At 35.7% G+C, this 72,089-nt stretch overlaps 4 protein-coding genes across 5 annotated transcripts; 2 read left to right on the top strand and 2 right to left on the bottom strand.

Annotated features, from left to right (window-relative positions):
• Positions 1-11,833: 11,833 nt before the first annotated feature.
• Positions 11,834-17,757, bottom strand: LOC131662156 (B3 domain-containing transcription repressor VAL1-like). 2 transcript variants are annotated; one of them, XM_058931858.1, is made up of 15 exons: positions 17,548-17,757; positions 17,367-17,455; positions 17,130-17,255; positions 16,588-16,626; positions 16,319-16,400; positions 16,126-16,227; positions 15,378-16,039; positions 15,143-15,239; positions 14,835-15,009; positions 14,552-14,628; positions 14,043-14,450; positions 13,841-13,890; positions 13,072-13,185; positions 12,893-12,960; positions 11,835-12,777 (listed from the first exon to the last, which is right to left on the bottom strand). In XM_058931858.1, the coding sequence occupies exons 3-15, from the start codon at positions 17,231-17,233 to the stop codon at positions 12,041-12,043; spliced, it is 2,715 nt and encodes a 904-aa protein (XP_058787841.1). In that variant the 5' UTR covers positions 17,234-17,255; positions 17,367-17,455; positions 17,548-17,757; the 3' UTR covers positions 11,835-12,040. The 2 variants fall into 2 exon arrangements, with proteins under 2 accessions (XP_058787844.1, XP_058787841.1); XM_058931861.1 differs by lacking the exon at positions 17,367-17,455 and having other exon boundaries at positions 11,834-12,777.
• Positions 17,758-27,876: 10,119 nt separating this feature from the next.
• LOC131662157 (uncharacterized) lies at positions 27,877-36,709 on the bottom strand. The gene is made up of 18 exons (XM_058931862.1): positions 36,635-36,709; positions 36,408-36,471; positions 35,601-35,785; positions 34,841-34,960; positions 34,685-34,736; positions 33,935-34,014; positions 33,598-33,699; positions 33,036-33,090; positions 32,554-32,647; positions 31,141-31,333; positions 30,557-30,716; positions 30,418-30,455; positions 29,852-29,921; positions 29,705-29,770; positions 29,585-29,610; positions 28,576-29,437; positions 28,396-28,451; positions 27,877-28,300 (listed from the first exon to the last, which is right to left on the bottom strand). Exons 2-18 carry the CDS (start codon positions 36,410-36,412, stop codon positions 28,092-28,094), a joined length of 2,373 nt encoding a protein of 790 aa, XP_058787845.1. The 5' UTR covers positions 36,413-36,471; positions 36,635-36,709; the 3' UTR covers positions 27,877-28,091.
• Positions 36,710-61,847: 25,138 nt separating this feature from the next.
• LOC131656335 (probable glutathione S-transferase parA) lies at positions 61,848-62,982 on the top strand. Its single transcript, XM_058926070.1, has 2 exons — positions 61,848-62,227; positions 62,391-62,982. The coding sequence occupies exons 1-2, from the start codon at positions 61,910-61,912 to the stop codon at positions 62,733-62,735; spliced, it is 663 nt and encodes a 220-aa protein (XP_058782053.1). The 5' UTR covers positions 61,848-61,909; the 3' UTR covers positions 62,736-62,982.
• A 6,465-nt stretch (positions 62,983-69,447) lies between these two features.
• Positions 69,448-69,975, top strand: LOC131658546 (uncharacterized). Its single transcript, XM_058927828.1, has one exon. The coding sequence runs from the start codon at positions 69,448-69,450 to the stop codon at positions 69,973-69,975; it is 528 nt and encodes a 175-aa protein (XP_058783811.1).
• Positions 69,976-72,089: the final 2,114 nt, after the last annotated feature.

Here is a 72,089-nt window from a genome sequence, read left to right on the forward strand (position 1 = left end):
TGGAATCTCAACCTCAATAGGGAGCACTGCTTCCATACCATAAACCAAAGAAAAGGGAGTTGCCCCGGTTGAAGTACGAACAGATGTACGATACCCTTGCAAAGCAAATGGGAGCATCTCATGCCAGTCCTTGTACGTAACAACCATCTTTTGCACAATCTTCTTAATATTCTTATTTGCTGCTTCAACAGCTCCATTCATCTTTGGCTTATAAGGCGAAGAATTGTGATGTTCAATCTTGAAACTTTCACACAGTTCTCTCATCATGCTATTATTTAGATTCGAGCCATTATCAGTGATGATCTTGCTCGGTACACTGTATCTGCAAATGATGTTGTTCTTGATAAATCTAACCACAACTTGCTTTGTCACATTAGCATATGAAGCAGCTTCTACCCACTTGGTAAAATAATCAATTGCTACCAGGATGAACCGATGTCCATTCGAAGCCTTGGGTTCAATCATACCAATAATATGAATACCCCACATAGAGAAAGGCCATGGAGAGGAAATAACATTGAGAAGTGTCGGAGGCACATGAATCTTGTCAGCATACACTTGACATTTGTGACACTTCTTTACAAACTTGTAGCAATCAGATTCCATTGTCAGCCAATAGTAACCTGCTCTAAGCATCTTTTTAGCCATCGAATGTCCATTGGCATGAGTACCAAAAGAACCTTCATGAATTTCATGCATCAACATGTCTGCTTCGTGTCTATCCACGCATCTGAGCAAAACCATGTCATAATTTGTTTTGTACAAAACATCAGCATTGATGAAGAAACTGCCAGCCAATCTCCTCAAAGTTTTCTTATCCTTATTTGATGCCCCAAGTGGGTACTCTTGAGTCTGAAGAAAATGCTTAATATCGAAGTACCAAGGCTTCTCATCTGCTGATTCCTCAACTGCAAATACATGAGCAGGTCTATCAAGACGCCTGATTGTAATCTGAGGCTCCTCATTATGGAAATTCACTTTGTACATGGAAGACAATGTGGCTAAAGCATCAGCCATCTGATTCTCATCTCGAGGGATGTGGTGGAATTCAACTTTGTTGAAGAATGTCAACAGCCTTCTGGTGTAATCTTTGTAAGGGATCAAGCCAGGATGACGAGTTTCCCATTCTCCTTTAATCTGATTAATCACAAGCGCAGAATCTCCATAAACATCAAGAATCTTAATTCTCAGATTAATGGCCTCTTCAAGCCCCACGATGCAAGCTTCATACTCAGCAATATTATTTGTACAATCAAAACATATCCTTGTAGTGAAAGGAACATGCGATCCTTGCGGAGTTATAATAATGGCACCAATACCATGGCCATGAACATTAGAAGCTCCATCAAAAATTAAACCCCATTTGGATCCAGGATCTGGTCCTTCTTCTGGCAACGGTTCATCCCAATCTTGAGCTCTTAAATACATTATATCTTCATCTGGGAAGTCCATTCTGATAGATTGACGGTCATCAATTGGTTGGTGGGCGAGATACTCTGCCAACACACTTCCTTTCACAGCTTTCTGAGCTCGGTATTCAATATCATATTCTGATAACAACATTTGCCAGCGTACAATCCTTCCAGTTAACGCAGGTTTTTCAAATATGTACTTAATTGGATCCATTTTGGAAATCTATAGGGTGGTGTGGTTCAACATATACTGTCTCAGTCGGCGAGCAGCCCACACCAAAGCACAACAAGTTTTCTCAAGCAGCGAGTATCTTGTTTCGCACTCGGTAAACTTTTTGCTAAGGTAGTATATTGCATACTCTTTTCGACCAGACTCGTCATGCTGTCCCAACACGCATCCCATTGAATTCTCAAGCACTGTGAGGTACATAATCAAAGGTCTTCCCTCAACCGGAGGGAGCAAAATGGGAGGTTCAAGCGGATATTCTTTGATGTTGTCAAAAGCTTTTTGACAATCTTCATTCCACACACATCCCTGATTTTTCTTTAACAACTTGAAGATTGGCTCACAGGTAGCAGTCATATTGGAGATGAACCTGGAGATATAATTCAAACGTCCGAGGAAACCTCTCACTTGTTTCTCAGTCTTTGGTGCTGGCATTTCCTGAATTGCTTTGACTTTATCAGGATCTACTTCAATTCCTCTCTGACTGACAATGAAACCCAATAATTTTCCGGAACGGACACCAAAAGTGCATTTGTTTGGATTTAAGCGGAGATGATACTTTCTCAAACGCTGAAACAACTTTAAAAGATCTTCCATGTGCCCTTCCTCTGACTGGGACTTGGCAATCATGTCATCCACATAAACCTCAATTTCTTTGTGCATCATATCATGGAAAAGAGTGGTCATGGCCCTCTGATACGTCGCGCCAGCATTCTTCAACCCAAAAGGCATTACTTTGTAGCAGAATGTCCCCCATGGCGTAATAAAGGTTGTCTTTTCCATGTCTTCAGGTGCCATCTTAATCTGGTTGTATCCTGAAAAACCATCCATGAAGGAAAAAACCTCAAACTTTGTCGTGCTATCTACCAACATATCAATGTGAGGTAGAGGAAAATCATCTTTCGGACTGGCTTTATTCAAATCTCTATAATCAACACACATGCGAACTTTTCCGTCTTTCTTCGGAACAGGCACAATATTGGCAATCCATTGAGGATATACAGAAGTGACAAGGAAACCTGCGTCTATCTGCTTCAAGACCTCATTCTTAATTTTCTCTGCCATATCGGGGTAACTCCTTCTTAGCTTTTGCTTGACAGTAGGACATTCAGGTTTCAACGGCAAACGATGCTCCACAATATCCGTGTCCAACCCAGGCATGTCTTGGTAGGACCACGCAAAAATGTCAACATACTCTTTAAGAAGCTCTACCATCCTCTTCTTAACATCTTGACCAAGCAATGCCCCAATCTTGACTTCCTTCTTATCCTCTTCAGAACCCAAGTTGATGACTTCTAACGGCTCTTTATACGGCTGAATGGTGTCTTCCTCATGCTCAAGCAGTCAGGAAATCTCATCAGGAATACATTCATCACTCTCTTCTTCCGCCTCATACACAGGACACTCGAAGTTAGGAGAGGGTGCAGGGTCATTGCTTTCAACGGTTTTATTGATTAATTTGCACAAGTGATTATTATTTCAGGAAAAAGGAAAGATATATGCAAACATGTAGTCGTGCAGATTATGGCAAATGAAAACAATTTTTAAGGTTTTTTGTGTTACCACTTTCCAGAAAAAGCAAAAAGATAAAAAGCATGTATATGCAGAAACAAAATGACTTTTATTGATGATTTTAATGTTTAAAACAAACAGGAAAAAGCTCCAACAAACTTCTCTTTCATCTTGGGCAGAATGAAAGGATTTTTGAAAAACATAAAAGCAAATTACTTTGAAGCATGAGTACACTCAGGAATGTCAATGGTGATCCAATTCTTAATCATCTTTCCATGGGTCACAAAGCTTGGCACTTCTGGCTCTGATTCGTCTTCAATAATATCATTCACTTCTGGAAGAGTCGGATGTAGAAACCCAGCACTATGGAACATCTCCTGATAATGACGAAAAGCAGATTCAGGTTTCATCACAGACTTGTCTGAGGCAGAAAATCCCAGACCAGCTCTATTCTTGTCGCATCATTATTGTTCACAGGCACTTGAGTAGGATTCCTCTGGACATCCACAACTTTTTGGGGCTGAGTAAAAACTCGTCCACTTCTAGTCACTCTACTAGCATCTGCTATATTCTCAACAGAAGATAGAGGCTTAATCTCAACTTCTTTTCCAGCTTCCAGCATGGTGGCATTGTATCTGTAAGGTATAGCTTTGTCAGAACTATAAGGTACAGATCCAGGCAGACATATCACAAGAGGTTCTACAGCAGCTTTGCCATAATAACCAATCTCTACACATTCCGGAATTTCAAAGCACGGCTCGATCACATTGACATCATCTTCATCTCTATCCCTCAGAATCTCAATGAGCCTTTGATCTATCATCTCTTGTAAGTCTCTTCTCACAACGTAACATCCTCGAGGATTGACTGAACAAATCCTACAAGCAGCATGATTATGCTCATAATGACTATACTCACACAGAGTGGCATGCATCTATACCAAGGATCCTCTGATGTGTTCCACACGATAAATCTTATACTTCCCAGGGCATCCATATACCATATTCACAGCAGACGCTTCATGAGTCGGCAATGGATTGTTCTCCACATTTGGGCCAATATCACGGAAGGAAAGCTTACCTGAACGAACCAATCTATGAACTTCATTCTTCAGAGGCCAGCAATTTTCCAAATCATGCCCAGGAGCATTCTGATGAAAAGCACAAGTGGCATCTGCTTTGTACCACCAAGGGAGTTTCTCTGGAACAGGAGGCGGTGACCTTGGTTGAACCAACTTCTTATGAATTAGTGCAGGATATAGTTCAGTGTACGTCATGGGGATAGGATCAATATTAACTCGAGGATACGGATTCCGCCTTGCTGGTTGTTGATTAACAGGAGCTACAGGCACTGAATTCACAACAGGAGTTACTGACGCCACTTGTTGATATTGATTTCTGAATCGACTATTCCTCCCATGAGAAACAGCATTAGCATCTGATTCCTTCTTCTTCTGGAATGAAGAACCATACTTCTTCGCACCACCAGACGAATTGTCATTCCGAACCAGACGACCTTCTCGCACAGCTTCTTCCAACCTAACACCCATACCCACCATTTCGGTGAAGTCTACAGGAGCACTTGCAATCATCTTCTCATAGTAAAACGGACCAAGAGTCTTAAGGAAAATCTTAGTCATCTCTTTTTCTTCCATCGGAGGAATCACTTGGGCGGCAACCTCACGCCATCTCTAAGCATATTCCTTAAAGGATTCCTTCTCTTTCTGCATCATAGCTCGCAGTTGATCCCTATCAGGAGCCATGTCCACATTATACTTGTATTGCTTCACAAACGCTTCAGCTAAGTCATTAAAAGTGCGAATATGGGTGCTATCAAGGCCCATATACCACTTAGAAGCAGCTCCAGTCAAGCTGTCTTAGAAATAGTGGATCAACAGACGTTGATCATCAGTGTAAGTGGACATCTTCCTTACATACATCACCAGATGTGCCTGAGGACAGGAATTTCCTTTATACTTCTCAAATTCAGGCAGCTTGAACTTAGCAGGTACTTTCACATTGGGAACAAGGCAAAGATCATACACATTCTTTCCAAACAGTTCTTTCCCACGCAGGGCTTTCATCTCTTTCTGCAGTTCTTCAAACTGATCTTGGAAACCATCCATTCTATCTTGAATTTCACTTGGAGCAACATCATAAATGGGCTCTGGGACAAAAGGACCAGTATGAACAATAGGAGATGTGTTGACCATAACAGGAGTCAACGGACGAGTCATCTCAAGAACAGACAGATAACCTTCAGGCATACCCCGGGGATATCCATTAGGCATAAGTTGCTGAGTAGCACCAACAGGAACAGCAGGAATTGTTGTAGCAGCAATTTCAGAATTCACAGTAGCCTGACCCTGTGCTTGGGCATTGGGAGGAGGAACTTGATTTTGATTCTGATTCTGAGCAACCATCAATGTCTCAACTAGAGCAGTGAGACGTTCCACACCAGATCTCAAAGTAACAACCTCTTCACGTAGCTCACGATTCTCTTGTTCAAGACCTTCCATCTTCTTCTTGCAGTTAGCTCGAGTGTTATACCGGTGAGACAGCTTGATTCTGTATGAAGAACACTGAATAAGACCTCGGGAATACTCTCGGAAGCAAGACCAAAATGCGGAATGATGCATGAAATGCAATGCAAATGATTTTTATTGGTTTTCAAGGAACTTTAAGACATTAATTGTAAACATTAGCAAAAACAACATAACAAAATCTTTATTAATAATGGAAAAGCTTACAAAAGGATTCAAAGATCAAAGTTACAAATCAAAGGAAAATCTAAAAACTAGAAGGGAACACTTCTGACGAGGATCCAACTCCTCTCTGCAGCTTCCTACGGAGCTTCTCCAACTCATCTTCATAAAAGGCCTTCAAATGAGCATTCTCGACCATCAGCTTATCAGCAACTTCCTTCCATGCAACTGAATCTTCCTGACTACTAGAGGAAAATAAATCCTTCTCCATCAACCAACCATCTCGGATATCAAGCATTTCATCCTTTTCTTTCAAATGTATCTTCAACTCTTTATTCTCCATTTCTGAAGCATGAAACTTCTTCTCCCAAGCATCTCTTTCCATTCTCATCTTAGCCACGAGTCCTGAGTGTTCCTCACTACTCTCGATGGGAATAGTGGAAGACAAAGGTGGAGTAATGTGTAGAGAAGGCTCCTCGAGTAAATAAGGCATCTGAAAAGTGTGAGCTCTAGCTTGAACCCAATCAGTATAGTCTTTGAGAGCAACACATTGCTTCTTTCCCAAATGTCTCTTCCTATCGATATGGTGCCAAGCACGCACAAATCGATTTCTCATATCCGAATTTCCATCCTGATTAAGATAGAAGATTCCTGACACAAGAATACTAGCGGGTCTCTCCTTCATGGGGTAACAAAATTGACGCCTTGCAAGAACGGGGTTGTAGGTAATTCCTCCTTGTATACCAAGAAGAGGTACATTAGGGAATTCTCCACAACTATCAATGATCTCACCAATGTCATAAGCAGGATTGTACCAATGGATATTCCCATTAGTAAGAGGCATGATCTTCTGAGACCATGAGAGACCATCCGGATTGCTCAAGAAATTCTTAGCCTGAGGTAAGTGCGAAATAAACCACTTATAGAGCAAAGGAGTGCAACAGTTGATAAGTCCACCTTTCTTATCAGTCCTATGGTGAATGGAATGATAAGTATCCCCAAGCAAAGTAGGCACAGGATTCCCAATCATGAAAATCCGAATAGCATTAACATCGACAAAGTTGTCAATGTTGGGAAAGAGTATCAAACCATAGATGAGCAAGGCCAAAAATGTCTCAAAAGCAATCATACTTCCTTTACTAGCCAACATAGAAGCCTTTCCAATCAAGAACTTAGAAGTCAACCCCCAAATTCCTCCTTTTTTGGTCATATTTGCTTTCACATCTGATATCTTCAACTGAAGAAGCTCTGCTATCACATCAACCTGAGGCTCTTTCTCCAGACCACTAAACGGTATATCATTCGTAACTGGCAAACCAATCCAATAAGAATACTCCTCCAAAGTGGGCATAAGCTGATAATCAGGAAAGGTAAAACAATGATAAACCGGGTCATAAAACTGCACAAGAGTCTCAAGAATCCCCTTCTCCACTTTGGTCTTCAAGATAGAGATCAATTTTCCATAACGGTTTTTGAAGTTGTCAAGATTAGGAACCAAAGTTGCTAGCTCTTTCAACTCTTTTGCACTTGAATTCCTGAAAGTGTACTTCTTGATGCTTCTCTTTTGATCCATGGTACCTGTGATGTTTACAAACAAAGTCTCTAAGTTCCTTGAAAACCATTTGTGAAAGACATTTTTTATGAATGCATGAATGCATGGTTTATGCATCAATCACAATCAAGAGCACACAAGATCACATCAAATCACACAAAATCACATAATCCAGGTTCAAAGGTTCGACGTCACGAGCATGGAGCCATGGGTCTACCCATCCCACAAGGTGTGTTCTAGGGAATTTTGTACATGCCAATCGGGTTCTACAAAGGTTCCCAGAGTTTTCAATCTTCTATCGGATATTACCGGCACGCACAATTGCTCATGGGCGCCAATAATATGCCTAAAAAGACCTCGTCTGAGCGTAGTATCGCATGACAACAAGGTCAAATTGGTACTTGATCTTGTTTCTGCACTACATCCTAAAAAGGCTTAGATTGGTTAAAAGGGTTCTAGGCTATTCAGCTTCTACGGACACTCACTATTGAAAGTAATAGCGTTATCACGATGGTTCGTAACAACCTCTACTACCTTCCATGAGGCCTCCACTGATTGGGGTTCCACCATATGACGCTCATGGTAAGGATTGCTCCTGACATGCGACTATTGGTCTTACCACCTCCTATCTCAAGTTACTCACCAAAGTCCGGGTTAGAACTTTATCTCATCACAGAGGAACCATCGAGCACAAAAAAGAAAAAAGAAAATAAACAAACAAAGCACACAACAATATATACAAATAAAACATACAGATAAACAAAAATAGGCTAACACACTTAAAACTGGATCCTCAGCAGAGTCGCCATTTTTCTGTAGCGGGGAAAATCTGAGACCGAAGCCATGGGATTGACTCGACTCAATATTTCGTTTGAAATCGCCACCGCGCTTTATTTTTTCAAAGGAAAGGGGAAAAGAACGAAAAACCCAAAGTTTGTTTTTAAAACAAAAAGAGAACTCAGGTTCGGGTGTTGATTATATGAGGGGAAGGTTTTAAGCACCCCTCATATCTGTGGTATTCCACAGGAACCTTTTTGAAAATCTGTGTTGTGTGTGTGCTAAAAAAGGGTTTGTTTTAATTTAAAATAAGCTCGGCAAGACGTTGAGCCTTGTGCCTACATACCTCCTCGGTGCAATGGAGAAGTCATAGCTAATGTAGTTCCGCTTAAAAGGGAAAACATTTTTAAAACGAATAAACACTTTATCGTCGTCGGAGAGAAATACTCAGCCATTGATCTTGAGCATGAGAACGAACGAGTTCTTTGCATCGCAAATGAAGGAAGGGCTCCAACTCGGATAAAATCAACGAGTATGCCACTAGCTCTCTCACGCGGAAAAGATCTCATTATATCAATCAATTTCAAAATCGTGGGTATAACCACTCGTTTCGACAATTAATCGTGTCTAAACTTTGAAGAAAAAGCCACTAAGGTCAAAAGATATTTTAAAAGAAAAGGTTTTGAAAAGGTTGCAAACATAAGAATATTTTGGAAAAAGAGAGAAGATTTTGAAAATTTAAGAATGGGAGGAGATGAAGAGGCTATCCTATTGCGTAAAATAAAAGCTAAGGAAAAGAACGGTCTAACTGAAATAAGAAGCCAACGCTTGACATTATGAGTCAAGGTAGATTTCCCATCCTTTGGAATATCGACACTAAACCAAAACATTATCACTTGGGGATCCAGATGAACTTATTATCTTTACCACCACTTTGCATTAAGCACATTAAAATTCTGACGGAAATTGGACAGAGTAACGGCTGTTTTCGGGTAAAGTCCTTATATCGATGCCTTGGAATTAACCATCAAGGGCTTTTAAGGAAATACATGCATGCACAAACAGACAACAATCCAATGCCAGACAGACAGAATAACGACAGAGTAACAACAGAATAAGGGTCCAGAGGTACTAAGTCCATAAGTCCAAATCTCCAAAATGCTCGGGATAGTAACCAATAGTCCGAAAGAGAGCCTTAAGCGTTTTTTAGATTTTTGTTGTTTATTAGTGTTTTAGCATAAAAGTAAAGTATGGTCCAAGTGGACAAAAAGAAAATAGCGGAAACATAAACATAGTGTCCAAATGGACAAAGAGAAAATAGCAGAATGTAAATATGATGAAATGATAAAGTAAAGCAATAAAGCAAAATATAAAGAGCAATATAATAAATTGCGGAAATTAAAGTCAATTGTTAGATGTTAAAGATAACCATCTTGAAACTTGTCAAGTATGTTATCAAAGTTAGTAATTAAGATCGATGGTGAGTGAAGGATGTTCTCGGATTTAAATTCAATGAACATTTATCAGAAGCTTGATAAAATCATAGCGACTACACGATAAACCTTCATAAGTCTTAAATCAACCGCATACAATTCTCTTCCATATTTGATATTTTTTTATTCGGGACACGAAATATTGCGCTATGTTAAGCAGATCGCCAAGTGATTTATGTAGAAATCACCCTACAACGAGGCCAGTCAAAACTTTATGTGCTAATGCATGCGAGAGAAGCGATATGTAGATCACTCTCCGAAAGCAATACCGCACGAAAAGAAAAATGGTGAGTGACCTAGTCTTTACCAAGAATCCATAAGAATTCTCAAGGTGTTAAGACTTTCATCGATCAAAATAAAGAGAAACAAAAGATGGAACCACATTAAAAGCTCCTTTCATCCATAATTTCAATCACATAATTTTGCGGATTTGGATTCTCATCCTATCGACGCCCTAAGTCCATTGAAATTAGAGAGAAATTAGGCCTCTAATTTGTGATTCAAAGAAAATATCAAAAGAATGGAGTAGAAGAAGAGTTAGAACCAAAAACAAGTCAAAAATAGCAAAAACAAGCATTCTGCCTCACTGGAAATCGATTTACCTCTGTAGGAAATCGATTTCCTGCCTGCAGAATTCAGATCTGGCGCAAAAAACAGAGTGGAAATCGATTTCCCTCTGTAGGAAATCGATTTCCTGCGCACAGTTTTCAAAAAAACAGCATTATGAACTTTGAAACTTGATTTAGGCAAACATACAAACACCTTATGATCACATATCCATTGTATCACGAATTTTCCACCAAATCACCATCAAATTGGACCAATATAGCATCAAAGATGCATTGAACACAAGCACAAAAGAATCACATTATGATAGATGAAAAAAGATGAAGAAAATTACCAAATCTTGAACAAAGTTTAGATCTACTTCAAGAATCACCAACACAAATCTTGATCTCTCAACAATTGAAGAAAAAAGAGTGAAATGGATGGTGGTTTAGCTCAAAATTTGTGAGGTTCAAGATGTGACTCACAAACTTTATGAAAGAAAAGAGAGCTTTGGTGAATTTGGTAGGGATGAGAAGAGAAATTGCAAGGGGTTTGTTGGCTTTCCAAGCTTGAGAAATGAGAGAGTAGAGACCTCTATTTATAGGATGAGAGCGAGAGTAGTGGCAATTTGGTCATTTTGTGTTTGGTAATTAATTTGTGTTTAATTGGTAATTAAATGGCATTTAAATGGTAAAAAATGGTAAAATGAGGTTTAAGTGGGTTTAATGAAGGGATTAATTTTGGTGAGGTGGAAAATTGGTAAAATGATCAAATAAAAAAGGTGCCAAAATGATGTCAAGTTTCCCTCCTTATATTTTTTTGAATTTTGCGCACAGGAAATCGATTTCCCACAGGGGTAAATCGATTTCCACCTTCAATTTTTTCAAAAAATTTCTTCTTGCACTATTTTGATTTTTGCCCGATCTTTTACCTGTAAAACATAAACAAAAGGGACAAAACACATATTTTTTTGTATTTTGGTTAGTATTAAACAAATAAAAGCTATAAGTGCTTGATGATTCCCCTCAGAGACAATCACAGTATCAAAGATAGAGCCTCACAATGGTGCTCTTGATTAGTGATTAAAATGCAAATGATGTATGATTTTAGGGTCAAAAATTGGGGTATGACAGATATATATGATATCCATGTCCGTCAGATATCCGCTAAACGGGTAATATGTGGGTTTTAAGGTATCCGCGGACATTTACACATATCCATGGATAACATTATTTTTTTTAAAATTATGTTTTGAAAAAAAAAATATTTTCAACTTCTTTTAAAAACACAAGACGTTATTATCACACAATATTCATACAAATCTCTCTTATTTTAACAACAAAATTGCATCACATTAATTTCCTTCATTTTCACCAAAACATAATATCCATACATTTCATTTTTAAAAAAAAAAAATTATATATATTAGAAGATAACTTTGGATTATCTTCTAAGAAATTTACACATGTGAAGAAATTACAGGGACATGAATATTTTGTTCAGGGGTTCTAATTACCCAATAGGCAACCATAGAGTAAGTATTATTATCATACATAAGTAAACATGTATAATGCATAATGGCATAGACATTAGTGAAAAATGGGAAAGAAAGAAATATGCAAGAATCATTTCTCAGACAAAAAACACTATGAAGATAAATTAAACAAAATTACATTCTTTTGACAAGAAAGAACTATCTTTGACAACCCTTTTGAAAAAGAAAGCAAAATATATATACTATATAAGTACAAGTAAGAAAAAAAGTAAAAAAATCCAGCTCAAACCAGGGACAAAAAAATAAATAAATAAAATTGTTTAAGACAGATTGTTTTGACTTTCATTTGAATATACCTCATCTCTTTTTTCTTTGTTCCTAACAATGGATGCAATTTCATCAGGCAAGTATCTCTTATCTTCACCATTTGATTTAGTGACCAAAGAAGAATGCTGATCTTCCTGCACTTCAGTATTGATGGTTTTTACACCACCATTCTGGTTCATATTCATCTTCATATCTTCCCATACTCGATGACTAAGTTTTGGGATATTATTATTATCCACTTGTGATTCGTCGCGATTTGGATCACAGTTTAGATCTATCTGTCCGGCACTGGACTCGCCGACTTCGGTTTGACCTCTATTTATTCCTTCCTCTTTATCCAAAGGATTTGCGTTATCTCTTGTTGCTCCAGATGCTCCATCGGTATCAGGCTTGCGAGTATGGTCTTTCTTGGCATCGGCATCTGCTTCGCGATCGGATTGGCGTTTCTTCTTGCGTAGCATAAGGGTTTTGAACCGACGCTTCACTGTCATGCACACGTTGCAAGTACATGTTGGCTTGTGTCTCCCTTTCCCGCTTGGGGGCTGAATGCACACGATACAAGAGCAGCCGGGGCGGTGTCTAGGATGTTTAGTGGTGGCTCCAGCTGAGGAATCAGTAGGGTCGATGAAGTTTTCTCCTAAAACTGCTAAACTTGCGAGCGCGTCTAAGCCAGAAGGCTCGTGTTCTTGGATCAACTTGCTGTTTTCTATGATCCGTCGCTTCTTAAAATCTGTGAAACATCAAATGCAGCCAGAAGGATTCTTAGAATTACACTAAAACTAGAAATGCAGATTTACACAGCCAGAAGTAGCAACTAAAAAACACAAACAGAAGAAGGTTTCTACCTTTGCTGGATTTCAAAAGATTTTCTAATTCTCTTGCACTCAGCTCTTCTTGCGCAGAACATGAAGATCTGAAAAAACAATATCCACAAAAAAAGTTGTAAAATATTTTATCATTATTTCATATGATGATTAGTTTAAATTCGAAAAAAGTAGCGTAATTAATGATAATAATGAAGCACCTGGTTGTATCCCAAACATTTTCAGAACATGTCCACTTGGGAGGAAGAAGAGCATCGACCGGTAACTTTCTCCATTTTGAGCAATCATCACATTGAGCCCATTGTTCCTTCGCCCTGGATGAAATAGTTACCATACTCAGACCAAAATTTAAAACTATGATCAAAAGGATGCTTGAAAGAGCTTATTTCAACTTATCAAACAAGATAATCTCATTTCCAGAGTTTTTAGACAAGCTTACGAAAGTAGCCTACCCATAAACTGTTTTCAGATTATTTTAGAAAAGCTTACGAAAATAGCCTACCCATTAACTGTTTTCAGATTGATTTAGAAAGTTCCCGGTAAATATAATAGCTTTACAAACAACTTATTCATATACAAAGCTTATCCGGAGTTTCTCCCCATTGTCTCTTTAATTGTAGAAACAATTCATACATAAGCACTTCTACAACAAACTGATGTCATCTTTTCGAAAAAATATTTAGGTAAGACTGACATGTTTCATGTTTGTATTAACAACTTACTTAGGCACTTATCATATAAGCTCTTTCTATAAAAAGAACTTGAAATAAAGTCAAACTATTTTCTTGTAAGCTATAGGTTGCTTTCATAAGCTATTGTATAGAGTTTATGGAAATAAGCTGAAAACAACTTATGAATTTGCCATAACCTACGTCCATAAACTCTCGCAAATAATCTCAAAAGAGTATTCATACCAATAGATAGGCTCAAATAAGTCAATCCAAATATGGAAAAAGTTTGGACTCTTACCCAGATAAAGAGGCGCTGAATATTGTTCTCTTTCCGAAAACCGGGGGTTCCTAAATTAAATGAAGCACGATTGTCATATAGATTAGCAAAGTAACATCAATTTGAACATGAAACTCCACAAACTATGTCAGTTCATATTCACACGATAAAATAGATGATATACAAAATCAAATAAGGATTGATTTGACATTGTAACACTTACATCATATTCTTCAAATACTTGGTCCTCAATTGTGACAATGCTTGGCTTGACACGAGGCGGCGGACGAAGTAAGTCCTGTGCTTCTTCCCATGTAAGTCTCAACTCCATAGCATCTTCATTACCAATGAGCAATCTCTTACTTTTGAGACCAATATTTCGAGTCCTCTTCTTTTCTAAAGATGAAATTTTTTGGTCCAGTGAATTATTGTTTGTCATCTCACCGTTTTCAGTTTTAAGCAAACCAGCAGCTCCGGGACTCAAATGAGGAGGTCTTGGATGACCATTTAAGTGAGGCTCCCCATTCCCTTTCGTTGAATGGAGAAGATCGGCACAATTACTTCCCAATGGAAGATTCTCGGTTCCACCAGAAAAGGTGGCTCCCTTTGCCAGAATACCATTAGGAACGTCCTATTTAGACAATAACCGTTTATCATATTCACAAACAACAAAATTAAGATATATAATTCGAAGAAAATACCATAGACCGGAAAATGGAAATTGTGACCGACCGGTGTATCTAGGGAATTTGATGACTTTCTGAAACCCATAACAAGTTTTCCCCCAGGATCTATCCGACTAAATGTAACTGCAAAAGCCAAAAGATATCTCATTTAAATTGGCAAGAAAATTTAGCCTCTCTACATAGTAATCAATAAATAATACGCAACAGATCAATTCTATAAGAGCATGGATTCTTTTGTTTCTCATACAATTTGATATAAATAAGAATTCTAGCACAAAATTGTAATGGAATAAGTGTGCGCGACATTAGTTTCCTGAACTGTTGCATACCGGTATCACCAGCACGTAACTCCATGGCCTGTATGCAAGGGGTCACACCCTCCAATACGTACATCCTGCTGTTGTTATTAGGCCAAAATCTGAACTGAAAAGTCCATTCATTCCCCTTCACGTCTTGGACCCGTAAGGGAAGGCCTTCGGAATGGGATATATGAGGAAAATAAGCCTGCAATTCGTATACAACTTTGTAAATTAACAAAAAAATAAAAACTACAGAAAACAGTTGTAGACTCATGCGGAGAAAGATAATATGTAAAACAGAAAACAAAGAATCAAAGAAAGTAAAAATATAAACAAACCTCAGCACAGGCTTTTGGGAGAACAAGACGACCAATTCGACCTGCATCACTGGCACTCAACACCTTCTCAAACAGAGGCACTACAGTGGATTTCAAACTGTTATATTACATTAAGGGAAATTTTTTGAGAAATCAATGTTTTTATCACGATCGATGTTTAAAAAAATTACTACGTAGAAAGTCTAGGTTCGATGTTATCTAAAAAATATGATATATTAATTACTATAAAGGATACTCTCCAGACAAACGCTCCAGCTCCTGATCCGTAATCCTTGGCCAATATCTAGGAAGTAACTGATTCTTGCCCCTTCCATCAGCAGGAGGCCGGGCAATGCGTGGTGGATTAATCATCCCTTTTTCAGTTTCTACTTTCATGGTAAGGCCAGTTTTCAATAATTTGGGCAATATAGGGCGAGTTCTTGGCCCTTGATGAAAGGGAGGAGATACTTTCCCCTCGAGTCTTCCTTCTATATTCTCTCCTACCGAAGGTGGAAAAGAGTTGCTCCCTGAAGGGTTTCCCAAACACATATTCAAAGACGGCTTGACATTTGACTCATGCATGTTTTTAATCTCCCATGTTGGTCTATTACTTTCAAATGTAGCAAAAGTTAATGACTGAGCAGACGGTTTAATCATATTTGAAAATCCAGTATCCCCTTCCTTGAATGAAGGCTTAACTTCTTGATTGTTTTTTCCGTTACAGGTAATCGCGCCGTCTCTCGGAGCATGGTTAATATGGACGGATTCGCTAGCTTCAACAACTCTGCATAATTGCATGAGTTTACCTTCATCGACATTGCTCATTAACATTCTGCCATCAAAATGAGCAGAATGCATATCCCTTGCGTTATTTTGGGCCGTAGAAACGGGCCAGTTAGGATTTTCAGTATTCCTCATCTGCAGAAAAATATAATATAAAAGAAACCTATCAAGTCGTGTCATAGAATCATTATCAAACAACAGAATATCAAGATTAAACTTACCATATTAAGTTGGGAAGTATTTACGCAGCTAACACAACCTATACCACCGAAGTCAAGATACTCGAACAAAGATCTAGATACTATGCATCCGCAGTGGATAGGCTGTCAAACCAAGTCAAACATATTTCAAACACTGAGAAGAGAAAGAGAAGGTCTAAATAGAATACTTATGTCTAAAAAAACATCACCTTACCTTTTTGCAAAAGTTACACTCTCGCCAACCCGTTTGATTCCGGTGGAATTTATTACAGAAAACTGAATTCTCATAGGCAGATCTAGCGCACGCGATTAAAAAAGAAGAATTAATAAATGAATTATTATTAATCAAATCAAAACACATGGTAAGATTTGCTATAAATACTCATACAACAAAGCATTTAATACAAAATTAACATTATTTCAAAAAGGAAATACATTTTCCATATTGGTATCTAAAATTACCATATTGATAGATACACTTACAATGATTCAATGATGTCACACTTCCATTCCTCTACAAATCTAACAAGACAGAAAAAATCCAAAAAGTTAGTCAACTAAATATATGATTTAAAGTTTAAAAATGAAACACATAAACAAAATCTTACTACTAACAAATAAAAACCATTCTATAATTTGGTCATCACAAATATTTCCCAAATTAGCTACATTGATCCTCATCATCACAAATCAAACAACAATAATTCAGATATTTCCCATTTCTACCCCTACTTCCACAACACACAACAATATTGTTATCATGTTATTGAGGAAAATGTGAGGTGGTTGGTTATAATAAGTGCACATAAACACAAAAACCAGAAAATCCCGGAAAGGATATAGAACCGCACATATCCAATTAGATTCTCAAAACCCCAAAAAAAGCAAAATCAGTGAAATCAAAAAACAGAATCACACAAAACAAAAACATTACCCCCAAAACAGAAACCACACTCTTAACAATCTAATCATCGAAAAAACAGTGAACAGATGAAATCGAAACAAGAGGAATGAAATTTATTTACCCGCACTTGATGCAAAGCTGAGTGAATCCACCAGATCGTAAAGGCCATCCTTTCTTCCATTCATGAACACACGAACCATTGACGATACCAATGTCAGAACCCATGAATCAAAATTCCAAATTTCAACTGCCAAATACCCATAAAACCAAAGTCAAAATCAAATCAAAATCGCTTTGACCCTTACACCCATGCAAAAAATTTACATCAAAAAAACAAAGGGGCACAAAAAAAAACAACCTTTGACTTGAACCTAGAAATGGGTCGGTCGCATGAAGTAAAAAAAAAAAAACACAAATTTAGTATGTGAATCTGTTCAATTCAAATCTCTGCAGCATTAAAGTGTATAATCTGTTAGATGAAGAAAGTGATGGAAATGAGTGAAAGAGTAATAATAATGAGAATTGGAATTGGAATTGACCTGGGTTTTTAGAGAGAGAAAACGTGAAGTGGGTATGGGAAATTGAGGGAGTCTGTGTAGAGAGAGGAGAGAGAAAGAGTATGTGTGAGTGCATGCAAAGCAACAGATGCATAAAATGCATGCACGACAACAATTGAAGACACAAACAAACTCAACATTCAACATGTACTACATACAATTACAAACCCCACCGCTAACCTTAATTAACTCAACGCATACTACAATGTAACAAATCGTTTAATTTTCATGAAACTGTTTTTTTTTTTTTTTTTATATTTGAGGAGGGTGATAATGATAATGTTACCTGCGGGTTATTTTGGGTGTGAATGTGACTTGGGGAGTGGTTTTAGTTGTCTTGTTATTGAGTTCATTTGGGATTATTAGGTGAAACATGTGTTTGTGCTTGTGTTGCACATGTTGTATGTAGGTGAGGTGGCATTTTTTAGAACTAGAAAAAGGGTTTGGAATTATTGATGATGATGTGGGTATTTATGTTATTTTGGGTTGTTTGGTTTAAGGGGTTATTGATGATGGGTAATGGAGGAGAAGGGTTTTAGATGTGAGATCTATATCATAGTTATTGTTATGTCTATTCTTCTCATGCTTTTTTTTTTTACAATAGCTTTATGTCTTCCATGTATATATTATACTTTCTATTATTATAGTTTTTTAAATTTATTGGTAATCGATTCATCTAATCTATATTTATATTTAAAATTAAATAGTTATTATTTAATTAATTTTTAAAAAATATTTATATGCAATAGTGATTGATTCTAAATATTATAAATATAAGAGTGTTATTTCTATTGCATTAGTTAAACTCATTATAACAGAGTGATAAATATTTTAAGGGACTCACTCTTCAGAGCTCCTTTGACGGTCTCATTTTTCAAGCTTTGTCTAAAAAATTGATTCTCCAATTTTTACTCGGAAATGAATTAGTGTTTACCTAGTTTAAATCACTTTGCCCTTCCCAGAGCTTGTACTTGACGGACTATTAATTGGGATAACTTCGATTGCATTATAGAAGAGATCGATTCATGTCATATTTGGCCTCGGAATGGCATGGGCCCATGGAAAGTCTAAGCGATCTTACATAGTAAGCACGTGAGCGTGCCCGACCCATACCATTTTGCTTGGAGCGTGGATGGTGCGACTCAATATTGTATGGGTCAAGTTGAAGGTACATAAAAATGTGTCATTCCACATCATAGAAGAAAAACCGAAATTGCCATAACTTTAGCGAGGAAACAACACTACATCTAACAGAGGGAGGAATAAGTCTCTTTATCCCCGCGCTTCAGCCACGTAGTTGGGGTTAGAATCGGTTCTTCACCTACAACTTGACCCGTGGATTGTGGCAATAAATATCTTAACCTCTAGAGTTGGTAAGGGATTAAATTTTCAAACATTCAACACTCTAAATCCCTTTTAGTATATCATATGCAAACATGGCTCATACCATTGTATTTATCACAAGTACAACTAGTGTCTACTGTGAGGCCTTGGTAAAACTGACCTAGGTCACACTTTTACTTAATACTCAGTTACCTTAATCACCTTTACACCATGGTGAGACGAAGCATCACCTCCCCCAGTAGTAGCGGCAACGACGACAATAAGGCCATAGTGTAGATACGACTCATTATGGAGAAATTAAATTGTTCCAACCAAACCTTGCAAGATAACATCTTGACCCTTCAGCAACAACGTCATGAAGACAATCTGCCAAAAGACGATGAGATCATGCATCCTCATCTTGTCTCCGTTGAAACTTGAGGCACTCTAGTGCCAAAAAAACTTCAAACCGCCATCACTGATGACTTTTGATACAAAAAGGAAACCCCGCAAAAACATTTTGGCCATCAACACTTAGATGACAATAATTGGCACATGTGACTCCTTGAAATGCAATCTTTTGTCTAGTAATTTCACGGAGGCAACTTTGAGGTGGTGCATGAACCTTCCCCGCCTTTCGATGACAATATCAAGACTTCTCGAGAAAATTAATCCATCAATTTTTGGAAAGTAAACACTAGAAAGTTTCGTCAACTATCTTATTCAATGTTCATTAAGGGAACTCTGAGTTCTTCAGAGAATATCTTGACCTATTAGATGAGGTGACTATAAAGGTGGTACATCCAAACTAGAAAATGTTCGTAGGAGCATTCCAAAATGGTTTAAAGGCACACTTTAATGAGACTCTCTCCTATAATATTATTATTTCCATGGCTAAAATTATGTTCCGATCTAAGTTTTATATCAAAGAGGACTATAGCAATGCGATAAAGAAACCAGGGATGTCAAAGAGTGTGTCGTCGATGTGCCTGATTATTTGCAAGAACAATGTCAGATCCCAGTGTACTTTTCCCATTAGGGACATGTCAACTTTCAAATGCAATGGGAGGTCTGTAGATAACTTTACACCTCTCAACATTCGTCGAGAGAAATATGGTGTGAAGTTCCCCATAGTCACGACATCATGCCTCCTCCAACTCCAAAGATTGAGGTCATGGGGCCCGAACCCAATAGGTACTGCAGATACCACGAGGTTAAGGGTTATCACAATAACTATTGCCACCAACTCAAGAGAGGTATCGAGCTATTGGTGTAAGTTCTAGAGGCTAATACCATGACAACCAATACCTCTAACAGCATTTTGCAATTGATCCTTGACAACTAAAAATTGTCTGGAATAAATTTTTTGGATTGGGACCGAAACCTAAGGATTGTCCTCAAACATGATCAAAAGTTGTATGTCTTGGAGACACCAATTCCTGAAGAGGAACCTCCTAGTTTTTCTCCTAAGGCTGAAAGAGATGCTTATAAGAAGCATGTTGATGATGCCAATGAAACTGCTTGACTCATGCTGGCTACCATGAACTCAGAGTTGTAGAAGAAACATGAGAACATGGCAACGTTTGATATGATCCAACACCTAAAGATGCTCTATCAAGAGCAAGCGAGGCATGAGAAGTTTGAAGTTTCAAAAGCCTTTTTTCAAGGCAAGTTAGCTGAGGGAATCCCTGTAGATCCCCATGTACTCAAGATGATTTGGTATGTGGAGAACCTTGAAAGATTGGGGTTTACCCTCGAAAAGGAACAGGTGACTGGTTTGATCTTTAAATTATTGTCGGATAGCTTCAGTCAACTTTTATTTAATTTCAACATGAATAATATGGACAAAAGTCTTCCAGAACTGCTAAGCATGTTAAGAACCACTGAGCAGAATCTGAAGTCAAAAGGGAAGTTCATTGTGATGGTCAATGATGGAAAGAAGATGGACAAAGGGCCCATCAAGCAGGGTGGCAAAGGGAAAGGAAAGGAAGTTGCGAAACCCAAACTCACTGGTGCTTCTTTGAAGCCTAATTGAGGTATAACAAAGGAGGGAACTTGCTTCCATTGTGGTAAGACCAGACACTGGAAGAGAAACTGCCCAAAGTACATGGAAGATAAGAAGAATGGAGTAGAGACTTCAACTTCAGGTATTTTTGTTATAGAAATAAATTTATCTACTTATGCATCATGGGTATTAGATAGTGGATGCGGTTCTCACATTTGTACCAATGTGTCGGGGCTAAAGAGGAGTAGAGAGTTGGTCAAAGGTGAAGTTAATCTACGAGTTGGCAATGGAGCAAAGGTTGTTGCTTTTGCCATTGGAACTTAAGTATTAACTTTACCTAGTGGTTTAATAATTCAGTTAGATAACTGTTATTATGTACCTGCAATTATCAAGAATATTATTTTTCGTTTCTTGTTTGGAAAAGTTTAGTTTTTCATTAATAATAAAAAATAGTTTTTGCTCTATTTATTTGAATGATGTATTCTATGCTATTGCACAAATAAACAATGGGTTGTATGTCCTTGATCTTGAAATGCCAATTTATAACATTAATACTAAAAGGATAAAAACTAATGAGTTAAATCCAAGTTACCTTTGGCATTGACGCTTAGGCCACAAAAATGAGGAGCGTATTTCCACACTCCATAAAGATGGACTACTGGACTATTTTGATTATGAATCATACGAGACATGCAGATCTTGTTTAATTGGAAAGATGAGAAAATCCCCATTAACAGTAGAAGGTGAAAGGTCTAATGATCTTTTGGCCCTCATACATACTGATGTATGTGGACCACTAAATATACTAGCCTGAGGAGGTTTTCAATACTTCATCACATTTATTGATGATTTCAGTAGATATGGATATGTGTATTTAACGAAACACAAATCTGAGTCTTTTGAAAATTTCAAGGAATTTAAGAATGAAGTACAAAACCAACTAGGTAAGAATATTAAAGTTCTTCGATTAGATCGAGGTGTTGAATATTTAAGCCTAGAGTTTGATGACCATCTAAAAGAGTGTGGGATTCTATCCCAACTTACTCCTCCAGAAACACCACAATGGAATGGTGTATCTGATAGAAGAAATCGAACCTTGTTAGACATGGTCCGGTCCTTGATGAGTCACGTCAATCTTCCAAACTCATTTTGGGGACATGCTCTTTTGACCAAAGCTTACACACTTAATGTGTTCCATCCAAAAAGGTTGAGAAGAAACCATATGAGTTATGGAGTGGTAAGAAAACACATATGTCTTACATGAAGATTTGGGGTTGTGAAGTGTATGTGAAACGACAAATTTTAACCAAGCTTGAGCCCAAATCTGACAAATGCTTACTTGTAGGTTATCCTAAAGAAACAAGATGGTATTTAAGGTGTGAAAAACACTAGAAAGAGGGGGTTTGAATAGGGTTTTAACACCAAAACTTTTCCCTTTAAAATGAAGTTGATTCTTGGTAATAAAGATAGATTTACAAGAAGGAAAGAACAAGGTATGTTTATACTAGTTCACTTGATAGAAAGTGCAGAGGTTTGGGCCTTCCCCGGAAAATAGGAGCGCCCAATTATGTGAAGGGGACTTGACCCTTGTTGAATCCAAGACAAGAAGCAATATGATTGTGCCTGTGGCTGGAAATCGACCCTGCATAAATAATTGATTTCGACTGATTCACATGTTGACCCGACACACAAGCGTACTTTCGAAAAAGAGAAGTGAGAGCCTCAATAGAATCCTTGTGTCCTTTAAAAAAAACCATTATGTTGTCGGCATAAAGAGCATGCGAAGGCACACAAGAGTTCCGAGAAGCCTTAATCAGTTTCACATGATTGATCTCTACTAGTTTAATCACTCATCTACTAAACACATCTTCTGCCAAACAAAACAGTAGAGGCGATAACGGATCTCCTTGACGCACACCACTCTTGCAAGTGAAAAAACCAATTTGCGTTCCATTGACCGAAACCGAAATGACAGCAGAATGCAGAATGGAATTTATCTAGCTGTAGAATTTTTCATCAAAATCGAAGGCTTTGAGGAATTTAAGCAAGAAATTCCAACTGAGCGTGTCGAATGCCTTGGAAATATCGACTTTGATGGCAAGTTTGTCGTTCTTGCATTTTTTTGGGAGAATATTAATCGCTTTGGAAGTGACGCAAATACAGTCCTTAATGCTCCTACTTTTAATGAAAGCTCTTTGTTCCGGAGAGATGATAAAAGATCAAGGGTAATCTGTTAGCAATTATCTTGGTAATGATTTTGTGTTTGAATTTGGCAAGGGAAATTGGCCAGAACTGCTCGATGGAATTTGCATTAGGAACTTTAGGAATCAGCACCAAGGTATTAATGTTATAGTTAGGCATAATCCAACCTTCTTTAAATAACTGTAAAACTGCACCAAACACATCATCGTTTATAATTTTCCAGTATTTTTAAAAGAAGAAATCGCTAAAACCGTCCAGGCCCGAAGCACTCTCCTTATCCAAACTCATAACTGCATTGTAAATGTCCTCTATAGTAGGCAGTCTGGTAAGGGCCATGTTATACTCATCACTCATCAAAGGAGGAATAACCTCTTCAATCAAACTTTCATCTTGCAAAACAGAAAACGTTTTAAAGAGACTCGTGTAATAAGAAATCACATGATCCGCAATCTGTACCCTTTCAGTAATAATATTTTTATTCACCCTCATACATGATTTTCTCTTGGTAGTTTGTTTGATCTTACCGATTTTGTGGGAAAAACGTGTATTTCTATCCCCTTCAGCATTCCATTTGATGCGAGCATTTTCCTTCCAAAAAGATTCTTCCCTTTGAGGAGTAAGGTCTAGATGTAATTGGGCGTTTCTTTCCAGAATATCAAGAGATTCCGAGGGACCCTCCTCAACAATCTTGTCTTGAATAGATCTGAGGCTATCTTCCGTTATTCTTACATTATCATGGACATTCCCGAAAGTGGATTTATTCCAAACTTTGAGCCTAGATATTAGAATTTGAAGCTTTATTTGTAGGATGAACCTAGGGAATCCAATCACTCTTGTTTTCCAAGTCTCAAAAATCATATCTTCACAACTAAGGTGGGAGGCCCACGTCTGCAAGAATTTAAAATTCGATGTATCTTTAGCATCACAGATAAGGAAATAAAAAAGAATGGGATAATGATCTGATCTATTTCTAGGTAAAGTTCTGTAGGAGGTATTAGACCAAAGATCCAGCCAACTTTGATTGCAAATGGTTCTATCTAAGCGTCTTTCGTTATGAAAATTTCCTTTTCTGCCATTTTTCCAGGTGAAGAAAGTGCTAGAAGTAGTAACATGCACACGAGAGTTTTGGTTCATCCAATTGTTGAAGTCTTCTATGGTAGGTCTTGCAGGAGGCCAGGCAACATAATGTTCATGGGCTCTCATGATACAATTGAAATCTCCAATGAAAGCCCAAGGGAGGTTGAATTGATTTTGAAGCTGAGAAAGGTTTTGCCAAAGGGACCTACGAAGCACAAGGTTAGTAGAAGCATAAACGACTGAGATACCAAAAGACTTATCATGGTCCCTAAGGAGGAAGCATATTTGTTGGCTATCTATAGCAACAACTTGAGGATCAAAATCAATGAGGCAGCAACACCAGAGATTAGGATCTAAGTCATCCCTATCATTCAAAGCAAAAAGCTTAAGACCTAATTTATGAAGTCATCTAAAAGGAAAATTTGTCACCTCCATCCACGGTTCAGAAATGAAAACAAAATCCGGTTTATTTACAAAAATAAGCCATTTTAGAGTTAATTTTATGGGAGAGTTAGAAATACCTATCACATTCCAATAGAGGCACTTCATGAGAACGTCGAAGATGGTCCTGCTTGAGATCTTATGGTGTGTTTCGGTTTGCTTCTGGATGCTTGTTTCTTTTTTAGGATGGAAACTGCATTAGAAAAATCCCATTCCTTATTCGTAAGTTCCTCCTTCAAACCAGCTAGATCCGCCCAAGAGTTATGCAGGAAATTATCCAATTGAACATCCTTACCACTATTTACTACATCTTGAGTTGGTTCCACAAAAATAGAAGGTTGTGATCCCAAATCTTCAGGAGGTTGAGATATTAAATTTAAAGGGTTAGTAACCATGATGGGAGCAGCGGGAGTCACCAAAATACCATTCGTCAGTTGCATGTCCTTTTCCACAATATTGCTAGTGTCTGCCACAATCTCATTAGACTTGGTGATTTCTTTCTATACATAAGTGGTTTTGGTCTTAGGGATAGGAGGTGTGCTATGTTTCTGCAGAATTTTGCATTCATGTATAGCATGCCCCAACTTCCTGCAATGATCAAAAAGCTATGGAATATTTTCGTATTCGATATCTGCAAAGAAAGAAAAACTTGCTCTTTTAACCACCACATTGTGATCCAGGGGTTTAGTTAGATCCATATCTATTAGAACACGAACAAACTGCCCGAAAGTACGATCAATTCTCGATTTGGATGACGCTGCACCAATGCAGATTGGCGTACCAACACAACTGGCTATATTAAAAAGTATTCTAAGTCTCTAATATTCTTGAGATAGCCCAAAAAATCTTACCCATACTTGCGCCGAAGTATTACTTTGAAGAGAGGGATTGAAATCTTTTGTCCAAGCGAAAAGCTTTAAGGAACCCGGATGTAAACTGATGGCACCAAAGGCCCGAACTCTTCGCATATCTTCCGTGCTGGAAAAAGTGAACCCGTAGTAGCCTTTTCCCAAAGATGACACTCCCCAGTTCTTCACTTCAGTCCAGAGAAGAACTAGTTTTTCTTTAAGTGCAACTACCAGTTCTTCCCAAAGATGACACTCTGCCATGGAGATTGTTTTTACATTCAACAATACCAGCTTCGTATTCATCTTCTGGAATTGTGATAAAGGGTCTGTCCCCCTTGATTACCAGATTAGGGAATTGCGAAAGCGGAATGTCACAAACTCCTTTTAAAACATGAGCGAAGGATTTTGAGATTTAAGGTTTTGGATTCGTTGCGGAAGGAGGAGGTTGAAGAGGAATAGTTTGTTTCAGATTGACACGGACTTATGTGGTTTCATTTCTGATTTCTAGGAAAAGATCTTGAACTTCCATATCAACTACGGTGGAGAAAGTAGAAAATATTATGGATTTCCGCCGCCATTCATCGAACTTAATTTATATATTTATTTTTCAATGCTCATAAAACTTATAAGAAGTCTTGTAATAAAAAACAAAGAGAGAATGCAATTTTTCTAATGCAATTGAAGATGGTTTCTAATGGTGAGTGAGGTTTGTACATGTAATGCTAAAAAATGGCATCCCTATCGCAACACTTGGGTATTGGGGTTTCAGTTAGGTGCTCTTATTTGATGTAGTTTTGGGTTATTAATTGCAATATTGATTATTTTGTGAGCGATAACAATATTTTTGTTGTCTTTATAACATTCTGCATGTTTTTTTGGAGAGAATTTTCAAGGAATCCTTCCTTAATGTTTTTTTTTGGGAGAATTTCAAGGAATTCTCCCTTAGGCTCTATTTGTTTGAAGAGAAAAAGAGACGACTTTGTTTGTTTGAAGAGAAAAAGGGACGAGAGAAGTTGAAAGGGGAGAGGATGAAGAGAAGTGTCCCATCAAAGTTGCTTGGTGAGAAGAGAAATGGAGAAGATAGATTAATTTCTTGTGGGTGCTACGTTAAATTTCTTTCTCTCCTATGATGCGAAGAAATGAACAAGTCTATTATGATTTTGGGACTTTCTCCGATATATCCCTGCCAAAAGCTTTATGCAAAGACCATTTTAATTTATTTTTTTAGCATAAAGTTATTTTATACTACTTGTTTGACCATTAACTACATATCAGTATCATCTAAATTTTTTTAATGAAATTAATTCTAAAGTTTAATAAATAATATTATAATTTATTCATATAAAACTAATAATTAAACAAATTAAGTTAATATAATAATTCAATGTCAAGCAATGAACAATTTAACTGAATGAGTATATTAAAAAAATTAAAAAATTAATTAAAGTATTATATTTTTATATTGAAATAATGAATTTAATTTATAAATTAAAATTAGAATAAAAATTAAAATAATTGATATATGAAATTAAATTAATATAATATTAAACTACATATTATATATTTTTATAAGGACATTTTAGTCTTTGTAAATTTAACACAACTCTATCTCTTTTATTTCTCTCCTTCTTTTGTTCCCAACAATAGGGCAAATCTTCTCTACTTCTCATCTCTTTCTCTCTTTTCACACTCTTTCTCATGTCTTTCTCTCTTCTTAATTTCTTCTTACATCCAAACATACCCTTAAAGTGTCACGGATTCTCACCAGCGGAGAGGTCCATATTTAAAAAAAAAACAAATAAATTAAGAATGTTGTATTATTGATTGAAAATATAAAAAGTTTTAGTTTATGCGTTAAAGGGGTGTTTGTTTGATGGATTCAAATAGGATTCTTTTGTTAAAGGGGTGTTTGTTTGATGAATTCAAATAGGATTCTCGCGAATGTGAGGTTGAGAATCTCATATTCCCATGTTTGTTTGAAGGTTTAAAAAATTATTTCTAGGTATTTTTTATTTCTTGGAATAAAATTTACTCATGGAATTTGAAAGATTTATTCCCATGTTAATGGGTGGAAATTCTACATTTCCATGGGAATAAAAAATAATTTGAAAGATTACTTTTAACATTTTTGTATTTATTTTAAAAATTTAAAACTATAAATAAAATAAAATTTTAAAACATTCATAAAAACCTTAATAACTTGTCAAACAAATTGATGAGTATTTTTCCAACAATAACATTCCTAAGAATAATATTTCCAAAATTGTAAATTTAATTCATCAAACAAACACACCCTAAAATTAATCTCTTTGAGAAAATGCGCCCGCATGTATGTTTTTACACTCATGTTCAATAAATAAAAAAAATCAATATTTTGCAATTATTTATAAACGTAATAGGGAATAATACATATATATAATCACGATCATACAAAAATAGCATGCAAATAACAATATTATGAAGAATTCTCACCGGACTATGTATCCATGAAACTCTATTTTTCAATGCAAGTTTTACCTTAATCAACATGCATACTTGTACAGAGTACTATACCAAAACATACCAGAGAAAGTCAGAAAAATGTTTAACAATGCATTGCAGTAAAAAATGTTGAATGTTAATTTTTTCCCCTAAATCTGATGAGAAATTATATTCCTACCAGGTCCAAGGAAGGTGTTATTCCTTCTGGATGTTGTAGAAGCTCCGTTCAATACCTTCTGAACACGCAGATGAAAGACGTAGCTTTCAAGCATCACCTGACCCGACGACAAGCAAATTTGATCATTAAAATGATTTCCGTTTACCTTGTTTCTTCCATCAGGCGGACTAACTTTCATTTCTGTATAAAGAAAGAAGAATAGGAGACACATTTTGAAAATAATCAAAGATCAAAATATAGAAGAAATTAGATTTGTAGACCAATGAACTGCATACCTTCATTTCTAATTTTACATCTAAGAGGAGTTTTTGTTTCAGCATCACAACTGCTCCTGGTGAAAATTTCAATTTCCTAAGCATATATCTCATGTAATATGTATTATGAGAGTGTTGACACCAGCATAGCATCTAAGAATGAGAAAAAAATATACTAGTAGGACTTAAGAATATTCGTACTTTCTGTTATCTTCTGGACTTTCGTGTTTGTCAGGTATCTTCAGTGACGAGGACATCTCCTCCACATGAACAGGAGAATAAACTGTTTCATGACACTCTGTTGTCTTAGGATTAGTGTTATCCGTGCATTCACTTTTTCGTGCATCATTATTGGAAGTTGGAGCATCTTCTTCCATTTTCTTTTCACAGGATATTTCATTCTCCCCCATAAAAATATCTTCTTGATCAAAAAAATCGTGTCTGTCTTTTTTCAATTTCATTTGTCTTTCTCCTTTGGTCGCACTTCCCTGTCCTGACATATCAGTAGATGAAGTCTCACAATGAAAACCACCATTGTCTTGAGGCATTTCTTTGAACTGAAAATCTGAAGATAAACTTGGTCCGGTTGGCCAGGAATGAAAACTCGGGAATGGAGTTGGACTGTCAAATGCAGACTTTTCCAAGGTGAAACTGCAAGGAGGAGAATCGGCCATGCTTGCAGCATTTTTAAATCCAGCAAAGGAAGGACTAGCCCTGTATTCAGGGGTTGTAAAGACGGTGAAAGGATCTTCAGCTCGAGTATTGCAGCCAAAGACTGAAAAGTTTGTCTCTAAATCTTGATAGAATGAAGTGGTAACAGAACTTCTATCAACAGAAGCATATCTTTTCTCAAACTGCCAGCTGTTTTGTGCACCAATCTCTTCCTGGAGAATAAAGTTTGAGTGATGAGAAGGTTTTTGCTTTGATGGATTTGGAAGACTTCTGTTCTTCTCTTCGGGAGTACTGCACTTATGACTAGGGCTTGCAAAAAGCTTTCTTTGTTTTCTTCTGTTCTCTCCTGTTACTAGTCTTGACGGCGAATGCACGACGTACTCACCCCTTACTGACAAAAAATAGACATTCCAATTAAGATTGGTAGTGGTATCAATGTCTTATGACAGAACTGTTTATCATATATATGACTCTTAAGAATGTGCATTGGTGTTTGTGTTTGCACGAGCGTCTGAAAGAGAGAGAAATAATATAATACCAGCAGTGGCTGAGCTTGACTCTCCGCTGATATATCATTCAAAAATAATAGTCAGACACAAGTAACAGTACAAAGAAACAGATGAAATCACCTTGAAACACAGGATTATTCTGATTTTACCTCAACAAGCTCGAACTGTCTCTTACATCTTCTGGAAATAAATTTTGCGCATTGTTCCCATATGATCTAAAACATTTACGACCACATAAAAACATAAGCAAATGCTCATCCCACAATAGAGTGTGCATCTAAGAATAATGTTCATACCTTGTCCTACTAGCACCACAGAAGTTAAAATCATCATCAAATTGGTCTGTCGAAAATGAAGCCAATGGCTCTGAAGATAAAGAAAAGGAGCATAGCAATAAACACCAGCACAGAATGGTATATAAATCATTACTTATGTCGATATGTTATGGACTCACAAACAAATGATGTCACATGTTACATGTTCATTACATGACATCACTTCTAGGAATAAGTGAATCAAACTGACTATTAATCACAAACTTGATGTAGAAATAACTATCGGCACCGTGATAAATATGGAAAATTGTAGCACCGTCTGAGCATAACCAACAATTGTGTAGGTAACATCATTCTTAAGAAAAATAAGAAATACAATTTACATGTTAATGACGTGTCAAATGACCAGACAATTCTTCACAGATATTAGGTACATGACAAAACAGAAGAATGGAAACTTATGGTGGTGAACCAACTAGAGCGGGTGGAAATTAGATAAGGTGTTGTCAGTGCCATTGATGTTCAAAGAATACTTTTGAAAACAGTGACATAAATTTAAAATGATAGCTTAAGCAAGCAAGCTGTACCATCCATGTTGAAATCTTTCCTTGCTGTTGCTGAAGGCCTACAGAGCCATAAACAACAAACAACCATCTTTAAGACAAAAATATCATTATAAGAAACAAGCGAAGATATGCAGAGTGCTCAAATACAATACATAAATACCATTTCTCCGGAAGGAGGTCTTCAAAACCATAACATTCCCTTTTGAAAGCCACTCTTTTCAATGGTTCAGGAGATTTACAATTCATTTGAAAAGTATTCTCATATGAGGTATCATATCCTATCGCTTCGTCAAACTTCTCGTCAAGGAAGATAGAACATGCTATATACATAACACTAAGGGGTTAAATATCTTTCAAATATCCATAAAAATTGGTATGCCTTGAATTGGAAAGGTGAATGTGTGACCATGAAACTAGGCTAAACCTGGCCTTTAAACAAATTAAGTGTACTTAAAAGCTATACATTGTAGACAACTTGTGCAGGTTTTAACTGAATCATTAATCCAGGAAATTAAACTGATACAAGTTAGATAGGAATGCTACTTTTATTATTTCCCTTATTTTCTGGGGAGAGGCATTATAAACATTTCAGTTGTATTGGATAGGAGTTGTAGAACTATATAGTTGCTGTATTCCCAATAAGTTAGATGACGTTAGATAAGCAAAGCAACAAATGCATAAAGGTTACTGCTACGTCTTAAGATGTAAGATAGTGAAACGAAAAAATAGGAAGCTTTAAATTACCATTCCATGTGTCTTCATTGTTTTCATTATTTTCAGTCTTGTGGAAGAACTCTTTACTAATGGAAGGCCGATTTTTGTCAACATGGTCATAAAAATGCCCGTGGTCTTCAATAACTTTTGAACCTTGATTTAATTTTTTTGATGGGAAACTTGAACTGATAGGTGAAACCCCAATATCTTGCATCATTGCATCCTATAAGTAATGTGCCACATTGCATAGTTTCAATATTAAAAAGGTGGAATATAATGATGCAATTCAACCACTAGAGAACACAAGAGGTCTGACTTTGACGTAGTCAGAGGACTAAAAGTGGCAAAGAATAAAAGAATCAGATACAAGGTTAAGTAGAGGTCGGCATACACGGAATTTCACTTTGTTCCATGAAATCAGATATCACTCCTTTTTCAACCAAAAAAAAAAATCCACAACTATATTTTGCTATTTAAACCTTCTCAACTTTGGTTTAAGCTGAAAAAATTAACTTTGGGCAACTTCCTGGTGTATAACTCCCGCCATTACGGAGTCCAGAAACAATATTTTTCAACTTTGACGTGGGAAGTTGAGAAAATGTTTGCTAAACCTTACCCACGTCAAAGTTAAAAGTAGATGTTTTTGCTTTTCAACTTCAATTAAGGGAGTTAAGTGATATACAATAAATGGGGCTCATTGAAAAGGTGAGAAGCTTCATGGTGTTAAGTGTAATTTGGCCTAATATCTTCAATGATATTACCATTACCAATACTACTAAGTCAGCATCCTGCTTAAGTGAGACAGATACTTTTCCTTACAAAACATTAAACTCAATTTACGGGGGTGGCTATGAAAGCAAGATAAATATTTCAATTTAGCAAATATTCTTTAATTTAAGAATTTCTTAAGGTAAAAGATAAAAATAAAGCAACGAATATATTCTTTAATTTAAGAACTTCTTAAAATAAAAGAAAGAAAAAATAGATCATTACTATATCTATCATACTATGTAATTCTTAATTAAAAGAAATAAGTTCCCTCTCTTACCCTACAAAACCCTCTATCTAAACATACCGAAAGTCCAACCCGCCCTGCCTATAGATACAAAGCTAATACTTCTAAATCAGATTCTCCCTAGGTGCTTTACAATATTGTGTATACATTTCATTTTATAATTGATGATTGTGGACTAACTTTAAGATCAACCTACATTATAGTTTTATACTATGGATGAGAAGATAAATGATTCTGATGTAAAAATCATGAAAGCATTTTAAATTTTAATAAAAGAAAAGATGTAAATTCTTCAGGCACAAAATCATAAATGGAATATTTATAGTAGTTTAGGTATGGCATGAAAACTAACATATAGCTTCAGAACCTGCAGATAAAATTATTAAGCAAAGTAAAACAAATGTATATACAAAAAGCATTTTCTTTACCACTTCAAGTTCAATGTCATCCAACACGTGGCTAAGATTCTTTAACTTTTTCTTCTTTCCATCCTTCAGAAATGGAGAGTTTCTATATGGATTTCTGCCAACCACCAATTCCAAAACATGTTAAAAAAGATTCTGTTTATCTTGGCTAGCAGCCTGTGAATTTTACAACGTTACAAACCCGCTTCTGTTGTGTTGTTTACTTTTGTTTCAACCTCAGAGAATTTCAATTTTATATTCAAGACCAACATCTTAAAAGTGGAGGCTGTTTTTATGAAACTAGAGGAATGATAGTCCAAGTCATTCACTAGTATATGACACTGTTTAAAGTAACACTAGCTAAAGTTAATACCTCATAGCAATTTCACAAGTAGTTTCCCTAATCACCCACTAGGAATGTTAAAAATATCTATTCTTTGCAGAATAGACTTACAGAAAGCAGGAATTAACAAGTGATCTATCTTAAAGATTATCAATTTAGTTACCTAGCCATTTGTTGCGGTGAATGAACTGGTGTCTCTGTTCCAACTTTACCCAAACCTAAAAGGATTTTGTTGATGTTGTATGAAAAAAAATGTCAGTAAGTAACAATTGGATAAACAGTGACATAAATAAAGTTCACTTTATCTGAATGTTAAAGCACATCATGCAGTCATCTAAGAAATAATACGTGTAAGAGAAGATATATGTTGAAAATATTAAATTGTGAAAAACATACTTAATTTGAGCGACAAAGACCAAAATTGACTGTTTCAAAGATAATATGATATCCAATTTCTGAACAAGAAACGGATATGACTTTTGGTTTTGTTGCTAAATTTGAACATTACAAATTTAATCACCATCACCAGGGTCAAAATTTTACTGTAAGAGATAATTTTCAGTTTGCAGTTTAGCTTTATGTCAAATTTAAAAGGGAGCTATCCATATATTTCATACATTCTGCTGATGAGTATATAACATGAGGGAATAAAATAAGTTCAGTAATCCTATGAATAATGCAATATGAAACATGAGGGAGTAAAATGAGTCAAAAGCATGACTTACCTTGAAGTGAAAAAGAAACATGATCTTCACAGGTTGGAGACTTTTCCACAGTGGGATTAAGCTCATCATCACAAAGCAAATCAATGACAGATAACTCTGGGTCTTTGAACAACGAAAAATAATAGGTGAGAGGAAAAAGTTTGGAGGATGATGGATAGGGTGATAAAAAATAAAAAGAAAAGTTAGATGTTAAAGAATTTCTAGTATTATGGCCTCAACCAAAAAATCTTTGAGATGATCTAAACTTTACTGTGACAAGAAACACCATAGTACCGGCAGCATACACTTCTGGAAGTATCAGCATACCCTTGTGGAATATCAATAGTATGCTACTTACATGGATCAGTTGCTGTCTTCCGATGGCTTGGTGGTCCATCAAAAGCAGTACTCTGTTGATCAGGAGCCCTTGATAAAACCCTGTCATGCGATAAAATATCAATACGGTGAATCGCAAGATCAAATTCGTGGTGGTTGAAGGATAGCTTAAAAATAACCAAGCCAATCCATTTAGACCAATCCCCTGGTATTTCTGTCTCATTCTGCCACCCCCAAAGAAAAGAATAGAAGAAAAAGAGAGATCTGCAGAGGGAATAATGGGGTGCAAGAACCAAAACAAACCAATTAAAAGTTAGGATCTATTGGGAAAAAAATCCAATTCCCACGTTGATTAGAGAAAAGCTCTAAGATGAGTTTATAAAGAGTGACACTCCTCAAATTATATCACTTGGTTTATATTTAAATTAGTTTGGTAGTTCTAAAATTTCCCGAGCCAAAGACACCAAAGCAACTAATGAAGTCTTAAAAATCCCAACTTCACCAATCCAAATACCACACACCCATATAAGGAAAGAAAAAGGCATAGTGCAGTCATCTAAAGCCATTCAAACAACAAGTGAATAAACATATATTTGACATATGCTTCTAGATTAATTGAGAAGTGAGAACACCTTTTATCTGTTTATTTGCCACAGATGCCTAACTAAGTAGAACAATTAGTTAGAAGAAACAAGAAAACAATGCAATCATTCTCTTTGGTCATATAAATTTTAAGGCTCAATAACAGTAACATATAAAAGTATTCACTTACTTTTTTGGTGAAGTTTTAATCTGGCCGCATAAACGTGCTCCTGCTTCTGTAACTAATTCACCATATGCTACATATCTCAGTTTCAAATTGCATTTAAATGGAACCATTAAAACTTGGCAGTTTACACAGCAGAAGCAAATGTACTAGAGCTCATACTTTCTTCTTCAAATCCGCAAGCATTTACAGTAGTCTCCTCTTTGGCGGATATTCTTGGCTGATTTCTTGAGACACTGCCTGGCATCGCAGAAAAGACGTCTCCTTCGTCCCTCCCTTTCACTATTGTACAATTTTGGGGAAATTGATAATTTTAGTAAACTGAACATAAACAAAAAAGAAGCATGAAGTCATCAAAACAGTAGAAACAAGAAAGCACTTAGAAAGATAATTTGGATAGGAATCCTAATAAATCTTTTTCCCCGCCATATCACATGGCTATCTCTACAGAAATCTATCAGATCAGAGTCTCAATTTACTGAGCCTAACATAATGACTTATCAACCAAAATTAGCATCCATTTTTCAATATAATGAAATCATTCCCATCTTAGTTAGTTAGTAAAACATGAAAATCAGGAGAAATAAAGTGAGTGGATAATACAATGCAGACATGATTTATTTTCGCGAAAATCTCATGATACAAAACCATCTCTCTTTTGTAAGCAAACAAGGCTAATCCTTAATAGGTTTGGGTGATATTTAAGGCAGCTGTCAACTTCTAATAACCCTCCACTAGCTGATGTCATCCACGTTTTATGTATGGTCCAAACAGAACAATATTGGGATTTGGGAAACTGCTTAACTGATCAATATATGTCACATAAAAATAGAAGTATGTTTAAAACAACAAGCAAGTCTCACTTTGCAAGACTCTAAAGAAGCAACACAACTGCTACGCAGAAAGAATATTAGACACTTACCATTATGACCGACATAATTGCATTCCTGCGCATTCTTTGATAAGTTTAGCAAATTACGAATGTCCAGAGACTGATGCTCTTTGTGGATTTCTCCATCCATGCCTGAACTTTCAGCATGGTTATCTAAGCCCTTCATCTGAACATTTTGTTGTTGACGCCTCCTTTGCTCAAAATATTGCTTCTGCCTGGTAGAAATAAGTATTTGAATAAAATGCATGAGCAAACAACAAAAAAACTCAGAAGAATAAGTCTTTCAAGTCTCAACCAACAAGATTCTACTAGTATAAGTACAATTAACATCTATATATTTTACCTCTTCTGCGTAGACATCCACGACTGAAATTTCCCATCTCAGTTCAAGTGACGATATGCACCCGATAGATAATATGATTGGATAGCAAAGGAAAAACAAGCATCGTGTCAAGTCCTCGGTTACAACACGTTGCAATTCAAAAAGACATTACAAGCCAAAAAATCTCTTCTACCAATAGCAAACCATGAAAATCACGTTCACAATTTATGCTAATGGAAATAAAATAACTAGTTTATTTTCAGAAACTTCATGATTTTCATGACGTGTAATCATCAACAATCAAAGTATATAATCTTCTGGATCAATCCAAGTCTTACTTATCACCATTTCAATGCAAGAAAATAGGCATGTTAGAACACTGTTAATCATTCAAATAATATTCAGCCTCAGGTTTTTCTCTCTAATTTTGCAGTATATAACATTGGGATTGAAATCATGTTAAAGTAAGCACAAAAAAATAATTCAAATTTCTACGAAAAGGAAAAAAAACTCACAGCATTAACTTTCCGCCTTGATCCTCCCATCCATTGCAACATCTTGCAGAATACGATCTAAAACCTAAACGAGGAACGAATCAAAAATTAAATCTCCAAATAAACGCAATTCGAAATTTGATTGAAAAAAGTGTGGTTCAAGGAACCGGTGAAATCATCATCAAGCGAACGCGGGAGAGAATCTGCAATCATGGAGGAAATGGAGAAAAGGAAGATGAAGAAGAAACCTGAAATGGTGAATTGAGAATTGAACGTTCTGTTTCGGAGCTTAGAGAATAGAAGATGCGCGTTGAAAGGTGAAATTGGTATGCTGAGGAAGCCGTTGCTGTGGTGAAAAGTGAAAACCGATTAGCTAGTGGCACCGCGGGAAGAGGCTCAACTTTCCTATCAGAAATATTTAAAATAAATTTTAAATTTAAATTCGTATTTGAATAAGGTAAAAAAAATTCTCAAATCAATGAATTAAATTTCTTTTTGGAAATTTTTTTAATCACTTTTAGACTTAAACTAGTAGTTCTCATTCGAGTTTTGTCAATAAAAATAATGGAGATAAATTTTATTTAAATATTTAAAAAATTAGGTTATTAGACGTGTAAAGAATAATAAAATAGTAAAAATTATAGTGACGATTGTAAATATATTTGTCATCCTTCACTCAAGAAGTGGAGCAATCTCGTAATGTTTAACTTGAATCATAATAGAAGACGATTTTATCATTTAAGATTTTGATGTAAATAATGTTGGGGATAGACAGATTTTGGAGAAAGAAAGAAAAGAATAATTGACAAGAAGTTACGCAATTGAGAGAGAATAAATTGAAATGTAGTGAGTTAGAGAGTTGGTTATATACAATGCATGTGTTGCTTGTTCAACAAGTAATTGCTCATAACAAACTAAAAGTTGAAAACAAACACCTCTAATTAACTCCTCCTAACATAACAAACTTTTATTAGGATAGCTTATATTACACTCAACATCACTTCTTAATTCAAGCTATCAAAAGTCATGACTCCAAGTTTCCTTCTCAACTTTATGAGTTGCAATCTTTTAATGGCTTTAGTGAGGATATCAACCACTTGTTCTTTTGTTAGGCAATACACAACTTCAGGCTTCGCTTTGGTGACTTGGTCCCTAATAAAGTGAAGTTTGATTTCTATATGCTTGTTCTTCTCATGTGCAATTAGATTTTTGGTTAGGTTGATTGCTGATTTTTTGTCTATTGGCAGCTTGATTGACTCTTCTAAATTGACCATCAAGTCATTCAACAACAATTGGAGCCAATTTGCTTGACATGCTACATCAGCACCTGCTACATCTTCAACTTCACAACAAGATAATGCAACCATTGATTGCTTCTTTAAGCACCATGACACATGTGCTCCTAGGATTTTGAAGATGTATCCAATTTTACTTCTCCTATCAATCTTCTCACCACACTATTTAGCATTAGAAAAACCAGTCAACTCGAGCTTATTATTGCCTTTGCCTAACTCGAGCTTATTATTGCCTTTGCCTAGTGGAAAAAGGAGACCATAATGTAGTGTGCCATTTATGAATCTCATTATCCATTTTGCATGAATAAAGTGTTGTTTGAGAGGATTGCTCAACGACAAAGTCCATAACATCCGAATCTACGATGTCTTTTTCTTGGGGGGTTTATGTTTTTGATCTCGTACTAAAGAGGATGTTTCTTTAACACCCACACGCTTGACATTTTTAAGAGGACTAGTGGATATTATGTTCCCTTGTTGGAATGTCTTCCTTTTTATTTTCCCCCCAGAGTATCACATTGGCAATATCACTTTTAGGATCAGTTAGCCATTTCTCGAATCTTTCCACCTTTTTCCTAGCATGAAGGGATTTCTTCTCAGCAATGGTCATCAGAGGAATCCTCCGTATAAGAAAAACAATAAAGATGAGAAAAAATAAACATATCAATATAAAACAATCAATTTCACATACAACTTACTCAAATAACTACCCATCTTAGTATCATGGTCATCACTCTAGTCATACTCCACCATTTCACTTGAGCTCATGATGTAAAACTCATCCAAGAGCTTAACACCCTCTCTTTCCATCCAAGATCTTGCAATGGAAGTCGTTTATCGGTATAGGGTCACTGATTCTCATTGGTCTCCTCAAATATCACCATGGAATGGTTTCCTCTTCCCTGCCACCTCATAAATTTGTCATTCTAGTTTTTATAGTTGTTGGGATGCGGGGTGAAAAGAACCCCCAACAAGGGCGCCTATGATCATCTTGTTATCCTTGTTTATGTTCTTAATTCCATATAATTAGAAAAAGATGCCTACATTAGGCATGATCTCTAAGTATTTACACATGATCTCGAAAGCCATAACGAAGGCCCACATTTAAAGGAGTTCAAAATCGAACATGGTAAAAAGAATGAGCACTTCCAAATCATAAGTGACTTAGAGTTACATATATAAGAGTTATCCCTTCGAACCATAAGGTGCCACCATGTAGGCAATTTCATCTTTAATACATGGCTACAATAAAACATCATTCTCATCTCCTATATTGACATGTTTATACTCTTACGAAAGGATGTCACGATGCCCTCAGAGTTATACAGGATTCTAAAATCTTTAAAGCCACAATTGTTTGTACTATTATCCGCCACTAATAGTCTTGTTTTTCCTCTTAAAAAATATGGCAAAATAGGGTCACAATAACCGATATAATCATAACTACTATTAAAAATCCAACCACTCCTAACTCTATGAGGTTATAATCAACCTACCCATATGGTCATTTCACATTTTATACATAATGTTTCCACATTTCCCAAACTCCATTGTGGGTACTAGGTTATATGACATTATCGTTCTCATATAACTTTGTGATGATCACCATTCTTAGAAAAAGAAAGGTAGAATACAAAAGGAAGGAAGGGATTCAATACTTAAAAGTGTGTAAGTTGATGACGAAGATAAGGATGAACTTGAAGAAGAAAATCTTTAGAGAAGTAGAGAAGACGAAAAAAAGAAAATGGAAGAGAAAAATATGATTTGCCTATTTACATAAGCCATTAGGATGAGTAGGCCGTCATTACTAGGCAATAGGTTTGCGTCTACTTCTAGGGAGGCGAAGCATCAACGACCCATGTTACAAGCATGTAAACACATTAATGTTATGTATTATATACACCTTTCCAATATAAACCCATCATCACATAACATTAAATTCACCATGTTCCTTAGGGTAACCAAATGTCACTCGCACTTTAAGGTCTTTGCTCGAGGGACTCTCCCACCAGGGACTCACCCTCTAAGCCCTCGCTTCAAGGCCTCACCAGCATTAAACTAATGTTTTCCTTGCTTAAGTCGATTCACCCCTACATGCCTTATGCTAGAGGGACTGTGAACCAATATCTCTCATCATTAATCATATCAACCCTCTAGACCTCATGCTTGAGGGACTATGAAACGGGATAACCTTTTTAGGTCCAAAAGAGGGTAACCCACATCTCAAGAAGCCTAGACACACCATATGGGGCAGAAGGTGCGAATGGGAGGAGTTATGCGGTAGGCATGCGAGAGCAACTGACACGACCCAAGAATCCTGAAATGTGTCGCATGACCTAAGTCAACCTATTCAATATCCAGACCTAGGGCAAATGTGTCGAACCATGTACTAAGTAAGTAATTGACAATGTCACCATTCTACGAAGACTACCATTACTCTTATTATGGGGGAAAGAATGGTTCCCCATATCTCAACAATTTATCAATGCGGGTACTGAAAATAATTAGTCCAATAGCTACTGCTTAGCCCAAGGGGTCAAGGTTACATATACTTTGACCACAAATTTAGCGAGATCGATAATTTTTTACATACTAAGCATCCTAAATCTCTCTTGATATCTCTACACAAGCAGAGTTCACATTATTGTATTTACCATAAGTATAAAGACTAAGAGCTAAGAATATATTGATGAATACACCTTATTGCTAGATGAAAGGATAATAGAGAAGGACGATGACTCCTTAAAAATAAATGAAAGAACCTTGTGTCTGTAAGCTTTTTGCGCTGAAGATTGTCATAGAAAGATACTCAAACTTCTATTATGCCATCTAAAAGGTCAACAAACTAAAGCACATCGATATTCTTAGAAGGATTCACTGAATTTAAGAAGGGCATGTGACAACAGGATATATTTGCAAGATGAGGGATTTAGAACAAATTATGACCCGACTTTGTCGGTACTGACTCAGGGGCTTATTGTTCTAATCTAGGCAAAAACCTAATCCACTTTAATCCAATAGAGTAAGTTACCAATTTGGGAAACAATGTTTGTACAACATTAGATCCATCTAATGGATATCGAATGAAACCCTATAAATCTCCATCTCTGAGCAACTAAAAAGGTTTTAGGGACAATGGCATGATCCAACCCTAATAACACCCAAGAATAAAACCAACAAGAATTCTGAGGGTCATTGACCCGCTGACGTCAAACCTTTTACATCACTTGTTCTATGCAATTATTCACAAAGAAGGTTCTAGTACCACAAAATCTAAAATGAACATGTCCTAGAAGGATGTCTTTTCTGAGAAGTTAAAAGATTAAAAATCGTTAAATTGTATTTCCAAAATTCTCTAACATTTATTCTCTCATACAACTCTAATAAACAATAGGTTTTACGATCATGACGACCCTTGAATCGAACTATAAAAACTAGCAAATGCCCTGCTTTCCGGAATATATTATTCTAAGTCTAAATATCTCTAACTTGAACATAAAAGTGTTTAACGTTGTACCAGAATGAATTATACTATTAACTAAGACAAAAGTTTGGACAAAATTGTTATTCTTTTCACTCTGATTTCGCAGATAAATACACGATTATTTCCTAAACTATCATATTTACATCTACAGCTAATTATACTAATTAAGAGAATAAATATTACAAATAAATGTACAATCTCAACATAACTATTTCTATTAATTTGCTAATTATTTCCAATGATTCTGTTGACATCGCCCCTCAAATTGATGCTGCTAAATCTACAAGCATCAATTTGCCAAGTAGAAAATTATGTCGCTGACGTGTCAATGTTTTAGTGAAAACGTCAGGTGTTTGAACCGATGTTGAGATATATGGTAAATTGATGACTCTTCTATCATAGGCTTCCCAAATAGAGTGACAAACAACCTCGATGTGTTTTGTCCGTTCATGGTAAATTGGATTTGCTGCTATCTGAATGGCACTGGTATTGTCAGCGTGTAGCGGAGTTGGTTGTTGTTGAGAGAATCCAAGCTCAGTAAGAAGACCGTGCAACCATATTATTTCATAACAAGCGGAAGACATTGCGCGATATTCTGCTTTTGTGGATGACTTTGAGACTGAATCTTGTTTCTTACATTTCCATGAAATAGGAGCATTTACTAGGAACATACACCAGCCAGTAATGGATTTTCTTGTGTCTGGGCATCCTGCCCAATCGACATCGCTATATGCTTGGAGTTTGATTGATGAATCAACAGAAAAAAATAAATCACGCTTTGGACTGCCTGTAACACCCCATAATTTCAGTTTATTAATTTAATTTGGATTAAATTAAATAATTAGAATTTTAGTATTTTATTTGGATTTAATTGGAGAAGGATGGAATAAGAGCTATTGGGCTTGTGGTGTGATGTTAGTAAAAGAGGGGTGCTAATTGGTTAGGCCTTTACTAAGTTATATTCATTTTTATTTCATTTTCCTAAAATAAAGGAAATTGGGAAAAGAGAAGGTTAGAGGCAAAAGGGAAGAAGTCTGAGGAACAGAGAAGTACGTGAAAAAGAGAAGAGCCAAAGAGGAAGAGGACCTTGGAATATTCGACTCTGAGGTAAGGGGGGATTCTTCGGGTTAGTAATCCTTAGGTGATTGTGGGTAGTAGAATTGATTAGGATTGTCGTTTAGTTCAACCGACGTGTCGGGTTTGGGAATTTTGTTAGGTTTTGATGAATCTTTATAATTGGCATGATTTTGATAATAACCATGATATATGTTGTTATTAGATGTTTAAAACTTGTTTGAAATGTGTTATAATGTGTAAATTGGTGATGGTTGTGTATAATATTCGTGTGTGGACGAATTGGTGGAATGGGGTAAAGCATACTGTTGTCAAACCATGAATTTTTGCTGTGCAGGTACGTAGGAACCGGTTCGTGTGTGGGAGGAACCGGTTTCCCCTTATAAAAACAGAGGCGTGAGAATTCTGGGTTGCTGGGAACCGGTTCCCAGATAGGGACAACCCGGTTCCCCATAGTAAAAATCAGAGATGAGTTTTGGGAAGCAGTCAGGAATCGGTTCCTGTGTGGGAGGAACCGGGTTCCACTATGTGTTTTGAAAAATTATTTTATTTTAAAAACCCATAACTTTTGATCCGAGCATCTGATTTATGTACCGTTTTGGGCGTTGCGAAGCTAATTAGATGTTTTATTTGGTAAAGTGATAAGATGGGCAGTGGCCAACTTTATTTTTAAAACTCGATGTAATTGTTGATGAATTGAAATATGGTATATGTATATGTGCTTATATATATGACTATTGATGCATGTATTTGTGTTGGTGATGGGATTATGATATCCATTGAGTGATGTTGGTATATAACATGTCGTAGATGATACATGTTTTGTGATTATGCTGTTGGGTTGTTTTGGCAATTTATTACATTGTGTGCAATGATGATAGATGTAACGATGCATGATCGTGGTGATGATTGCTGATTTGTGAACGTTAATATGCTGATAATATTAATATGTTGATTGTGGTGAACGTATGCGTGATATACTTGAATGAGTGCTGAAAACATATGCATGCTTATTGGTGATGAAAAAGATCAGTTGGATGGGTTTAGCCCATGTATGGTACCATATGCATCGTGTCAGTTGAATCATATGCATTGGTCATAACATGATTGGATGAAATCCAGTGTTATGCTTTGGTGTGTTTATATGATTGATGTATTAAGGAGTTATTGTTAATATAACTTGATTATTGATGGAATGATGAGTTGTGGGCCGATGGCCAATATTGTTAAATTGATGTTTGCTTTTTGTAATGATTCCGGATACATGTATGGTTGGATGGATGATAATTGCTATGATATTTTATTGCTTATGACTGCATAATGATTATTAATTCTAATGAAACTCATCTTTACTTTGATGATTTCAGATTAAGGAGTAGTGGCATCTTGATTGGGTGAGGATAGCTTGTAGGCTAGTCTGTAGTTCGTGTCGAGTCATGCTCTGATTGTAACACTGGGGAACGCTAGTTTAGAGACGAATTACTCTGTTGGTTTTGTTGTTTTATATTTGTATTAGAGTAACTTGCATGGATGATGAATATTCAATGTTATGAATTATAATCCGCTGTGTTGAACATGAATTGTGTTTATGTTAAATGGTTCCTCGTGTGGCATGACAAATGACTATGGTATTTTATATTAAAATAATTGTCACATCCTTGTATTTCATGTTTACTCTGATTATTATTGTATTTCCGCGGGGGTTTTTAGAAGGGTGTTACAATAGTGGTATCAGAGCATAGTCGGTCGTTGTGACCAGAGTCTTGTTGTTAATGTTTCCTTTCGGTATGCGACATGTGTGTGAAACACTGTCGGTACTCATTATGTTCTAACTGTTTTCATGCAGAAGTGGGATTGAAACTAGTGGGGGAGAAGTTATGCTTCTCGGATATGTCTCAGATGCAAGATGTTAGCGTGATGCGGAGGGCAGCAATACAAGAGTGTGGAGTTATTGTTTTCTGAAGTGAAGGTAACATGGGCTGTTGACTGTGGTTGTTATTTCAGTTGGAGTGTTTCGGAGTAGATGATGGTTATTTCTGGAAAATAGAATTTTGAAGTTGTGATGCTTCAAGTGCTACTGATAGACTGTGATGCTGTCGTGTGAGTAGCCCTATGTGAAAGGTCGTTGTTGAAGCGGTGATTAAAGAAAGTATTGTCGTAGACCTTGCTGTAGAATTACTAGTAAGTAATTGAGATGATGGTAGAGGTTATTGATGTTATTGAGGATGTTTTAATGCGCGAGTAATGCGAAGAGATGAGTATGATCTCAAGGATAAGAAGGTTGATGATGGCGTACATGAATTTGGTTTCGTGATGTTACAGAAGACGAACTTCGGCGATGGAATGTGTTGTTCAAGTTATAAGAATGTTGGGAGCAAAGAGATATGATAAGGAGCTGCATAGAATGTGATTGATTTGAAGAGGATGAGTTACGGAGTGGAATTTCCGCAAGCAAAACACAGGAAAGTTGCTGAATCGTTATGAAACTTAGAAAATTCATAACTGGAGTTTTGGATTTCTGATTCGAGTTCCGTTTGAAGCGACGGAAAGCTAACAAGATGAACTTTGTTGTAAAAATGGTTGCAGCAGCTGTAACATATTTAATTGTGATAGGATGATGTTGGAAAGAGGTGAAGTTGCGGTCGCGCTTGCTCTTAGAACTAGACTCGTTTGTTGGTACTGCACGGGATATCAGTGTCAGAGTTGGATGGATTGAAGGATAATTAAAAGGTTAGTTGAGAAGCAATTTTAGGAATTTAATGTGTTATTCGAGAAGTTTTGGAGATGTTCAGTAATAAAGATGATTTGAGTGCCGATGGATCTTAGTGAGGATTGAATTAGTAGTAAAGGTGAATTAAACTTTAGAATGGTTGAAGTCGTATTTGTGATGCGTCACTGATGGGTTGAGGAGGTGTGTCGATGCAAGATAAGCAAGTAGAGGCTTATGCTTCGAGACAATTGAAGGTGCATGAAAGGACTTATCTGACTCATGATTTAGAGTTGGCAGCCGTGGTTTTGTTTTGAAGTTGCAGTGACATTATTTGTCTGGTTCGAGATTCGAAGCGTTTAGTGATCATAAGGGTCCGAAGTACCTCTTTGATCAGAAAGGGCTTAATATGAGGCAGCCGAGATGGTTAGAGTATATTTTTTTAAGGATTATGATTTTGGTTTGAATTACCATCCTAGTAAGAAAAATGTTGTGCTAATGGTGCGAGAATTGGATTTGATTGAACCATTCCGAGATTTGAGTTGGTATGCTAGGGTATTCCTAACAGTGTTAGATTGGGTATGCTAAAGCTGACTAGTGGTATTTTTGACGAGATTAGAGGAGGTCAGACAACTGATGTTGAGTTGATCGATAAGATGACTTTAATTACAGAGGTAAAGGCGGTGAATTCAGAATCGACGAGCATAGTATGCTGTGGGTTGGTGATCGGGTTTGTGTTCCTAATGTTTTTAGAACCTTGAAAGAATATTCTAGAAGAAGGACACCGTATAGAATTATTAGACTATGACGATGTTAATGAGTTGAGTGCAAACTCAGAAAGGACACTATTATGTAGTAACAACAGTTTATGCTTAAATATGATTGTCGGCTATCTATTGACAAATTGAGGACTTGATCACCCTTAATCTCTTGTTGACAGTAGACGGAATCATATGGATGGGATGAAATTGTCTGTTACCTTAATGGTATAAGATGTGGTGGATGCTAAGCCGTGAGAATAATCATTCACCATGTTGTGTGAGCATATGAAGAAGTGAATATGAAATGGTGCAACACCTGGGACGGTGACTTAAGATGAGTAATCGAAGTCGCACAGCGAAAGTATGATGTAGAGTGGTGTTATGAGTGCTACTCGTGAGCAGTGAGGAATTAATATGTCGGAATCCTACGTAGAGAATATGTGTTGATCTATATGTTGGATTTAGAATCTCGTGGACGTACGGATGTCGTGCCAAGGGATTAGAACCCTTTTGAATAATTGCCGAGATGATGAATATGTTATTATGTTGTACGTGGTTGTTGCGTACGTATTCAGTGAAGTTAAGACGACGAGTTGATACTATATGATGCTATAATAATCTTGTGTTGTTGTAAGGTGTTATGTAGATTTCTAAATATAATGAGGGATTATACTCTGCGAAGGACGGAGTTGATTTGATTCTTAGTGGAGAGCGGGACTCAGTTGAGCTATATTGTAAGCAATGGTATATTGAGGCTGATGAGCTTGTAATTATAACTGCTTGCGTGTACTCGTTCCGATGGTGGGAATGTTTTAATAGATGTAGTAACTCGGGAATTTGTTTTGAGTAAGTGTAAGTATTACTTTATCACTCAGATGGAAGAGCGTGTTTAAGGTTGGTACATGGGTAGACGGAATCCATTACTGCAGTTGTGATCATACCATGGATTGTGTAATTGTATTATTCAGTTATTGAGCGTATTGTATGGATCGCACCTCGACGTGTCATTGTCGTTAACCTTTGGAGATATAGCGAGTGGTATACCTTGGGATAGTCAAATGCGACGTAAGAGCTGAGATTGAATGCATGAAACATGCTTATGTTGGTTATGTCGGATGAATTTTGAGCTTCGACTAAGAAAGTGTTAACTGGGAACGGGAGAGTCGGATGAAGGACTCTTATCCCGAAACTTTTCGTCTAAGGTATGTTTTCGAGGACGAAAACTCTTTTAGTAGGGGAGAGTTATAACACCCCATAATTTCAGTTTATTAATTTAATTTGGATTAAATTAAATAATTGGAATTTTAGTATTTTATTTGGATTTAATTGGAGAAGGATGGAATAAGAGCTATTGGGCTTGTGGTGTGATGTTAGTAAAAGAGGGGTGCTAATTGGTTAGGCCTTTACTAAGTTATATTCATTTTTATTTCATTTTCATAAAATAAAGGAAATTGGGAAAAGAGAAGGTTAGAGGCAAAAGCGCAGAAGTCTGAGGAATAGAGAAGTACGTGAAAAAAAGAAGAGCCAAAGAGGAAGAGGACCTTGGAAGATTCGACTCTGAGGTAAGGGGGATTCTTCAGGTTAGTAATCCTTATGTGATTGTGGGTAGTAGAATTGATTAGGATTGTCGTTTAGTTCAATCGACGTGTCGGGTTTGGGAATTTTGTTAGGTTTTGATGAATCTTTATAATTGGCATGATTTTGATAATAACCATGATATATGTTGTTATTAGATGTTTAAAACTTGTTTGAAATGTGTTATAATGTGTAAATTGGTGATGGTTGTGTGTAATATTCGTGTGTGGACGAATTGGTGGAATGGGGTAAAGCATACTACTGTCAAACTATGAATTTTTGCTGTGCAGGTACGTAGGAACCGATTCCTGTGTGGGAGGAACCGGTTTCCCCTTATAAAAGCAGAGGCGTGAGAATTCTGGGTTGCTGGGAACCGGTTCCCAGATAGGGACAACCCGGTTCCCTATAGTAAAAATCAGAGATGAGTCTTGGGAAGCAGTCAGGAACCGGTTCCTGTGTGGGAGGAACCGGGTTCCACTGTGTGTTTTGAAAAATTATTTTTATTTTAAAAACCCATAACTTTTGATCCGAGCATCTGATTTATGTACCGTTTTGGGCGTTGCGAAGCTAATTAGATGCTTCATTTGATAAAGTGGTAAGATGGGCAGTGGCCGACTTTATTTTTAAAACTCGATTTAATTGTTGATGAATTGAAATATGGTATATGTATATGTGCTTATATATATGACTATTGATGCATGTATTTGTGTTGGTGATGGGATTATGATATCCATTGAGTGATGTTGGTATATAACATGTCGTAGATGATACATGTTTTGTGATTATGATGTTGGGTTGTTTTGGCAATTTATTACATTGTGTGCAATGATGATAGATGTAATGATGCATGATCATAGTGATGATTGCTGATTTGTGGACATTAATATGCTGATAATATTAATATGTTGATTGTGGTGAACGTATGTGTGATATACTTGAATGAGTGCTGAAAACATATGCATGCTTATTGGTGATGAATTGGTGATTGATAATGAGACGATGTGATACATCGGATTGGTGATGTGTAAGCATGTTATATGTTGCATTCATTCACATACATTTTGGTGATTGATCCCGGTGATGAAAGTGAATCAAAATGGTGGGCATAATTCCCATTGTGAGGAATTTGTGCTAGTTGGACTGTATCTTGGTGATGAAAAAGATCAGTTGGATGGTTTTAGCCCATGTATGGTACCACATGCATCGTGTCAGTTGAATCATATGCATTGGTCATAACATGATTGGATGAAATCCAGTGTTATGCTTTGGTGTGTTTATATGATTGATGTATTAAGGAGTTGTTGTTAATATAACTTGATTATTGATGGAATGATGAGTTGTGGGCCGATGGCCAATATTGTTGAATTGATGTTTGCTTGTTGTAATAATTCCGGATACATGTATGGTTGGGTGGATGATAATTGCTATGATATTTTATTGCTTATGACTGCATAATGCTTATTAATTCTAATGAAACTCACTCTTACTTTGATGATTTCAGATTAAGGAGTAGCGGCGTCTTGATTGGGTGAGGATAGCTTGTAGGCTAGTCCGTAGTTCGTGTCGAGTCATGCTCTGATTGTAACAATGGGGAACGCTAGTTTAGAGACGAATTACTCTGTTGGTTTTGTTGTTTTATATTTGTATTAGAGTAACTTGCATGGATGATGAATATTCAATGTTATGAATTATAATCCGCTGTGTTGAACATGAATTGTGTTTATGTTAAATGGTTCCTCGTGTGGCATGACAAATGACTATGGTATTTTATATTAAAAAAATTGTCACATCCTTGTATTTCATGTTTACTCTGATTATTATTGTATTTCCGTGGGGGTTTTTAGAAGGGTGTTACAATAGTGGTATCAGAGCATAGTCGGTCGTTGTGACCAGAGTCTTGTTGTTAATTTTTCCTTTCGGTATGCGACATGTGTGTGAAACACTGTCGGTACTCAGTATGTTCTAACTGTTTGCTTGCAGAAGTGGGATTGAAACTAGTGGGGGAGAAGTTATGCTTCTCGGATATGTCTCAGATGCAAGATGTTAGCGTGATGCGGAGGGCAGCAATACAAGAGTGTGGAGTTATTGTTTTCTGAAGTGAAGGTAACATGGGCTGTTGACTGTGGTTGTTATTTCAGTTGGAGTGTTTCGGAGTAGATAATGGTTATTTCTGGAAAATAGAATTTTGAAGTTGTGATGCTTCAAGTGCTACTGATAGACTGTGATGCTGTCGTGTGAGTAGCCCTATGTGAAAGGTCGTTGTTGAAGCGGTGATTAAAGAAAGTATTGTCGTAGACCTTGCTGTAGAATTACTAGTAAGTAATTGAGATGATGGTAGAGGTTATTGATGTTATTAAGGAAGTTTTAATGCGCGAGTAATGCGAAGAGACGAGTATGATCTCAAGGATAAGAAGGTTGATGATGGCGTACATGAATTTGGTTTCGTGATGTTACAGAAGACGAACTTTGGTGATGGAATGTGTTGCTCAAGTTATAAGAATGTTGGGAGCAAAGAGATATGATAAGGAGTTGCATAGAATGTGATTGATTTGAAGAGGATGAGTTACGGAGTGGAATTTCCGCAAGCAAAACGCAGGAAAGTTGCTGAATCGTTATGAAACTTAGAAAATTCATAACTGGAGTTCTGGATATCCGATTCGAGTTCCGTTTGAAGCGACGGAAAGCTAAAAAGATGAACTTTGTTGTAAAAATGGTTGCTGAAGCTGTAACATATTTAATTGTGATAGGATGATGTTGGAAAGAGGTGAAGTTGCGGTTGCGCTTGCTCTTAGAACTAGACTTGTTTGTTGGTACTGCACGGGATATCAGTGTCAGAGTTGGATGGATTGAAGGATAATTAAAAGGTTAGTTGAGAAGCAATTTTAGGAATTTAATGTGCTATTCGAGAAGTTTTGGAGATGTTCAGTAATAAAGATGATTTGAGTGCCGATGGATCTTAGTGAGGATTGAATTAGTAGTAAAGGTGAATTAAACTTTAGAATGGTTGAAGTCGTATTTGTGATGCGTCACTGATGGGTTGAGGAGGTGTGTCGATGCAAGATAAGCAAGTAGTGGCTTATGCTTCGAGACAATTGAAGGTGCATGAAAGGACTTATCCGACTCATGATTTAGAGTTGGCAGTCGTGGTTTTGTTTTGAAGTTGCGGTGACATTATTTGTCTGGTTCGAGATTCGAAGCGTTTAGTGATCATAAGGGTCCGAAGTACCTCTTTGATCAGAAAGGGCTTAATATGAGGCAGCCGAGATGGTTAGAGTATATTTTTTTAAGGATTATGATTTTGGTTTGAATTACCATCCTAGTAAGAAGAATGTTGTGCTAATGGTGCGAGAATTGGATTTGATTGAACCATTCCGAGATTTGAGTTGGTATGTTAGGGTATTCCTAACAGTGTTAGATTGGGTATGCTAAAGCTGACTAGTGGTATTTTTGACGAGATTAGAGGAGGTCAGACAACTGATGTTGAGTTGATCGATAAGATGACTTTAATTACAGAGGTAAAGGCGGTGAATTCAGAATCGACGAGCATAGTATGCTGTGGGTTGGTGATCGGGTTTGTGTTCCTAATGTTTTTAGAACCTTGAAAGAATATTCTAGAAGAAGGACACCGTAGAGAATTATTAGACTATGACGATGTTAATGAGTTGAGTGCAAACTCATAAAGGACACTATTATGTAGTAACAACAGTTTATGCTTAAATATGATTGTCGGCTATCTATTGACAAATTGAGGACTTGATCACCCTTAATCTCTTGTTGACAGTAGACGGAATCATATGGATGGGATGAAATTGTCTGTTACCTTAATGGTATAAGATGTGGTGGATGCTAAGCCGTGAGAATAATCATTCACCATGTTGTGTGAGCATATGAAGAAGTGAATATGAAATGGTGCAACACCTGGGACGGTGACTTAAGATGGGTAATCGAAGTCGCACAGCGAAAGTATGATGTAGAGTGGTGTTATGAGTGCTACTCGTGAGCAGTGAGGAATTAATATGTCAGAATCCTACGTAGAGAATATGTGTTGATCTATATGTTGGATTTAGAATCTTGTGGACGTACAGATGTCGTGCCAAGGGATTAGAACCCTTTTGAATAATTGCCGAGATGATGAATATGTTATTATGTTGTACGTGGTTGATGCGTACGTATTCAGTGAAGTTAAGATGACGAGTTGATACTATATGATGCTATAATAATCTTGTGCTGTTGTAAGGTGTTATGTAGATTTCTAAGTATAATGAGGGATTATACTCTGCGAAGGACGGAGTTGATTTGATTCTTAGTGGAGAGCGGGACTCAGTTGAGCTATATTGTAAGCAATGGTATATTGAGGCTGATGAGCTTGTAATTATAACTGCTTGCGTGTACTCGTTCCGATGGTGGGAATGTTTTAATAGATGTAGTAACTCGGGAATTTGTTTTGAGTAAGTGTAAGTATTACTTTATCGCTCAGATGGAAGAGCGTGTTTAAGGTTGGTACGTGGGTAGACGGAATCCATTACTGCAGTTGTGATCATACCATGGATTGTGTAATTGTATTATTCAGTTATTGAGCGTATTGTATGGATCGCACCTCAATGTGTCATTGTCGTTAACCTTTGGAGATATAGCGAGTGGTATACCTTGGGATAGTCAAATGCGACGTAAGAGTTGAGATTGAATGCATGAAACATGCTTATGTTGGTTATGTCGGATGAATTTTGAGCTTCGACTAAGAAAGTGTTAACTGGGAACGGGAGAGTCGGATGAAGGACTCCTATCCCGAAACTTTTCGTCTAAGGTATGTTTTCGAGGACGAAAACTCTTTTAGTGGGGGAGAGTTGTAACACCCCATAATTTCAGTTTATTAATTTAATTGGGATTAAATTAAATAATTGAAATTTTAGTATTTTATTTGGATTTAATTGGAGAAGGATGGAATAAGAGCTATTGGGCTTGTGGTGTGATGTTAGTAAAAGAGGGGTGCTAATTGGTTAGGCCTTTACTAAGTTATATTCATTTTTATTTCATTTTCATAAAATAAAGGAAATTGGGAAAAGAGAAGGTTAGAGGCAAAAGGGCAGAAGTATGAGGAACAGAGAAGTACGTGAAAAAGAGAAGAGCCAAAGAGGAAGAGGACCTTGGAAGATTCGACTCTGAGGTAAGGGGGATTCTTCGGGTTAGTAATCCTTATGTGATTGTGGGTAGTAGAATTGATTAGGATTGTCGTTTAGTTCAATCGACGTGTCGGATTTGGGAATTTTGTTAGGTTTTGATGAATCTTTATAATTGGCATGATTTTGATAATAACCATGATATATGTTGTTATTAGATGTTTAAAACTTGTTTGAAATGTGTTATAATGTGTAAATTGGTGATGGTTGTGTGTAATATTCGTGTGTGGACGAATTGGTGGAATGGGGTAAAGCATACTGCTGTCAAACTATGAATTTTTGCTGTGCAGGTACGTAGGAACCGATTCCTGTGTGGGAGGAACCGGTTTCCCCTTATAAAAACAGAGGCGTGAGAATTCTGGGTTGCTGGGAACCGGTTCCCAGATAGGGATAACCCGGTTCCCTATAGTAAAAATCAGAGATGGGTCTTGGGAAGCAGTCAGGAACCGGTTCCTGTGTGGGAGGAACCGGGTTCCACTGTGTGTTTTGAAAAATTATTTTTATTTAAAAAACCCATAACTTTTGATCCGAGCATCTGATTTATGTACCGTTTTGGGTGTTGCGAAGCTAATTAGATGCTTTATTTGATAAAGTGGTAAGATGGGCAGTGGCCGACTTTATTTTTAAAACTCGATTTAATTGTTGATGAATTGAAATATGGTATATGTATATGTGCTTATATATATGACTATTGATGCATGTATTTGTGTTGGTGATGGGATTATGATATCCATTGAGTGATGTTGGTATATAACATGTCGTAGATGATACATGTTTTGTGATTATGCTGTTGGGTTGTTTTGGCAATTTATTACATTGTGTGCAATGATGATAGATGTAACGATGCATGATCGTGGTGATGATTGCTGATTTGTGAACGTTAATATGCTGATAATATTAATATGTTGATTGTGGTGAACGTATGTGTGATATACTTGAATGAGTGCTGAAAACATATGCATGCTTATTGGTGATGAATTGGTGATTGATAATGAGACGATGTGATACATCGGATTGGTGATGTGTAAGCATGTTATATGTTGCATTCATTCACATACATTTTGGTGATGGATCCCGGTGATGAAAGTGAATCAAAATGGTGGGCATAATTCCCATTGTGAGGAATTTGTGCTAGTTGGACTGTATCTTGGTGATGAAAAAGATCAGTTGGATGGGTTTAGCCCATGTATGGTACCACATGCATCGTGTCAGTTGAATCATATGCATTGGTCATAACATGATTGGATGAAATCCAGTGTTATGCTTTGGTGTGTTTATATGATTGATGTATTAAGGAGTTGTTGTTAATATAACTTGATTATTGATGGAATGATGAGTTGTGGGTCGATGGCCAATATTGTTGAATTGATGTTTGCTTGTTGTAATAATTCCGGATACATGTATGGTTGGGTGGATGATAATTGCTATGATATTTTATTGCTTATGACTGCATAATGCTTATTAATTCTAATGAAACTCACCCTTACTTTGATGATTTCAGATTAAGGAGTAGCGGCGTCTTGATTGGGTGAGGATAGCTCGTAGGCTAGTCCGTAGTTCGTGTCGAGTCATGCTCTGATTGTAACACTGGGGAACGCTAGTTTAGAGATGAATTACTCTGTTGGTTTTGTTGTTTTATATTTGTATTAGAGTAACTTGCATGGATGATGAATATTCAATGTTATGAATTATAATCCGCTGTGTTGAACATGAATTGTGTTTATGTTAAATGGTTCCTCGTGTGGCATGACAAATGACTATGGTATTTTATATTAAAATAATTGTGACATCCTTGTATTTCATGTTTACTCTGATTATTATTGTATTTCCGCGGGGGTTTTTAGAAGGGTGTTACACTGCCAATGAGGTATCTAATGATTCGTTGTACCGCTGATAGATGGAAATGTCATAGAGCTTGCATGAACTTACTAACTCTGTGTGCAATAAAAGAAATATCTAGTCGAGTGATAGTTACATAGATAAGACTTCCTACCAGTTTGCAATATTGAGTGGGATCATCAAGAAGGTCACCTTCATCTCTTCTATATTTAACATTAACTTCCATAGGAGTGTCTACAGGGGCTGCATTAGTGAGTCCATCTAGTTGGACAAAGTCTTGAATATACTTTTGTTGATTTAGAAAAATACCTTCATGATGATAATGCACCTCTAAACCCAAGAAATAAGTGAGATGGCCTAACTCTTTCAATTGAAAAGTTGAATGCTGTAGGTGTTTGATTCTAAAAATACCATCTTGATCAGAACCGGTGACGAAAATGTCATCCACATAGACAAGAAGAACCACGATGCCTTTAGGAGTCCTTTGTAGGAAAAGAGATGGATCATACTGACTTTGATTGAATTCAAAACCAATTAGTTTCGATCGAAATTTTTCAAACCATACTCTTGGTGCCTGTTTCAATCCATATAAAGATCGTTTCAGTTTGCAAATAGTATTAGGTGAAGGTATAGGCATACCATTAGGAAGCTTGATGTAAACTTCCTCCTGAAGATCACCGTGGAGGAATGCGTTTTTGACCTCCATTTGATGTAGTGGCCAAGCTTGTGACGCATCAATAGCAAGAATAGTGCGTACGGTTGTCATCTTGGCAACCAGAGCAAACATCTCATCACAGTCTAGTCCATATTCTTGCTTATTTCCAAGCACAACTAAACGAGCCTTGTATCGATCTATGGATCCATCCGAATGCAACTTTATGGAGAACACAAACTTGCTGCCTAAAGGTTTAACAGATGAGGGACATGGCACTATATCCCAAGTTTGATTTTCTTCCAGAGCAAGAAGTTCTATTTCAATAGCTTTCTGCCAACAACCATTCTCCATGGCCTGTTTATAAGATGAAGGAATAGGAATAGAAGATAATGATGTTGTCATGCAATTGACATACCTTTCCGGGGGGTTTCTATCGCGTGAGCTGCGTCATAGAGGAGCTGGTTCTAGTTCTTCTTCTACTGGACCAGCAGCCAAGTTGATTTTGAGCGGTAGTACTACGTCTTTTGTAGGTCAAGATAGGTTTAGAAGATTGTTGACCTGAATGGGAGTTAGAAAACAGTGGCAAAATAGAAATTGGAGACAAGACGAGATCCTGATGTGATGCAAAAAAATATAAATTTTCTTGGAAAATGACATTTCTAGATACACGAATCCTACGAAGGTTAGGATCATTACTTAGAAATCCCTTTTGATAAGGAGAATATCCGAGAAAAGCATACTTAACAGATTGTGAAGTGAGCTTGGTGCGTTCTTGTGGAGTAAGATGGACATAACACACAACCGAAGACTCGAAGAGTGGAGTAATTTGGTGCATGACCATATAACCGAATGAAAGGGGATTCATTACATTTTGATGAAGATGGCATTCTGTTTATAATATGGACAACGGTGGAAAGGGCTTCACACCAAAATCGTGAAGGCACATGAGACTCCAACAAAAGGGTACGAACAACATCGAGCAAATGTTGGTTTTTTCTTTCTGCTACTCCATTCTGTTGTGGAGTTGAGGGGCATGACCTTTGAGATACAATGCCATTGGATTGCAAAAATTCCTGAAATGAGTGTGACATGTATTCCCCTCCATTGTCAGAGCGAAATATTTTTATTTTTGATGAAAATTAGGTCTGAACATAAGCATGAAAAAATTTGAAAGCTGAAAAGACTTCATCTTTTGATCGCAAAAAATAGACCCACATGAATCGACTATAATCATCAATAAAAGTTACAAAATATTTGTAATTAGCATGAGATATAACTAGTGCCACGCCCCAGACATCACTGTGGATGATATCAAAAACTTGTGTTACATTAGATTGGTGTTAGAAAAGGCAGAATTTTACTTTTACCAAGCTTGCAAGGAATACAATCAAAATTAATAGAATTAAGAGATGGAATGTGTTTATTTCCAAGAAAAGTATATTTTAACAGGTCATGAAGTACATTTGTGTTTGGATGTCCAGGACGCTTATGCCATATTTGGTAATCAACAATAGCAGAATTACATGAAACTAAAGGCAGAGAAAGACTTGGAGGCAATGGAAACTAAATTGGCAAAAGACGTCCAACTTTAGGCCCCATTCGCAATTATCTTTCCTGATTGTTGGTCCTGCACAAGACAACCAGATTGTGAGAATTGTACTTGACAATCATTCTCGACTAATTAACCGACTGAAATGAGATTACTAGTGAGACCAGGCGAAACAAAAAAATTTGTTAGAGATGAAGAAATATCACCAGTGGCTGTGATAGGCAATTGATTTCCATCAGCAGTATGAATCTTGAGAATTCCAAAATAATTTTTGATATTCGTAAGAAATTAGGCATTGCTGGTCATGTGGTTGGAAGCCCCCAAATCAAAATACCAAGAGGAAGAAGGTTTACCTGAGAATCCGAGAGCAGAGAATGCTGAAACGATCATTTGTTGAACCATTTCAGGGGTCACCGTTGAAGTAGTAGTAGAAGCATTTTGTTGAACCAATGTTGGATTGCTGAATTGTTTGGAATAGATGAACCAACCGAGGCTGTAAAAGCTGTGACATTTCTCTTTGGTGGCCTTATTGGACATTCCTTAAGAATATGTCCATCTTTCTTGCAATAGTTGCAGAATTATTTCTGGCAGTTTGAAGCGTAATGTCCCAATTGCTTGCAACAGAAACATTGAACAACACTCATGTCATGACTTCTTGATTTTCCTCGTGCTACATATGCCACTGGAATAGTAGATGATTTGTTATCTTCAATGATGGACTGCGTAAGGAAACGTTGTTCTTCATGTAATAGATCATTGAAACAATTATCCAATGATGGTACAAGATTTCTATGCATGAGACTGGACCGAATGCCTTCAAATTCTGATCTCAATTTCATAAGAAATTGATCTCGTTTAGTAGTTTCATGAACATATTGCACAAAACTAAGACCTGAAGGATTCAAATCTGCATAAACTATATCGGTGTATTCAGCCCACAGATTCATGAATTGAGAGTAAAAATCAGAGATCGAGAGACTATCCTGTTTAAAGACAACTATGTCGTGTTCAAGCTGGAATCTTCGAGCGGCGTTGTTCTGATTGTAGACTTTTTTTTAAATAATTCCACATTGTTGCTGCTGTTTTGTAAGGTCGAAGATTCAGGACAATGTTGGGATCAATAGAACCTAAGACCCAGGACATGACTTGAGCATCTTTGACTACCCATTTAACATGTGCAACTTTACCTTTATCTTTGTCAGCAAGGCCGGTTAAGAGGCTGTGCAAACTGACCAGCTGCACAGGGCCTCACCTTTATTGGGGCCTCAATTTTTCAATTTTTTTTTTTGTAATTTTCTACTAATTAATGATTATAGTAATATTATTAGAATGGCATCCTTGCATATATTTAATCATTAAATAGAGGCTACTAAATTTATTAGGATAACGTTTCTACTTTTATTTTATTTTTGTTATTAATGGATCATCATACTAAATTATAATCCTACAACTTCTTCCCTCCAAAATATTCCCGCCAAATTTTCCACCAATAATAAATCATCATATTTATTAATAACAATAAATAATAATATAATAATAATAATAATAATAATCAAGTCACTTATTAGTTCCTATTTTTTAGTTAATACACAATGACGTTTTTTTAATAAATAAAATATCTAATTCATTATTTATTATTATTATTATTATTATTAATTATTTAATAATAAATCATTATAAAACCGCCACTTATTAATTCATTCATATTCATACTAAATTATAATCCTACAACTTCTTCCCTCCAAAATATTCCCGTCAAATTTTCCACCAATAATAAATCATCATATTTATTAATAACAATAAATAATATAATAATAATAATAATAATAATCAAGTCACTTATTAGTTCCTATTTTTTAGTTAATACACAATGACGTTTTTTTAATAAATAAAATATCTAATTCATTATTTATTATTATTATTATTATTATTATTAATTATTTAATAATAAATCACTATAAAACCGCCACTTATTAATTCCTATTTTTTAGTTAATACACAACCACGTTTTTTTAAAAAATAAAATCTCTAATTCACTATTTATTATTATTATTAATTAATTAATATATATTTAAAACCACGTTTTTCTTAAAATAAAATCTTAATAATATAAAACCGCCGCTTATTAATTCCTATTTTTTAGTTAATACACAACCACGTTTTTAAAAAAAATAAAATCTCTAATTCACTATTTATTATTATTATTATTAATTAATTAATATATATTTAAAACCACGTTTTTCTTAAAATAAATTCTTAATAATAATAAATTCACAAGCCACTTATTTCCTATTTTTTAGTTAATACACAACCACCTTTTAAATAAATCTCTAATAATAAATAATAATAAACCCACAAGCCACTTATTATACTTCATATTTTTAAGTTATTACACAACCACAACCACCTACATTAAAACCACGTACATTGAAAATACAGTTACATATTGCATTATAACTATTCCACCACTACCACTAACTCATTCAATATATATATTTAAGATAGTTCATTTATTTTTTAACATCAAAATTGTTAGGCTTCTTCACCTTCTTGATTTTCATCATTAGTCTCTATTTTTTCTTCACATATTGAAACAAAGATTAGATATGTATCAATTAATTTCTTATACTTTGCCTTTATCTTTCTATTATATTTTTTCTTAATTTGTTGTCTTTGTCTGCCTTTGTATTATATTTTTTCTTAATCCAATTGCCTTTGTCTTTGTAGGTGCCACCATGCCATGGATAAGGGATTTGCATATGACAATATTTCTCAATTACATTTCTCAATTTCTTCTTCACATATTAAAATAATGATTAGACATATTTCAATTAATTTTTTATATTTTACCTTTTTTTTAATTCTTTGCCTTTGTTTTTGTAGGTGTCACCGTGACATGCATGACAAAATTGCATACCAAGATATTTCTCAATTACATTCTTTATTTTTTATTTCCTACCTTTGTATTCATTTAATTTTTTTCATCTAAGAACTGGATTAAATGATTTTTTTATTTGTTTTCACTTTTTAAATTTTTTATTTATTTATGTTGTTGATATATGATAATTAATTATATTGTAATTCATATTTGATTCAATAATGTTTTTCATATTTTGTACATAATTGTTTGTATTTGTAATGTAGATTAACTATTTTTTTTCTACTCAGTTCTAAATGATGTTACAAATTGAATTAAAAAATCTAAAGTTTCTACACTCATAACTCATAGCAACACTTCTCTCAAATTTATAAAAATTGTCATTGATATTTAAATAGAACCTATCTTATGATTGTAAATTTAATTATAAAATTATTTTTTAAATAATAATAATAATAATTATTATTATTATTCTTTAAATTAAACAAATTTGTGTACGTTTAATTTTTTAAATTGTAATTATAATAGTATCATTAATATTTAAATAAAACATATTCGTGCATCGCACGGGTGTACGTCTAGTTTTTACATTATTACTTATATTTTTGGCAAATGAGCAAATGCTATTAGCACTACTTTAAATATATTTTTTTATATACATACAGTTTTAAAGTCTAAAATTAAGTTGATAGTTACTCTACTCACTCCTCTAACCATAAGATATTTTTAAATTTTCATTTATTATTTTATGTATATTAAATTTCTTTAAAATTGTTTATGATACTCACTATTTTTCATAAAATGTTTTTAATAATTGTATATATAAGAACTATAAATTTATTCTCTCTATTTTGAAAATTGGTGTGAGCATTACAAAGGATAAAATAATAAAATTGTGTGACAAATAGTTAAAAAAAACAACTTTAGAAAAATAATATACACTATTCTTATATTTATTATTTCTAATTAAATTAACAAATTATCTTTTTTTTTTATTATTTTAAATATTAACGACTCTTTTTAATTCTCATACGATTCTTTGATATAATGAGTACAAAATTTTACATACAAGATTAATCTAAAATTTTAAAAGGTTTTAAAAATTTAATGATATTTTGACCTAATTAAAATCTAATTATCATATAATTAAAATATATATTTATTATGTTTCTAGCACTTTTCATTTAATTGATCAATTCAATTAGTTAGAATAATACTTTTTAAATGGTTAAAAGATTAAATTAGCTTAAACTTGTATTTTTAGGTTATTTATAAATTATATTCTTTTTATGTTATTTATGGTATTTATAAGTTTTTTATTTATATAATTTAATCAATTTTTTTTCTTCAATTTTTGTGATCTATTATTACGTCTCGACTTTAACACTAGAAAGGGCCTCCAATCATCTTGAGACGGCCCTGTTTGTCAGGGGCTGTAGTGCTGCCATCAACATGACCACACAAATCTTTTCCAGTGACGAATATCTCGAAATGGAATGCCCAAGCTGAGTAGTTTTTTCCATTGAGGCGAACCAACAGGACTTCATACTTTTCGGTAGACATGGAACTATGGAAATAGGAATTGAACAAGAATGAGAGGATAATTTGGATTGGGAAACAAATAACCGAGAATTGAAAAAGAAGAGAGAGAAAAAACGAGAACGTGAACAAAAGTGAAACAGGATCGTGAAAAAAACAGACTAGGATCGTGAAAAAAAACAGACTAGGTTTAGATAAAACTGTTATTCTGTTCATTCTGATTTCGCAGATAAATACTCAATTATTTTCTAAACTATCATATTTACATTTACACCTAATTATACTAATTAAGAGAATAAATATTATGCATACAGATTTTTAACAAAAGATCTCAATTCAATCCTGTCTAGACCAGAAAGGTCCAAACAGCATCATTAATAATCTAATAATTTGAAAAACAATGGTTTGAAATGAATCTGAGATAATTAGAGGGGTTTTATTCCATAACCTATTTAAATAAATTTATATATCGCTTTGCTATATTTTCGAGTACAGTGAATTTAAGTGACAGTGGCAATGTGACATATGTCTAATTTTTTATATTGCAATCAGCTTTATCTTCATAGCTCTTTGTAGCATACTTCAACGGTCAACACTACTACATATTCCGGGTCAAATATGATATCTATCAAAATTTACAAATTATTCCTTTCACATTTTCTAGTGTTTATACTCAAAATATACATGTGTGTTCTAATCCAAAAAAAGAATCACTACAAACCACTATATGTCGATGACTCTTCAATCAAAATCTAAAAACAATAAGTTAAAAGAAAAAAACAAAAAGAAGGAGCACACCATAGAAGATCACAAGTCCAACATGAACAATGACTCTATCTTTTGTAAACTTTGCCACGTTTTATTTCTTGCCAAACAAGAAATGCACAACTATAAATAACCCAAACGCCCACAAATATATAAATCATCCAAACACCATCGTAGTTTCACATTACAAATAATATCTAATAAGCAAGCTACACATTTTGTAAAGACATGGAAAAGGACAACGTTGTTTTGTTGGATTTTTGGCCAAGCTCATATGGAATGAGAGTGAAAATTGCGTTGGAGGAGAAGAGAGTCTCATATGAGTGTAGACAAGAAGATTTTCAAGCTAAAAGCTCTCTTCTTTTAGAGATGAACTCGGTTTACAAAACGATCCCGGTTTTGGTTCATAATGGAAAACCTATATGTGAATCACTCAACATTGTTGAGTACATTGATGAAGCTTGGAATCACAAACCTTCTCTTTTGCCCTCCGATCCTTACAACCGATCCCAAGCCAAGTTTTGGGGAGATTACATTGACAAACATGTAAGTAATTATATATCTATATATGTTGTTAGTTATATAATGCTATCTGATTTTAGAACGTCTAATTGCAGAGACACGAGTTTAAACTCGCGACATCTCATTTATTTTAATTATTTAACCATTAGACAAAAAAAGTTTAATTTGTGGATTCTATTTGATGTAGATATACAACATTGGAAAGAAGGTATGGACAGGAAAGGGTAAACAACAAGAAGAGGGTAAGAAGAAGTTTATAGAATGTTTGAAGACTTTAGAAGGTGAGCTTGGAGATAAGCCATATTTTGGTGGAAATGACTTTGGATATGTTGATGTGGCTCTTATTCCCTTCACAAGTTGGTTTTATACATATGAGACTTATGGGAAACTAAGCATAGAGGAAGAGTGTCCTAAGCTTGTGGCTTGGGCCAAAAGGTGTATGGAAAAAGAGAGTGTGTCAAAGTCACTCCCTCACCCTCACAAAATCTATGCTTTTGCAATGGAGTATAAACATAGTCATGGACTTGATTAGATTTTGTTGCGGATTTTTTAGGAGAATAATCAATTGGACTTTGAAATCACAAAGATTGAAGTATTATTATATTATAAAATATGAATTATATTTGCGTATATTGCTAATATATATAAGTTTACGTTGTCATGTAATATGCCATTACCAATAAATTATTGTCGCGGTAGTGTGATTAAAGTTTATATTTATAACTGATTGAAATTTAAAATTTTGATTCGTAGTTCTTGTAATCAAAGTACAAAGAAATTGTTTAACAAGATTGGTTCAAAAAGAATTATTATACTTTCAGATACATTAGCATTCAAGAGTTTTTACAAAGATTACAAATGAATTACAAAAAATTAAATTAACAAGTTTGTAAGAGCAATTCCTTATTTCAACTCATTTAACGCCCAGTCTCTCAATTTAGGAATCACTAAGTACCTAAGTGTTTGAACGTGTTTCTCTATCCTTAGATTTTAATCAAAGATCACTCAAACTCTTAGAATTGAAAACTCTATGTTTTTTCTCTTTGTCTCTCTAAGCTTTTCTCTTTAGAAAACTCTTATCTTTTAAAACAATGTCAGAAAATAACTTAAGCATAGCACAAGTCCGAGATACACGTCTCATTCTAATATCAATCACCTTACAAATGTCTAATAGAAAATCACTCGTCCCGTGCCTCACCTCATCCTCGTTGTTGATGAGGCAGGATAAAAAATATGATAAACAAGATTCATCACCCATCTCTGATCTCGTAGTAATTATTGATCATAATTCTATGAATCTAAACTAAATTAACTCTTCAAATTAGTAATTGATTAGGGATAAAAAATTATAAATTCTGATTTAGAGTTTAACGCACAAGATATCGCCTATTTTAACTATCCATCTAACCTAAGGGATTAGAGAGTTATAGTGTAGAATAGTGAATTATACACCAAAAAATTATGTATAACGCAACTAAATTAAACTGTCATGATTGCTGAGAAAACAATCTAAGGAAAATACACTCTATCATCAACAGTGGTATCTAGGGAATTCGAAGCAAGACCTAATCTTTTTTATCTGATTAATTTTTCAACAAGTTTTTATTTTCGCAATTGTTCTTTCAAGCAAAACTTTGAAAACCCCCGATTTTACTTTCAATAGCACTTTTATCGTCTAGTTAAAGTAAAACAATTCATGTGGATACAAATTTATTTTATTACTTCGATAACATTTAGTATACTTGTTAAAAGTGTATCAAGTTTAAAGTGTTTTTGCCTAATGTGAGAATTTTTTAATATGTATATTTCCAACCAATACCAACAATTTTTACCTTGATTGAAAATAACACATCAACTTCCATTTTCTACATTGACAATCATAGATCTAAGAACTCTCTTACTTTACCATAAAGATATAGTCACTTGAAGGTACATTGCTCCAAGAATTTACACATTTTCTTCACTGACAATGATAGTTAAAAAGAACTATCATACTCCATCATAAAGAGTATAGTCACTTGAAGTTACACAATTCACAGAGTTTTTCACATTGTCTTCATTAAAAGTCATAGTTCAAAACAAGTATCATACTCCATCATAAAGAATATATTTTACTTGAACATAAATCACTCAATGAATTTTTACATTTTAAAAATTAAAGTGAAAACTTATCGTTTAACTTCCATTTTGGCAGGAAGCTCTTCAACCACCGACATAATCTCACGGTAAATATGGCATCAATATTAATGAATACAAATGTACAAACAAACACCTTGTATAATCTTGATTGTATCAAAACATCATTAACTTGAATTTTTAGTCCATCAAAATTAACTCTTTCATCAATTTTCACTAGTCCTAACTTCAAAGCGAAATTTCCAGCAACATTTCAACAAAACGTTAACAACAACACTTTTTTATGTGAAAGATTAAACAAAGCTGCAAACGCAAAAACAAAATAAAAAAGCACGACTATTGTCAAATAACAACGAAAGAATAATAGTATGTGAACATTGCTACAATAGTTAGACTATCCTGAACCACCCCATGATCTCGAATACACACAACTTCTAAAACAAATATATAACTACATCTCCCACAACACTCTAACAGAATAGTGTACAAAAAATGTCAAATATAAGGCTAAAGTGTTTATATTATATATATATATATATATATATATATATATATATATATATATATATATATATATATATATATATATAATATATATATATATATATATATATATATATATATATTATATATATATATATATATATATTATATATATATATATATATATATATATATATATAGGGCCGGTTCTAACTTTTTAGAGGCCCAGGGCTAATGTTAAAAAAATGGACCTTTGATAAAAAATTGAACAAAACTTTAAATTTTAATCATATATTAATTTTTTAATATTTAGTTATGAAAATAAATATTATTTAAATTTTATATTAAAGACAGAACCGTCTCATATAATTTGGAGACCCTATTCTAATTTTAAAAATTGGTCGCTAATAAATTGATATAATATCATGAAGAAAGTCGAACTAATTTAATCGTTAAAATAATTTTAGACTATCAACTATAAATGGCTATCTAAAAGCAATTTCCGGTGATTTCCGGCGAAGCTTAGGCGATTTTCGGCGAACTGAGACAAAGCTTGAGTACACGGAAGCAACCCTAAGAACTTTTGCTGTTGGTTTAAATTCCTAGCCTTAGGGTTAGGGACCACGACAAAGGGGATTTAGGGTTTTCTCTGGGTGCTCTGTGGAACGGAGATGGAGCGTGGCCGGCCAAAGAAAAAGGCGGCAATGACTCCACCGGCGAGTGTGAGAGTTTTCTTGTCAACTTCGACATCGAATGGTAAAGGAATTTCTGGTACAACGGGGAAAGCGGAAAATGGAACTCAAACTTTGGAGACCATTGTTGAGGAACCGGCGATAGAAGGGAAATCAGAAGCAACGGGTACATTGGACGAAGCAACACCACAGCTATGGTTGAACATCATCCAGGGAAATAGGTTACTATCCAATGGAGCTGAACTCTCCTATACAGCACCGGTGATTATAGATGGTGAAGTGGAAATTCAGATTGAGGAAAAGGATGTGGCATCGGAGAAAGAGTTTTGGAGGAATGCTTTAATCATGTACGCAATTGGGAATGAACTCTCGATGAATGCCGTTAAGAAATTCATGGCTACAACTTGGAATTTCGTATCTCTTCCTGAGATCTACTACAATGAGGAAGGGTATTTCCTTATCAGATTCAAAACTCGCATAGACAGAGATGCAGTGCTCATGAGAGGACCATATACTATTTTCAAGAAACCAATTCTCCTTCATGAATGGAACCCAAAATTCACCTTACAAGATGATGTGCTGAGGGTTTTGCCGATTTGGGTGATTTTCCCGCAGCTTCCTATATACTATTGGGGACCCCAAAGTATTGGAAAAATAGCTAGTGCCATAGGGAAACCAATAATGACAGATGAATGTACGGCAAAAAAAATGAGAGTATCATATGCTCGGGTCCTGATTGAAGTGGATGTTACATAAGAGCTGCGACATCAGATTATGATCAGAGACCCCCAAGGTGAGAAAATGACACAACAGGTTGATTAAGAATGGACACCTCCCTTTTGTAAGAGTTGCAATAAGGTTGGTCATATATGCAGAAAAAAAGAGGAAATGCCTCGAAAAGTAAAGGAATCTAAGCAAATTTGGGAACAAAAGAAGACTCCACTGTGGTACAAATCAACAATTCTGAGAATAATTCTGTTGAGGTCACTGAGAATGTTACTACTGAACCCCAGGCTGAGCCTCCCTAGACAGTTGTATCAAATACAAAGAGGAAAGATAAAGAACCAAAGGTGATTGAAGTGGACTGCAACAATGGTTTTGAGAGCCTGCTAGGCGAATGTTCTCAACCCCCTGATGTTACATGATCTGTTGGAATATTCGAGGGCTGAATAAAATTTCTAGGTGCCTTGAGGTTGGAGCCCACCTCAGAAAACATCAGGTAACCTGTATAGCTTTATTGGAAACTCGAGTTAAACTGAATAATAGTAATCAAGTTAGGAGGAAACTTGGTTTTGACTGGGATTTCATTGATAATTATGAACACCATAATAATGGTAGAATTTGGCTTATCTGGAATCCTAAAATCTGGAACATAAAGGCTATTGATAAAACTGATCAATTGGTTCATGCTGAAGTTTTGTCTCATACAGGGGTGTTCTCTCATTACTTAACTATTGTGTATGCTCAAAACCAGCTTGTAAATAGACAAAAACTTTGGGATGACATAGATAGAATTAGTAAAAATATTACTGGTCCCTGGATTTGTGCAGGTGACTTCAACAATGTGTTAAAAACTGGGGATAGGGTTGGTGGGAATGATGTGCACATTGCAGAATATGTGGATATGGAGAAGATGATGACTAACAGTGGCCTTTTTGAACATGATACATCAGGGTTCTTTTTTACTTGGTCTAATAGACAAACTGTTAATCCCATATTCTCAAAAATAGATAGAGTCTTGATCAACACTGCTTGGTTCCTAGCTTTCCCAAACAGTAATGTGGAGGTTTTAAACCCACATATATCTGACCATTCTCCTCTCAGGATCAAGATGAACTCTGCTCAAGTTTTATGTAGAAGGAAGGCTAGATTCAAATTTTTAAATTGTGTGACTGATCATCCTGATTTTTCAAAGAATTTTAAACTCTAATTGGATCCACCATGAGTCAGGGAACCCTATGTACCACTTATGGAAGAACTTGCAGAGGCTTCAATTTCATCTCAAAGGCCTGTCCTGGCAGACTACAGAGGGTATAGAAACCTTAAAGATAGTCGGATGCAATTAGACAAAGCCCAATCTCTCCTTAGGATTGATCATCTTAACCCTGAGCTGTGCCAAAATGTTAAGTATTGGACTGAAGAGGTGATCAAGTATAGTGATCTTGAGGAAATAATTTTGCAGCAAAGAGCAAAAGAAGATTGTATTAAACTTGGAGATGGTAATAACAGTTACTTTTATGCCAAGCTTAAAGCAAAGAACTCTCAAATTCAGATCCTGAGGACTTGGAAGAGGAGGTTTTGGACTTTTATACTAGGCTCATTGGGCAGTCAGCACCTAGTAGAATGCATATGAATATATCTATCCTGAGGAGTGGTGCACAATTAACTAGAGAACACCAAGACAGTGTCACCCACCCTGTCACTGAAGAGGAAATATGGAATGTTGTAAAAAGCCTGGGGGATAACAAAGCACCTGGTGCTGATGGCTACACTGCAAAATTATTCAAGGCTAGCTGGAGTATGATCAAAGCTGATATTGTCAAGGCAGTCCAGGATTTCTTTACTAATAACAGACTGCATAGAGCAGTAAATTGTGCTGTTGTGACTTTGATCCCCAAGACCAAAGAGGCTAAATCTATGAGAGAGATGAGGCTAATTGCTTGCTGCACAACCATCTACAAAGTTATCTCTAAGATTCTCACCAAGAGATTGAGCAAAGTCATCAACCATGTTGTTGATGATAGCCAAACTGCATTCCTGCCAGGCAAAACTATTCATGACAACATCCTGTTGGCTTATGAAATTTTGAGGGGCTATAATAGGAAGCATATATCTCCTAGATGCACCTTACAAATTGATATCCAAAAGGCATACGATACTACTGAATGGGATGCTTTAGAGCAGATTATGATTGAAATGAATTTCCCAGCTCAATTCATCAATTGGATCATGATAGCTGTTAGGACTGTTTCCTATAGATATATGATCAATGGCCACATGAGCAGAATCCTTCAAGCCAAAAGAGGTCTAAGGCAGGGTGATCCCATATCACCCCTGCTGTTTGTCCTAACTATGGAATATTCACATAGGACCCTTGGAGAGTTGAAAACTGATAATGATTATCAATTTCACCCTAAATGTGCTAAGTTAGGCATAACAAATCTCTGCTTTGCTGATGATTTATTATTGTTTTCCAGAGGAGATGAGAATTCTGTGCAAGCCCTTATGAAAAGATTTGACCAGTTTGCTGATTCTACTGGTTTGAAGGCAAATCCAGCTAAGTGTAAAATCTATTTTGGTGGTATTTCTGATCAGATTCAGCACCAAATAGCATATGGCATTAGTTATGGCATTGGGAAGCTTCCCTTCAAATACTTAGGTGTTCCTCTTGCATCAAGGAAAATCACCATCAACCAATGTCAGCCTCTAATCATTAGGATGTTGGAGAAAATTCATCATTGGTCTTCAAACTTGTTGAGTTATGCTGGAAGACAGCAATTGATTAGAAGCACTCTGATGACAATAACTGGATATTGGATGCAGGTCTTCCCCCTTCCTAAAAGTGTGATCAAAAGAATTGATAGCATCTGTAAAAAAAATCTGTGGTCTGGCAAAGCTACTGGCAAAAAAGCTTTAGTGTCTTGGGAGGCTGTCTGTCAACCAAAAAATGCTGGAGGGCTGAATCTTACTTACCTTGCTGACTGGAACAAAGCCACGATTCTTAAGATGCTGTGGAATTTACAGATGAAATCTGATAAGTTATGGATTCGTTGGTTTTGTGCCTACTATCTGAAAGGAGGAAATATCATGCATTGGCAGGTGAAAGACATTCATTCTTGGATGATCAAGAGTATCATCAGGGTGAGGGATATTGCTTTGGCTAGTGACTATTAGGTTAAGAGTATTCAAAAGAATTGCTTCAAAACTAATGATATGTATAATGAGATTCGTGGTAGTGATGTTGATAGGAGCTGGAAAACAATATTTTACCAAAACTATGCCCGTCCTCAAGCATGTTTCACTATGTGGTTGGCTCTTTGGGGACGCCTTCCTACCAAGGACAGATTAGCCAAGATAAAAATCCTTACTGATGGACTATGTAATTTCTGTGGTAATCCGAAGAGTATTCAACACTTGTTTTTTACTTGCAGCTACACTGCCCAGATTTGGCAAAGGATCCTCACCTGGCTAGGGTATAAAAGAAACAGTGGGGATGGGACAAAGGAAAGTAATTGGCTTAGCATGGAATCGAAAAAGAAAGGATGGAGAAGGATTTTACTGAGAATGGCTGCTACAGAATCTGTCTACCACCTGTGGCAAGCCAGAAATGCTCTTTGCTTTGAGCAAACTGTTCCGAGCCAGGATATGTTGCAGCATATTCAAAATGCAGTGATTTTGAGGGCTCAGACCAAAAAATGCTTAAAGAATCATGTTCAGCTAGCTAACTTGGAGATTAGATAGTTTTATCTTGTGTTTGTAGCCTGTTGGTTTATTTTGATTGCCTGGATCTTTTTGATCGACATTTGTATTTGAACTGTTTTTGGCAATAAAATTTAATATTTTACTCCAAAAAAAAAGTCGAACTAATTTTACAAATTATAAAATTTTATTTAAAAAAATGCACTAAACTAGATTAATACAAGTGTGATTATTTAAAAATATTTCAAACCTAATAATTTAATTTATAATCCATTTAATTATAAAAATTAATTCAAAATAATATTAATTTTGCTAAAGTTTTAATATTATAATAGGATAAAATTAAATAATATATTTTTTTATAAAATAATAATGATATTTTATCACTTATAAGAATTTGATATATTTTATCACAAAAATTTAATAATAGATGAAATGAGTCTATAGTAAATATTAATATATCTAAAGTTTATGTTTTAAAAGAAAATAAAATTAAAAGAGTTATCGAGGGATGAATAATTAACTTTAAAATATAAATAATTATGAAAGAATTTATGTTAAGAAGTGTTGAAAATAATGTTGTTGGAATTTTTTTTTTTAATAAGCAATGATATTAATCAATGGAGTATTATGGATACTCCAACCGGAACAAGGAAAAACAAACGGAAAGCTCTAACTACTCGAAGCAAACGAGCGGTAAGATATTCCAATAGTAAAAAGTACAAAGCTCTCCTATATTAAAGAAAGCTAACATAAATCTCCAAGATGAAAGAATAATATTCGAAAAGCATTCCGCAAAGCTAAAAACCTCCTTCTTGAAAATAATAGCATTCCGCTTCAACCAAATGCACCATATAGTTGTTAGCCAAATCACACCAACGGTAGCTCTCTTAGTCGGACACTTAACCATATCGCAATATAAGAAAAACGATACAAACTTCTCCAAAGACATGCCAAGAGAAGAACCAATCCAACAATACACTCTCTTCCAAATATTATGAACAATGTCACAATCACCGAATAAATGGTCTAAAGATTCCTCCTCCTTCATACACATAACACACATTAAATCATTAGCCTCCAACAAAATCCCTCTTTTGAACAATTGATCTTTTGTAGCTATTTTATTGTGCAAAAGATTTCATCCGAAAAAGAGAATTTTTGAAGGAATTCTAACCTTCCACATATAATTCAAAGCCTTTACCAAACTAGCTTGCAAAGGAGGTCCCGATAAAAAAGGCTTAAACCGGTCATAGCCAGACCGCACGGTGAAGCTACCCGAAGAAACCTCCGACCACGTGAAAGTATCACGCACATGCTGTTGAAGAGAGAGCTGTTGTAGCAATGCTGCCAGCTCCTGCAGCAAAGAAAAAGAGGATTAGTGCTGTCCGCTGGCAGCAAGGAATGGATGTTGTCCGCTGGCAGCAAGGCCGAAACGTCCCATTCCCAACCATCTTCCCCGTACTTCCCAACTTCAGCCACTGCAATTAAATGATCCTTTTGTTACCCTAGGATTTCGACTTACTAAATAAATGGGCAACTAAGGCCCAAAATTGGCAATTGGGCCTCAATTTGGTAAAAAGGCCCTAAATTGGTAATTGGGCCTCACGTTAATATCTACATTACCAGGTGGGTCAAGGCGAGTCGACCAAATAACGCTTAGTAGTCGAAGCTGTTCGACTAGAAAGATGATCAGAGGCTTCAGCGTTCGACCAGACCAAAAGGATGCGAAGACTTAAGGATTTTTGGCTGCATAAACTGAAGTGGAGGTCGAGAGGCAGTAGAAGTTAAGAGGCAGTTCCAAGCAGTTTTTCTGGCAGTTCTCACAGGACGCGTGGAAGTCTCACAATTGAAGATCTTGCATGTCGAAGACACGTGTTGACTGATAGCCAGTCGACCGTTAGTAGTAGTTATTTTATTTTTTCTATTTCAGCAAGTTTCATAGGAATAGTTAGGGGTCCGCATTTTCTACATAAACACAAGTAAACTCAAATCTCTGCGCAATGAGTAACGAGTGCAACTTTGGAATGTACGTATGCGTACCAGTTTAATTAAATGCAATCATTTTACACTACATTTTATCTTTCAGTGCAAATTTACTGTCTTTCCTTTTTATTGCTTTGATTTACTTTAAAGCCTTTAATTTCAGTGCTTAC

Source organism: Vicia villosa, linkage group LG3 (genome assembly GCF_029867415.1).
Source record: "Vicia villosa cultivar HV-30 ecotype Madison, WI linkage group LG3, Vvil1.0, whole genome shotgun sequence".
Taxonomy (NCBI): Eukaryota; Viridiplantae; Streptophyta; class Magnoliopsida; order Fabales; family Fabaceae; genus Vicia; species Vicia villosa.

Coding starts and splice junctions, on each gene's coding strand:
- LOC131662156 (XM_058931861.1), bottom strand. CDS start 17,233: ATGGGTTCTGACATTGGTATCGTCAATGGTTCGTGTGTTCATGAATGG. Junction 16,401..16,587: donor TGTGACATCATTGAATCATT/GTAAGTGTATCT, acceptor CGCGTGCGCTAG/ATCTGCCTATGAGAATTCAG. Junction 13,186..13,840: donor TTCAGCGCCTCTTTATCTGG/GTAAGAGTCCAA, acceptor TATTTCATCCAG/GGCGAAGGAACAATGGGCTC.
- LOC131662157 (XM_058931862.1), bottom strand. Junction 31,334..32,553: donor ATGACATTGAACTTGAAGTG/GTAAAGAAAATG, acceptor CATTACTTATAG/GATGCAATGATGCAAGATAT. Junction 29,611..29,704: donor GACAGTTCGAGCTTGTTGAG/GTAAAATCAGAA, acceptor ATGATATATCAG/CGGAGAGTCAAGCTCAGCCA.
- LOC131658546 (XM_058927828.1), top strand. CDS start 69,448: ATGTATAATGAGATTCGTGGTAGTGATGTTGATAGGAGCTGGAAAACA.
- LOC131656335 (XM_058926070.1), top strand. CDS start 61,910: ATGGAAAAGGACAACGTTGTTTTGTTGGATTTTTGGCCAAGCTCATAT. Junction 62,228..62,390: donor GAGATTACATTGACAAACAT/GTAAGTAATTAT, acceptor TATTTGATGTAG/ATATACAACATTGGAAAGAA.